At 36.4% G+C, this 60,178-nt stretch overlaps 2 non-coding genes across 2 annotated transcripts; both read right to left on the reverse strand.

Moving 5' to 3' along the window:
* Window positions 1-15,204: 15,204 nt before the first annotated feature.
* On the reverse strand, window positions 15,205-15,311 carry LOC121205814 (small nucleolar RNA R71). Its single transcript, XR_005900887.1, has one exon. It is a non-coding gene; the product is annotated as a small nucleolar RNA R71 (small nucleolar RNA).
* A 9,240-nt stretch (window positions 15,312-24,551) lies between these two features.
* Window positions 24,552-24,658, reverse strand: LOC121205183 (small nucleolar RNA R71). The gene has a single exon (XR_005900268.1). It is a non-coding gene; the product is annotated as a small nucleolar RNA R71 (small nucleolar RNA).
* Window positions 24,659-60,178: the final 35,520 nt, after the last annotated feature.

Raw genomic sequence — 60,178 nt, forward strand, 5'->3', positions numbered from 1 at the left:
TTCAAAGCTAGCTCGGACTCGGGGATCATAGGAGACATCGTCACACTATCCAACTATCAATTTGGTACTTTTGAGCTTATGCTTTGGGTCATATGGCATGTATAGGATATTGGTCATTTTGATATGTATTTTGGTAATGTGTTGTGCCATTTGGAATGGCTTGTAAATGTTTATATTTTGGTTTGTATTTATAGACATGAGTGATGGCTGATTTTGGGTTATTTTGGTATGTTTGAATCATGTATATATATATGTGCATGTGATGCTTGTGGATAGTTAGCATTAATAGATATCTGATAGCCAAGTTTTGATTGATTAACATACTTGAGAAAATAGATCAAATGATGCATAGCTGATAATGGTCATATTGATGAATTGAGGAAGTAAAGCTTGGTACAAATAGTATAGCATATTTAGTGATTTATGCATATGTAAAATGGAAGTATAGAATGTACATGATTTATGTTTGAATTGGCTAGTTTAAATGCTTATATATGCTATGTGTTGGTGCCAATTGATGTGGTATAGGTATATGCAAGTCTGGGTGGTAAGATTAGCTTGGTAAATAGCCTATTTTTGTCCACATGGGTAGAGACACGGGCGTGTGTCTCAACCATGTGTGACACATAGTTATGTTACACGGCTGTGTGTCTCCTGGTGTTGAAACTAAAATCAAGTTATTATGATCCACACGACCTCACACATGGGCGTGTGACTTGGCCGTGTGGCATAAGCCAATATACCCTACAGGTTTGGCATGGCCTAGTACACGGCTTGACACACGGGCGTGTATGGCTATCTTTAGGGCACACGAGCTAGCCAAACGGGCGTGTGTCCCCTTTTTCTTTTGAGAAAATTTTTCTAAGTGTTCAAAAAGTTTCCAGAGTTATCGATTTAGTCACGGATCACTCCCAATGCATATTTTGAGCCTCGTAGGCTTGTATTAGGGACAAAACAATTAATTGTGATTGAAATGTATATGATTTGATTAATTGTATGTGAAATGTAAATTTAAAATATGTTATAAGTTCGGTACTGCTCCGTAACCCTATTCCGGCGTTGAATACGATTAAGGGGTGTTACAAGCACCATATGAGGCTTTGTATGGTCGTAAATGTAAAACTCCATTATATTGAATAGACCTAAGTGACAAAAAGATACACAGAGTTGACTTGATCCGTGAGACGGAAGAAAAGGTAAGGGTGATTCGAGATAATCTGAAAGCAGCCTCTGATCGTCAAAAGTCTTATGCCGATCGTAAATGAAAAGAAATAAAATTTCAGGTCGATGACAAGGTATTTTTAACAGTATCACTTTGGAAGAAAGTTCCCCAGTTTGGCCGTAAAGGAAAATTGAGTCCACGGTTTATCGGACCATATGCGATTATTGAAAGAATTGGACTTGCTGCTTATCAGTTGGCTTTACCACCAGAACTTGACAGAATTCATAATGTTGTCCATGTGTCCATGTTACGATGGTATAGATCAGATCCTTCAAATGTAATTTCTTCTATAGAAGTTGAGATTCAACCTGATATCACTTACAGTGAGGAACCGATTAAAATCCTGGCACGTGAAACAAAAATGTTAAGAAATAAAAAAAGGTAGCATTAGTAAAGTTTCTTTGGCAACGACATGGGATTGAAGAAGCTACCTGGGAACTAAAGGATACCATGAGAAAGCAATACCCGAATCTTTTTACTGGCAGGATTGGTGACGACAAAAATTCTTAATGGGGAGAGTTGTAACAGCCCATTTTTAGTGGAATCGGAATAGTAGTTTCGGGGCGACAAATCTGAGCCTGAAAGAAAACTTATTTTAATATTATTGCATGGTCCACATTATGATAGGAATTTTATATGAAAATTTTGATAAGAAAATTTTACTGATTATGTGTTTAATTAGGGAACGGACCATGTAATGCCTCGATTATTTGGGCTTAATGGGCCACACGAGCATGTGGGCCCACATGGGCAGTATGATGGGCTCGGGCCCATTTGTGCTGTTTAACTGTTAAAGGTTGCACGGGTCGTACGAGATGATTGTATCCCTACTGTTGGGTCAATAAGTGTACCTAAACCCTAATCTATGAAATGTCTGTTTTACCTCTAGGAGGTAAATGACCAATATACCCCTATGTGTTGTATGACTGCTTAAGCATGCCATTCTTATCGTATGTACATTTATATTATGTTGCATTGCATGGGGTGGGACATATGTTTTATTGGAGGAAGTGTACTAAAAGGCTATAAGCCTATTACTGGCAGCTTTACTGCAAATACTATTAGTGCCAAAACCGGTACTTTATCCTGGAGTGTAGGGATGGGTGGGTTGATTTATTCCATACATGGAATGTAGGGTTGGACGAAGTGGAGTGTAGAGGATGGTTGGGTAGGACTTGTTTATGCATTATTGATACTGTACTAAATAGGGCTAAGGCCACATTGATACTATTGTGGATATGGGCTTAAGCCCAGACTGTTCAAATGTAGTGTGTTTGTTTATTCATTGATAGGGATTACACACTGAGTTTCATAACTCACCTTTTCGGCTTAAATGTGCAAGTAATCCTTAGGCGGGACGGTGCTGCGAGGGACTCGAAGACGGCCACACCACTGATGTTAATTTCGTTCTGTTTTAGTAAAAGTAGCTTAATTTGGGTTTTTTTATGTAATAAGGCCGTTTTAAGTTTTATTTTTATTTGGGTATTTTATTAAGTTAACTTAAATCTGTTAGCTATAGGTTCCGGGCTTTCTAAAAAGCAAATGATTTTCAACTATCATACTACGTAACTTGGTTTAAAAGCTTCTGCAATAACAAATGGTTTAAACCGTAATAACAATCTAAGTATGAGACATGTTTTGTAAATGAACCTGAAACTTTGGAATTGGATTAAATAAATCAACTTTTCAAAGTTTCCCAAACAAGGATTTAAACAGCATGAATTCTTTTCTGATAAATTTATGTTTTGTTCAAAACCCACTTCAATGGGACATCACAGATTCAGTCATGAAGTCTAGGCCAGGTTTGGGGTGTTACATTTAGTGGTATCAGAGTCAGGTTGTAAAACTCGACTGTAGATTTGGTTTTTTTTTCTAAAAGGTGGTATACAGTAGAATTGTTTGTAATGACAAAAATGTTTTGAAGTGTTGTATCCGAAAGTGGGGTCTACCGAGTCTCCAGCTCCAATCCTGTAAGTTCTCTAAAAGTACTGATTGTTTTAATTGAAATGGGATTATCATAGATGATAAACTATACTGAAACCTTTGTTAGGGAAACCTAAAACTGTAGTAAGACTACGATCTGCGGAAACAAACAATTTTGAATTGTTGATGCTATATTTCATAAAACATCTACTAATAAACACTAGAACTATAAAATGATACATAAAACTGTTAATATGGATAATACGCAAATCGACTATGAGCACTAGAAGTACTCGTGGAAGGGGTACTAGAGGCTGCGGCAATGGCCGTAGAGGTGCTCAGGTTGGGTCTTCGGCATTGGGCCATATGCCTAACATTGAGGCAAGAGAGGCACCGGCTTCAGCGGTGACTAAGACTGGGTCGCATAATCGTGCAGCTCGGGATGACGCACTGTCCCAAGCTATGCTTCAGATTTTGGAAAGGGTCGCTGGGCCCAATATTGGTACTGTGGGCCGTGGGTCGGTAACGAAATGACTTAGGATTAATGGGGCTGAGATCTTTAAGGGTATCGTTGGAGTGGCCCCTATTATGGCAACGTACTGGATATAGGCTACAGAGAGGATCATGGATGACCTTGACTGCACCCTAGAGCAGAAACTAAAAGGTACATTGTCGTTGTTGAGAGAGGAAGCCTATAAGTGGTGGCTTGTTGTGAAAGATGGTACTCAGCCTGATCGATTAACTTGGGAGTTTTTCAAGAGTGTATTTCAAGGGAAATATATGGGCGCTAGCTATGTGGATGCCGCAGAAGGGAATTTTTGAATCTGACTCAAGGGGATAAGTCCGTAGCTGAGTATGAGGTAGAATTTTTGCGATTGAGCTGCTATGTGCGAGGCATAGTAGGCACTGAGTATGACGCTGTGTTTGTTTTGGGGATGGCCTTAAAGATAGTCTGTAGGTTTTGATAGCTCATCAGAGGAAGCGAGATTTTGTAGTTTAGTAGAAAAGGCAAAGTTGGCTGAGGAGGTGAAGTACGCTGAGCTACCAGAATCGTGAGAAGGATAAGGGGAGAAACAAGAGGGTTTTGGAGTCCTCAGGTTCAGCTATGACACTTGGGAAAAAGGGTAGAGTTGATGGGCCAGCTAGAGTTGGGGTCCCTGTTGCTACTTTTGGGTCACAACCTTGTACAGTTTGTGGGAAACGCCATCAGGGCGAGTGCTAGGTACAGAAGAGGGCATATTTTAGATGCGGATCTATAGAGTATCGCATCAATAATTGTCCAAGGAGGCCCGATCAGATGCAAGCTACTGGTAGGGGTACTGTTCAGCCACAAAGGGGTTTTCAGTAGTCACCGAGAGGTCGTGGTCTGGCCAGAGGTTGAAATGGTATGGGTCGTGGTCATAGAGCACCGGGCAGAGGTGCTGGTCATACCGAGGCAAGGCTATTGGCATTGGTTTATGCTGCATGTCACCGAGAGGATGGAGACACCTCAGATGTTATTACGGGTAGTTTTTTATTCATTGTGTACCTTACAGTGCATTGATTGATGTGGGTTCTGTGCACTCTTATATAGCATGCACTGTGTCTGAGACTTTGGGGGTGGTATGTGAAAACATTAAGAGTAATGTTTTTGTGTTGAGTCCATTAGGGCAGTCAGTGAGAGTGAACAAATTGTTTAAAGATGTACCCTTAGAAGTTCAAGGAAAAATCTTGTTAGTTGATTTGATGGAACTTCCTTTCAGGGAATTTGACGTAATTTTGGGCATAGATTGGCTAGGTAAGTATAGGCGAATTTGGACTGTGCTTCTTAGCAGGTGGTCCTAAAAACTGTAGAGGGTGATGAGGTGGTTATGATTGGGGAGCATCGAAATTATCTTTCAAATGAGATTTCTGTACGGAGAGCTCAGAAGATGGTACGTAATGGTTATGAGGCATATTTAGCCTATGTCAGTGCTTCTGGAACTGAGGATGCATCTGTTAAGGATATCAGAACAGTTAGGGAGTTTCTGGATGTTTTCCCCGATGAACTATCGGGGTTACCTCCTAATCGCGAAGTTAAGTTTAGGATAGAGCTCTTGTCGGGTACAGCTCCGGTGTTTATCGCCCCTTATAGAATGGCACTGAAGGAGCTCGTAGAGTTTAAGGCTCAAATTCAGGAGTTACTGGATCGGGGGTTCATCCGCCCAAGTATGTCTCCATGGGGAACACCGGTGTTGTTCGTGAAGAAGAAGGATGGAATCATGCGCATGTGCATCGACTATTTACAGCTAAATAAATTGACTATTAAGAATAAGTATCCCTTACCGAGAATTGACATTCTTTTTGACCAATTTCGAAGAGCTTCGATTTTCTCTAAGATTGATCTCCGATCGAGGTGTCATCAGCTGAGGGTCAAGTAGGCTTATATATACAAGATAGCATTTAGGACTCATTATGGTCATTACAAGTTTTTAGTGATGCCGTTTGGACTAACGAATGCACCAGCAGCTTTCATGGATCTGATGAACCGAGTGTTCCAGCCTTATCTAGATCAGTTCATAGTGGTGTTTATAGATGACATTCTGGTGTACTCGAAGACTGAGGATGAACATGATGCTCATCCCTGAGTGGCACTGTAAATTTTAAGAGAGAAGTAGTGTATGCGAAATTCAGCAAGTGTGAATTCTGGCTACATGAGGTAACTTTTTTGGGTCACGTGGTGTCTGCTGAGGGGACTAGGGTTGATCCTCGAAAAATTGAAGCGAATCTAGACTAGAAGCAACCTAATTTGGTGTTAGAGATTCAAAGCTTTTTGGGTTTGACAGGGTATTATAGACAGCTTGTTGAGGGATTTTCGTTGATTGCGGCACCTCTGACTAAGTTGTTACGTAATGGGGTGCTATTTCATTAGACTGATAAGTAGGAGGAAAGTTTTGAGAAGCTTAAGAAAGTTCTAACTAAGGCTCTTGTCTTTATACAGCCAGAATCTGGGAAGGAATTCACTGTCTACGGTGATGCATCACATGTTGGCTTGGGATACGTGTTGATACAAAAGGGTAAGGTAGTAGCTTATGCGTCTCGTCAGCTTAAGACAAATGAGGTGAACTACCCGACGCATGACTTGGAGCTGGCAGCGGTGGTATTTGCATTGAAGATTTAGAGGCATTATCTGTCTGGTGAGAGGTGCATCAATTACATTGATCACAAGAGTCTCAAATATCTTTTCACTCAGAAGGAGTTAAACCTTAGGCAACGTAGATGAATAGAGTTGCTTAAGGATTATGACTGTTCGATTGAATACCATCCTGGAAAGGTTAATGTAGTAGCTGATGCACTGAGCCGTATGGCTGTTACTGATTTGAGGGTGATGTTTACTCGTCTCAGTTTATTCGACGATGGTAGTTGACTGGCCAAACTTCAAGTTAAACCGAGATGGATTGAGCAAATTAAAGTTAAGTAGTTGGAGGATAAGTCATTGGGTTCGCAGTTCCGACAGATAGAGATTGGGGAAACCTCAGATTTTGGGCTGAATAGTAAAGGGGTACTGTGTTTTCGTAGGAGAGTCTGTGTGCCGAAAAATGCTGATTTGAGGTAGTCAATACTACAAGAGGCGCATAGTAGTCCTTACGCTATACATCTTGGTGGGAATAAGATGTACTAGGACCTTCGGGAATTGTATTGGTGGCCAGGACTTAAGTGGGAAGTTACTGATTTTGTGAATAGGTGGTTGACTTGCCTGCAGGTTAAGGCGGAGCGTCAGTTGCCTTCAGGGTTGCTTCAGCCAGTTAAGATTCCACTTTAGAAGTGGGAGAGAGTAACTATGGAGTTAGTGGGCTACCCCTAACGCCTTCTAAGAAAGATTTGGTATGGGTCATCGTGGATTGGTTGACCAAGTCTACCCACTTTATACCTGTTCATACTGATTACTCCTTACAGAAGCTAGCTAAGTTGTATGTATCCAGAATTGTGAGACTGTATGGGGTACCGTTTTCCATCATATTCGATAGAGACCCTCGCTTTACGTCACAGTTTTGGAAGAAGTTGCATGAGGCCCTGGGTATAAGGTTGGACTTCAGTACCGTGCTCCATCCTTAGACAGATGGTTAGTCAGAGAGGGTGATTTAGATCCTAGAGGACACCTTAAGAAGTTGTGTGATTGACTTTTGGGGTAGTTGGGAGGATTGCTTACTATTGGCAGAGTTTGTATACAATAACAACTACCAGTCTAGCATTCAGATGGCACCTTACGAGGCATTGTATGGTTGTAAGTGTCGTACTTCTCCTTGTTGGACAGAATTGAGTGAGCGGCGTGTTTTGGGTCTGGAGCTAGTATCTGATACCGAGGATAAGGTCAGATTGATTCAAGATCGACTAGAGGCAGCATCAGACAGACAGAAGTCGTACGTGGATCTGAAGCAGAAAGAGATCGAGTTTTCTATGGGGGACTTAGTATTTTTTAAGGTCTTGCCATGGAAGAAGGTTTTGAGGTTTGGTCAAAAGGGTAAGCTAAGCCCTAGGTTCATTAGGCCTTACCGTGTATTGAAGCACGTGGGACCGGTTGCCTACCAACTTGAGTTACCTCCAGAGTTAGATCGGATTCATGATGTGTTTCACGTCTCTATGTTAAGGTGATATTGCTCTGATCCTTCACACATCATTTTGACTGATGAGATTGGGGTTAGACCAGATCTGACCTTTGAGGAAGAGCTAGTCCAGATTTTAGATCGTGATGTGAAAGTTCTGAGGAGGAAGACAGTTGCACTGGTTAAGGTACTATGGCGTAATCACAATTTTGAAAAGGCTACATGGGAACCCGAGGAGATGATGCGATAGCAATACCCTCATCTATTTTAATCAGGTAAATTTTGAGGCTGAAATTTTCTTTTAGGGGGTAGAGTTGTAACGCCTCGATTATTTTTGAGTAGTTTTAATTGCGTGTTGAGGCATGTTGACTTGCTTGTTGTGATGGTTAAGGGTCTTGAGTAGTGTAAGAAGGCTTTGGTTCAAACCTGGGCTGTAACAAAATTTTGTTTTATTATTGAATAAACCCTTGCCTGTTGATGGTGGACTTTTAAATTGAAATGAGTAAAACATGGCAATGAAATGCCTGTTGGCGTGTTGGTAATGGCGTGAAGGGGAATCCTAAGGGTCTTGAGTTTGAGCTACCCTTTGCACAAGGGAGTCTTATTTTGCTGCTCACACAAGGTAGGTGGTTGTGTGAGACCGAAACTCTGAGGGTTTGGAGTGGTTGAAGGAGAGTGGTGTGTGGCTGGTTGTTGGGGGAAAGTTTGAAGGGAGTTTGAATAGGTGTTTGAGGGATTTGGGGAGAGATAAGGGAAGAGACTTTAGGGGAGTTGAGGGCTGAGTAGTGTTCGGTCGAATGTAGAACTCCTTAGTGTTGAATTTCGGTCATAAGCAAGAAGTGTCGAATTTGTTCGGGGTTTTGCTATTCTTTTTTTATTTTTGCGAAAACGTTCGATTTTGGTTTCTCTGCACTCTCAGGTAGAAGCCGATTATTGCTTGTCATCTGGGTAACTCGGTTTTGTCTTTTTCAATTGTTGGTACTTTGTTGTTTTTGACCACTTGGTTCTCCTTGAAACCGACTGTTTCCTTTCTTTCCCTCTGAGCCTTTTTTCTAGATCGATTTCTTCTATCAACACTTTCTCCCTCAACCCTTGTTTTTCCCTAGCCGATTATCTGGTTTCTTCTCCCCCTCTATTTCTTTTTTCTCTTCACCCTTCCATTGCGTTTGGTGCACTGGCAGATTGGTGTTTGGTAAGTCTATTGTGTTTCTTCATCCTCAGTTCCTACCTTTTTGCCCTCGTTTATGGTGTTCTTGCATTACAATTCTGCGTGAGGAGTGAAGGGATTCTCAAGGGACTTCTATGACGTTCAAACTCTCGAGCCATCATTCGGCTAAAGGTAACTCAACCCTTTTGGTAGTAGAGGTTGTTAGCCGAAAGTTCTACTTTCTTGTATTTGATCTAATATATTCTATAAGGCTATTTTGATTCTAGTTGAGTGTGTTGAGACCATCTTTTAATAGACCACTTTGGGTAGTGTAGATCCTTAGCAAGGAGTGTCGATCGCTAGGTTAAGGAAGGAGCGAACTCTGCTTGCTTAATCAGGGAAGTTAGTGGTACGGTTGGAGTTTTTACATGTTGTTAAGAAGGTGTTAACCCTAATGATTTAAGGACTAACATTGGATTATACTTGGATCAGGGTTGGGACGCATGGAGCTCGTTGTTCTTTCCTCAAAAGGTGTGTAATCACACTACTTCCATCAGTAAATGACAAAAGCCAAAAAACGGTTACCACCGTTATCACGCGGCCATGCACTTACCCGTGTGGTCGTCTAGACGCATAAATGCGAGCACATGACTATAGAGACCACCACGAGCAGTCTCGTGAGTGTAGGCCGCTTTGGGCCACGTGGGGCCGAAATAGGCTATATGGGCCCCATAGGCCCATGGGCCCGCACGGATGTGTGGGAACTATCAGGCCGACAGCATTATGTACACGGTTAAGGCCATTATTTGGGCTTAATGGGCCATACGAGTATGTGGGCCCACATGGGCCGTATGGTGGGCTTGGGCCCATTTGTGCTGTTTAACTTTTAAAGGTTGCACGGGTCACATGATACTACTGTGGACCTATTTTTGGGTTGGTAAGTGTACCTAAAACCTAATCTGTGAAAAGACTATTTTACCTCTAGGAGGTAAATGACCAATATACCCCTATGTGTTGTATGACTGCTTGAGCATGCCATTCTTATCGTATGTACATTTATATTATGTTGCATTGCATGGGGTGGGACGTATGTTTTATTGGAGGTAGTGTACTGAAAGGCTATAAGCCTATTACTGGCAGCTCTGCTACAAATACTGTTAGCGCTAAAACCGGTACTTTATTCTGGAGTGTAGGGATGGGTGGGTTGATTTATTCCCTACAGGGAGTGTAGGGCTAGACGGAGTGGAGTGTAGAGGATGGTTGGGTAGGACCTCTTTATGCATTATTGATATTGTACTGAATAGGTCTGAGGCCCACACTGATACTACTATGGATATGGGCTTAAGCCCAGACTGTTCAAATATTGTGTGTTTGTTTGTTCATTGATAGGGATTACACACTGAGTTTCATAACTCACCTTTTCTGCTTAAATGTGCAGGTAATCCTTAGGCGGGACGGTGCTACAAGGGACTCAGAGATGGCCACACCACTGATTGGATTAAACAAATCAACTTTTCAAAGGTTCCGAAAACAAGGATTTAAACAACATGATTTCTTTTCTGATAAATTTACGTTTTGTTCAAAACCCACTTCAATGTGACATCACGGATTCGGTCATGATGTCTAGGCTGGGTTTGGGGTGTTACAGACCAAGTTGCATAAAATAAAAAAAGTTGAGTTTTAGTAGCTGTAAGTACGAAATAGCTATGGAATTCAAAATTTGAGGTCTTTATATAGTAATTACACCATTAAAGAAAAGTTAGTAGATATTTTTGATGAATCATCCATGGAAAATTAGAAAAAAGTAAGGACTAAATTTGAAAGTGGAAAAATTAATGGATGATAGATAATTAAAAAGAAATAATATCATTTTATATCATCTTCATCCCCAAAAATTCCATGGAAACCCTAGGAGAGAGAAAGAAAACTAATCAAGCTTAATTAGGTATGTTTTATTGTCCCGTTTTCAGTAATTTTTATATTTTTGAGATCGGGATAGTCTAATCTATCTATTTTGGGGATTTATTTGCAAAGATATCAAAGTATAGAAATTTTTCCATGGATGACTATGCTAAAATTTTAAAATTTATCGTAGAAAATGAAAGGTTGTTGATAGACAAACAACTTTTACAAAGTGATTTTTGATGAAAATATGGTTTAGGGATTAAATTGTAAAGATGTAACAGTTATGGAAGAATTCTAAATTTTGTGAAATACATGTGCTGTAAGTGTTATATGAAAATTTCGGTTAGGCTTGGAATAATGATTAAATTACATGAATTCCATTTTCTGAGCCTAGGTACAAAATTGGAATTTATGAAAAGTTTAGGGGCAAAATGGTTATTTTACCAGGGTGTAAATTGAATCCAATTGAGTATAAAATGAATTAAATTGATGATTAAAATTTATTTATACATATTCGGACAACTCAAATTCGTAGCTAGATCGAGGAAAAGAAAAAGTTTCTGTTTAGTAGATTTTCATATACAAACAAATGTCGATGTAAGTTTGTGTAACCGAATTGTGTTTATTTACATGCGTGAATCGAATATGGTATGTGATTGTACGAATGATATAAATGTAAAAAAAATGAAATATTCATATTTTCAATCATATTGAAAATATATTAAGTCCCGTTTGAATAAAGAAATTCGATGGATATATGTGATTTCCCATATTACATGTTGTCCTGCATATGTTACGGAGAAAATATAGCCCGAACGAGCAATCCTGTTAAAGCCCTCTTGAGTATCCTATTAAATAGTTCTTGTGAGTATCCTGATCAGTAGTGAATTTGCATGTGTTACACACTACCGCAGCTCTTTGTGAGTGTCCTATTACATTATTCGATCTGTTATGATTGTTACACCCCTTACCTGTATTCGACGCCGGAATGGGGTTACGAGGCGTTACCAAGCTTACATCGCAAACAATTATACAATTTTGAGTCATAAATTTCAATCAAATTAAAACCATTTGCATTCAGTCATACGGTCCCTAATACAAGCCTACGAGGCTTAAGTCATGCTTTGGAAGTGATACGAGATTAAACCGAGAATTTAGGGAATTTTTACAAAACTTAGAAGATTTTTGCCATGTATAGAGGTTAGACGCCCGTGTGGTTTGGGACACGCTCATGTGGGCAGGCCATGTGGTCACACACGCCCATGTCCCTAACTCGTGTAACTCTCTGTTTTGCAAGGCATGAACAAATTGAAGTCACACGGCTAAGCCACACACCTGTGTGCTAGGCCGTGTGATTAAGTAATTTTCATAAAATAGCTGCAGGCTTTACACGGCCAGGACACACACCCATGTTCGAGGCCGTGTCCCTCATACGGCTGAGACACATGCCCATGTCTCTGCCCGTATGCTCAATTCTGAGGATTTTGTTCCTCAAAATTAAGGTGCAAGGGACACACAGCTGAAACATGTGCCTATGGGGCTGGCTGTGTGTCACACACGGCCTACACACATGCCCGTGTGTCTACCTGTGTGGACAAAAATAAAGGCTATCTACCAAGCCAATTTGCCACCCTCATTTGTACACACATACACAACATCAAATAGCACAAATCATAGCATACATAGACAACAAAAACATCCACAATCAAGGCTAAAACATGTCATTTCAATAGCTAACATACTTACAACATCATATTTAACAAAACCAAATCATACCAAACTCACATTCTACAAGCTTCAATATGGCTACCATTATTATGCATTGTATCATATAGATCTTCCAGAATTACAATGAACCAAACTCAATCATTTAACAACAAAGCTATATAGCCATAAATAAACATATAGCGAACCATTACAAAACACAAACAAAAGGCATTGGCACATATACTTATATAAGTAGACTTACAACCTCTTTAGTCAAAATAAGCCAATTACATGGCTAAATACCAAATCATCTTAAACAAATATAAGCCAACACATTTGGCAAAATTCATAATCACACATATACCCAAAATGACCAAGTCCCTATACATGCCATACACTCAAAATGTTTAAAATATCGATACCCAAAATGACAGTTTGATAGTGTCATGCAATCTCTGAAGATTTCCAATCCGAGCTAGCTTGGTAACACTCGAATGCAAAAATGACAAAAGGGATCTATTCGTCAATTTTTTCCCTGATCTAGGTCCGGACTTCTTTTTTCTTGATAATCGAGCTTGAAAGTTGGCCAAACCCTAGCTATGTTTTCTCCTCAAAAAAATTCGGCTAGGGGGACTAAATTTAAGAAGATGGATGATAAACTGTAATTTATACATGTTTTTATCCCATGCTTAGCACATTTATGGGTGGTATCTCCTTAGATTTGGTGAATTCGATGCTCCTAATTCTTTAACTTCATGTTTTATATTTAGGTGAGCATAGGAGAGTAAAAAGAGCGAGAAACGAATCGAAAATAGAGAAAATGGACCCACATGGGAAATCAACACGGCCTGGGCTTCCTTACACGGACGTGTCCCACGGCCATGTCCCTTTGGCACGATCAAAGCATGACTTACACGAGTAGACTACACGCCCATGCCTATTCAACAACCTTGACCCCAGGCTAGAGTAATCGTACACGGGCGTGTCACACGGGCGTGTTCCTGCCGAGCCCAAGTAAAACCCTATTCGAAAAAGGCCAATTTTGAGGGATCTTAGGAATTCTAAAGCCTATTTAAACACTTGAGGAAGCACTTAACAAGGGCACGCAGAGTAGGAGGCAAGGAATTACTCAAGGGAAGCCGATTGGTCCATCTCAGAAGCTGGATTCATCATCAAGACTGAAGATCTCCCTTCAATTTCCATTCAGGGGTTTTGGGTTTTCTTTATGTTTTCTATTCATTATTCTTCTGAGATTTTTCTTCTATAATTATGAACTAAACCCCCTAAATATCTAAGGGGAATGAAACCTGAGACGGATCTTGTTATTATTATCTAAATTGTATGATAAATATTTGACTTGTTCTTAATTATGTGTTCTTAATTCTTGTTTTAATATTCCAAGATATTGATTCAAGTTAATGCTCTTATTCAGAGGAGAAATAGACCCTGTCTAAGAGTAAATTTGTCATAATTAAGTGGAGTTGATAGCACGCCTAGAGATAGGGTGATAAGATTTTGCCGAATTAGGGTGAAACCTAATGAGGGGATCCATAGATCGAGTTAATGCAACACTAGGTGTTAATTAGAAAGAGATTTCAATTAATCAACCTAGGGTTAGATGTTATTAGTCACGAGAGAGATAATAATGTAACTTAGGTATTTCTACGGATCGAGTCAAATGAATAAATCGTCAGATTCAGAGTCAAATAACAAGTGAAGTCTAGGTGGATTTTTCCTTGGGTATTGTCTTAATCAATCGAATTTTCCCAAAAGCTTTTCCCCAATTTCTCTCTGTGCACTCTTAGTTTAGTTAATTTAAATAAACAAATCCCTTAATTTTTAGGGAAGATAATAAAAATAAAGTAATTACTAGTACTCTTGGTTCCTTTGGGTTCGACAATCCGGTCTTGCTAAAACTATACTACTGTTCGATAGGTACACTTGCCTGCATCATGATAATAGTTAGTTTCAAGAACGATTAATTATAAATTTTTAAAACTTGTCACGAATATCACGTATCAAGTTTTTGGCGCTGTTTCCTGGGAACTAGGATATTAGGAACACTCAATTTTTATTACTTTAGCCATTCTACTTTATTTGCAATTTAAATTCTTATTTTCTTTTCTAATTTTTCTTTTCTTCGCTCTTGGTAGGTTTTTATAGTGTATGACTAGAAGAAACCCGTCAGGACCATTACTGTTTGATAGTGAGATCAATCACACAGTTCGCAGAAACCAAAGAGAAATAAGGCAAAGCTTACGATACACAGAGGAAAAGCAAGAGGACAATACTTCAACCACAACCGAGGAGATGGATGAAAACCAAGAAAATCTGCCACCTCCTGTGATTGCTGCTAATCAGAATTCTGCTCCATGCACTATGTATGATTATGCTAAACCTTCTTTAACAGGAACTGAATCGAGCATAGTTAGACCTGCTATATCTGCAAATACTTTTGAACTGAAACCTAACACAATTCAAATGATACAATAATTTGTTAGTTTGATGGTTTGCAGGACGAGGATCCCAACGCTCATTTGGAAAATTTCTTAGAATTTTGTAACACTTCTAAAATCAATGGCGTTTCTGATGACGCCATTCACCTTCGGTTGTTTCCCTTTTCATTGAGGAATAAGGCTAAACAATGGTTAAACTCGGTACCATAAGGGTCAATCACTACTTGGGAACAAATGACCGAAAATTTGTTACTAAAATATTTTCTGCCGGCTAAAACAACCAAATTACGTAATGATATCTCTTCTTTTGTGCAGATGGATTTAGAAACACTCTACGATGCATGGGAGAGATACAAGGACCTCTTGAGAAGATGCCTTCACCATGGGTTACCACTCTGGCTACAGGTTCAAACATTTCATAATGGCCTGAATCCTTCAACTAGACAGATGATCGACGCAGTCGCTGGCGGAACCATCAATAATAAGACACCCAGAGATGCTTATGAATTTATAGAAGAGATGTCACTGAGTAATTATCAGTGGCAAGTCATGAGGACAAAGCCAACAAAAGCAGCCTGCATTTTTAACGTCAATTCAGTCACCATGCTCTCTAATCAGGTAGAACTCTTGAATAAGAAAATTGACGGTTTTCTTAGTTCTTCACGGTAAGTAAAGAGTACAAACCTCATGTCCCATACCTGAACGCGACAAGGAAAGACCGTACAAAAGAACAATTCGGTAAATTCCTTAAATTATTAATGAAGTTACATATTAACTTACTGCTTATTGAAGCTCTTTCAGAGATGCCAAACGCAGTCAAATTCTTAAAGGAGCTTTTAACAAATAAGTGGAAGTTGGATGAGGCGTTGCATGTGGAACTAAATGCAGTTTGCTCAGCCATACTACAGAATAAGCTGGCCAACAGGTTAAAAGATCCAGGGAGTTTTACGATTCCCTGTTTAATGGGTAGCCTAGACGTAAATAATGCCTTGGCTGATTTAGGGGCTAGTGTCAATGTCATGCCTTACAAAATGTCTAAACAACTAGGTCTTGGGAAACCCAAACAAACTAGGATGAGTATTGAATTAGCCGATAAAACAATCAGATTTTCTAGGAGGATTATTAAAGATGTACTCGTTAAAATTGACAAATTCATATTCTCAGTTGATTTCGTTGTTCTAGACATAGAAGAGGATAGTAATGTTTCTTTAATTTTAGGGAGGCCCTTTTTAGCAATCGCTAGAACAATAATTGATGTTGGCACAAGTGAACTCACACTTCGTGCGGGAGACAAAACAATCACCCTTCAAGCTCGTAATTCGAGTAACACATCGAAATCTGAAGGTGGTTGTATAAATCATTCTACTAAAACTGACCATGTGGTGCAACCTACTTTGTAGGAAAGAAGTTCGAAGAACCTACACGAGCCGTGTTCAAGCAACAACAAAGGACCTATGTATGAAGAATGTAGGCTACAAATCGAGGAACTAGATGGATGGTGGACACAGAAATCGAGAACACCCGATAAACTGAAACCAAGCTTGGACGAGCTCAATACATCACCAAATCAACTTAAGGTTGGAGACAAAGTACTACTAGATGCAGCATATACTCGCATTACCACTTCTGAACCTAATGAAGAAATTCCTCTACGGTACTCAGTATTTTCCCATATGGTATAGTCAAGGTAATTCACCCTAAATTCGAAACTTTTAAGGTAAACAATACTTGTTTTAAACCTTATATTGATAAAGTTGATAGGAGGGATGAGGAGTGTAAACTCCTCGAGTCACCATGATCCCACACCAGAGAGGTAAGTCAAACTTAGACTATAAATAAGCGCTTCTCGGGAGACAACCTGAGCACTAACAAAAATGATTTATTTAAAATCTAGTTTTTCGTATTTATCCTACTAACTTTGTCTTGAAACACAGGGTTTTCCCATCCACAGAGCCAGGCACACGGGCGTGCCTTAGGCTGTGCACACACCACAGAAGGAGATACGACCGTGCGAAACAGCCGTGTGAAAACAGGACAAAAATTTTTCCCCAACACGAGATGCAATAAGTCGCCACGGTCGTGTGATAAGGCCGTGGGTGAAATTGCTAAACCAACACGGGCGTGCGACATGATCGTACTGTGAAACAGTAGGCAGACCTGTCAAATTAGCATGGGCATTCACTACGCCGGTGCCCAACCCCGTGGTTGTCACTATCAACCTAAAACGGGTGTGGACTACCATACACAGGCATGGGAGAAGTGAACGAAGCAAGACACGATAGTGCGACACGGCCGTGTGCGCCCACACGCCCAAGGAACACCGATGTGGGGCGAATGTCAGATGTGCCTAAATTTAAAATTGCGAAACACACAGGCAAAACTTTTCATCATCTCCCTCCCTAAAAATCCTTAACCCTAGCCGCTGCAACTTCACATGCCTTACCTGCCATGCCTGTGTGCCGCCTACAACACTATTTCCGACGACCCAAGCTTTTCCTATTTGCATTTGTTTACTCTTTCTCTCTATTTTCTTTAAATATTTTGCCTATTTCCTGTTTTCTCTGATCCATTTTACTATTTTAAGTGAATATTCATAGTAGAATAATAGAAATGCTCATGCTTATTATTATAGAATTTTTCCATTTTCCATATTACATTCATCCATCTTTCTCGTTTCCATGGATTTTATGCTTATCCACATGCACTCATGCATTAGATATTCTCGTAGCATTATTCTCATACTCCTATTTTAATAAGTTATATATTTTCTTTAGTTCTTTTAGTTTTGTTTACTTCATCTTGTACGTGAGTCTCATGAAATATTCCTATTCTGTTTTGTTTTTCCATGCTATTCTTGGGACATATTGGTTGAACTTCAACTTTTCAATACAGATATACAATGTCATCCTTACGTGATAAAAAGACCGCTGTCCTCGCCTCAAAGAAGAGGAAAGAAGCAGCGTCATCCTCAAGTCCTACTATTGAGATCCGTCACCCTTTCCTCAAGTTCCCCTTAGGACCCCAAGAGGAGCTATTTCAGACATTATGGGCCCGACCCCTAGGTGTGGGTCATTGCTTTGATGGGGCCACACTTGAACAGATTCAGTTGGCTGACGCAATTTGAGTCCTCCTAAAGATTGACCCGTGAGGGCTCTTCTTTGAGATCGTCGAGCCGACATATCTCAAATTCACATTGGAACTCTACTCGACGGTCTATCTTCAGACCGTCATGACAAACTTCGACGATCCTAGAATGGTCCAGTTCTGTCTTGGTGGTCTAGTGCGGCAGTTGAGTGTACCCGAGTTCGGGATTGAACTAGTGTTATACACGAAGGAGTTCCTGGATGACAATGAACTTTACATCCTCCACCGCCGCATCCACTACTCTCCCTCAAAGTACTGGAGGGACCTCGTCCTTGCCTCGGCCACCTACGATCCTAGCCGCTCCAAGGCATCGGTTCTCCCTCCATCCTTGAGGTACCTACACTCCCTCTTTGCTCACACTCTGAAGGGACAACGAGAGAGCACCGACGTCGTCACCACCCACGACGCCTACTTCTTATGGAGCATGGCGAATGGGCACGTCCTCAACCTCGCCTACTTCATCGCCCTCGCCATTCGCCATCAGGCGAAGCGACATCAGAGGGGGGTCATCTCTATCGGGCCCTATGTGACTCAATTGGCACTACACTTTGGGCTCCTCAACACAGCGACACAATTATCCTCCCTCACTCTCATCGACCAGATGTCCCCATAGGGCATATCGAGCATGCTAAACATGAGGATGATCAAGAAACGACGTGGCACCTACCCTCCTCAGTACCGCCTCATCCAGTTCACCAAGGAGGAGGACCCAGACGACATTACTGATGATGTCCCTCCATGTCATGAGCACCCGCCGTCTCAGCCACCACCCATCCATCGTCCAGTTCTTGCGGCGGCTTCATACTCTGACATTTCTGAGTGGCTTACACGATTTGAGCAGAAATGTTTTCAGCGCTTTGATCACATTGATGCGACTCTACATCAGATTTGCCAGCACTTCCACATCTCATTTCCACCATGACCTCGCGAACCATCCATTGATGACGATGTTTAAAAACTTTTTATTTATTATTTTTATTTTCAATTTTATCTTTATTTATCTTATTTAAGTACTTTTTTATTTATTTTCCTTTATTATTATTTTAATTTTAGTTTTTATAATTTTTATTGAATAATTTATAGTTTCAGGTATTTAATTACTAGTAATTATGCTTTCTTATATTTCCTAAAAAGTTCTTGATTCTATCACAGTTATAAAGAGCTCCAAAGCTCATCACCGCACAGGAACTAAAAACTCCACTGGCAGGTTCTCCACGACTGCCATGTCCTACTCGACCACGACTATAGCTACCACCAGATATAATATTCTTTTGGCACAGGACTTATGGACTACTGAACCTCTACCACCACCAGAGTATCCTCCTCTACTCTCATCATTGCCTTGGTCGATTATTCTCCATAACTCCAATTCAAGGTGTTCATTCATCATTCATGAAGTTTCAATTCTCTCCCTATCTTATGATTATTTATCTATATTTTTCAATATATCTATCTTTGTACATTGAGGACAATGAACATCTTAAGTGTGGAGGGGTCTTTCATATCATCATTAGAAATCCCTGAATTTTGTCTTATTCTCATGTGAATCACTCATATCACTATTAGAATGAATTTTAATTAATTTATGACATGTCCTGAATTAAAACATAGGCATTTATGAATTGATTGTTTAAACTTTAAGACACTAGGGAATCAAGAATGATAAGTTGATTTTTGAAGGATTATAAACTTTTAGGTTGTTTCCCTAAGTTTAGGTATTATCGTGAGTTGAAATTTACAAGTTTAAACATAAAAAAGCCATAATTTTTGTGAGATCTTGAGCCTTTAGAGCATATTTTATTTCTTTCATGCTCACTTTGATTTTGAGTGCGTCAGTAGTGATTTGTTATTCTAGAACTTGCTTGATTATGCATGACAAGGCCACACCATTTGCTTCGATATGTCAAGATGATAAAGACACTTAGGTTTAACCCACTCACTCCACAAAAGCCTACCTTCATAATTAACCCTTAGTGAACCCCTTTGAGCCTAACAAACCATTAATTGATTTACCCTCAATATTAACCCATAACCCATTATTGTTGAAATCCCTTAATTTGATCCCTATTTTTGTCTAGATTTGATTTGAACTAATTGCTTAGCTATGTTTAGTTCTTTTATGTATTGACTTGTTCTTAAAAAAAAAAAAACTTCAACAAATATTAATTGTAATTCGTCGTTTCTGAGCCTGAATGTTAATTCATATTCTGAGAAGAAGCTCACTTGTATTCAACTGATGATTGGTTATTTTTCTAGCTAGGTAATTTTTCAATTCAATCTCGATTCTAACCTTTTCTTTCAGCTTGTGACCACATCCCTAACGAAAGCCACGTTACAACCCTCTAAAAGACCTTTTTGATTGATGTATCGCTCAATTTCTAGTGGTGGAGATTTGATTTTCAAGCAAGCCTATGGAAATAGCTTTTCATATTGACTAATGAGTGTTTTAGTTGATGTCCTTAAACACGTTGAGTGATTTGAGTGAATCTTTAGTGAGGATGTTAAACTCTGTGATATTTTGATCAAAGGTAATCACTTAGATAAGGGGAGACCCCTATGTTTTCGTGATAAAATACTCAACTTGGAACGTTTGAAACTTTGATGTACTTTTAGTTTAATTTTCAATTTATGAATACTTGGGGATTATTTTGAGATATTATTGATAGGGATTATAAATCGAGAAGAATTTATTTTGATTGTGAGTTGAGGATTTTGCTTAAGGACAAGCAAACGCTTAAGTGTGGGGGTATTTGATAAACCGTAATTTATACATGTTTTTATCCCAGGCTTAGCACATTTATGGGTAGTTTCTCCTTAGATTTGGTTAATTCGATGCTCCTAATTCTTTAATTTTATGATTTATACAAAAGTGAGCATAGGAGAGTAAAAAGAGCGAGAAACGGGCCGAAAATAGAGAAAATAAACCCACATGGGAAATCAACACGGCCTTGGCTTCCTCACACGGGTGTGTCCTACGGCCATGTCCCGTTGAGAGGATTGAAGCAAGACTTTCATGGGTAGACTACACGCCCGTGCCTATTCAGCAGCCTTGACCATGGGCTGGAGTAATCACACACGGGCGTGTCCCTACCAAGCCCAAGGATAACCCTATTCGGAAAAGGCCAATTTTGAGGGATCTTAGTCATTCTAAAGCCTATTTAAACACCTGAGGATGCACTTAATAAGGGGACACAGAGTAGGAGGCGAGGAATTACTCAAGGGAAGCCGATTGGTCCATCTCAGAAGTAAGATTCATCATCAAGACTGAAGATCTCCCTTCAATTTCCATTCAAGGGTTTTGGGTTTTCTTTATGTTTTCTATTCATTATTCTTTTGAGATGTTTTTTTCTACAATTATGAACTAAACCCCCTTAGAATGAAACCTAAGACGGATCTTGTTATTATTATCTGAATTGTATGATAAATATTTGACTTGTTCTTAATTATGTGTTCTTAATTCTTGTTTTAATATTCCAGGATATTGATTCAAGTTAATGCTCTTATTTAGAGGAGGAATAAACCCTGTCTAAGAGTAAATTTTTCATAATTAAGCGGAGTTGATTGCACGCCTAGAGATAAGGTGATAAGATTTTGCTAGATTAGGGTGAAACCTAATAAGGGGATCCATAGATCGAGTTAATGCAACACTAAGCGTTAATTAGAAAGAGATTTCAATTAATCAACCTAGGGTTAGGCGTTATTAGTCTCGAGAGAGATAATAATATAACTTAGGGATTTCTACGGATCAAGTCAAATGAATAAATCATCTGAGTCAGAGTCAAATAACAAGTGAAGTTTAGGTGGATTTTTCCTTAGGTATTGTTTTAATCAATCGAATTTTCCCAAAAGCTTTTCCCCAATTTCTCTCTGTGCACTCTTAGTTTAGTTAATTTAAATAAACAAATCCCTTAATTTTTAGGCAAGATAATAAAAATAAAGTAATTACTAGTACTCTTGGTTCCTTTGGATTCAACAATCCGGTCTTGCTAGAGCTATACTACTGTTCGATAGGTACACTTGCCTTCATCGTGATAATAGTTAGTTTCAAGAATGATTAATTATAAATTTTTAAAACTTGTCGCGAATATCACGTGTCAATGGACATATTTTATTTAGTTAATTTGTCTTTATTTACCAAATTACTAATTTACCCTTCACTTAAACTTTGTAAATTCACTTACTCTATGCCCATTTTTGTCCAGCTTAAAGTATAATGGTCTAATTGACATTTAAGGACCTCTAATTAAAAATTCATAACTATTTACTACCTTTAACTTATAGAACTCAAATTTTGCACCTATTGCAATTTAGTCCTTCTTGTCAAATTGAGCACTTAATCGATAAAATTTCTTAACAAAATTTTCACAGACGTATGCTATCATGCTGTAGACCTTAAAGAAATAATAAAATTAATATTTCTACTTTGAATTTTTTATTTTAAAACCACTTTTCTGATTTGACCCAAAAACGGGCTGTTACAATGATCCAGCATATAATGCAGACACAAACACAGCTCTACATGAGCGTCCTAATATAAGCTCTTATAGGCTTCCTGACATGGCTCGCTTAAACTCCCTGTTACCTTATCTGATGCTCCTTAATAATAACTCTTCGAAGTTACCTGTAAAGCTCTATGAGCTCTCTGATTAAAACTCTTATGAGTTTTCCTGTTTAGGCCGGATAAGCGTCCTGTTACATGACTCACATGAGTATTCTAATATGTTGCTCGAGAGTGTGCTTCCTGATTATGTGCCCTAATGGGTACCCCTGATTATGAATTGACGGTTTATAGTTTTGTACACCTTGTGTGTACTACCTGAGTATCCATCGATATTCAAATAATTCAACGGACAAAACTTCTGGCATGAGAAATTATGAGATTAAAAGAGTTATATCTTGAATACTTCGAAAATACCTGAAAAGAGTGTAGCATGATGAGCTCATCCATGTTTATTTGATGTATAAATGAAATATGTAACTAACTTGCTTATTTGAGTGTATGTGATTAGGAAAATAGCCAATTTGTTGGGAAGCATGCTATTATATACTTATTTTATTGAATGCAATTGGTAAGTTTAATTCCTGTTATAAAAACTTACTAAGTATTAAATGCTTACTAGGTTTTATTTTCTCTGTTTATAGTGTTCGGAAGCTCGTTAAGGTTGGAGAACGGTTGGAGAATCATCACACTATCCTCCAGCTTGTTTGGTATAAAAGGTAATCTTATTTTCATATAATGGCATGTATAGGTTAACTTGGCCAATGTTGGCAAGTACATGGTTGTTTGTAATTTAGCCATTGGAATGGCTAATAATGGTTTGTTTTGGTATATTCTTATAAGGTTATATATATCATGTTTAACATATATGTATGAGGTTTGCTAGATTGAATTAGGGTAAAATATAAGTCTTTACTAAAAGGTAAGTTTGATCATATGACTGTATGTGATGTTATTTCATATAAGTTATTGATATTTGCTTAATTTATATGACTTGAATTAGTTAGAAAATATATGCAAATGTTGTTGTAGGTTGAAGGTTAAATATGGGTGAGAAATAAGGCTAGAAAATGGCCTTATTTATTCCTCACAAGTAGACACACGGGCGTGTGTCTTGACTGTGTGTGACACACGGCCTGGCACATAGGCATGTGGATTAGCCGTGTGTCTCCTGCATCTTAAAATTGAAAAAATAGAATGCTCAGAATTGGGTACACGGGCAGAGACACACAACCATGTGTGTTGCATGGCTCAGAACACGGGCGTGTGTCTTAGTCGTGTGAAACCTGCACTTAATTTGTGAAAATTAAATTGATCACACGGCCTAGCACACTGGTGTGTGGAAGGCCGTGTGTTATAAGTCAGAAAGTTACATGGGTAAAGGCACGGGCTGAGACACGACTATGTGCCTCACATCGAATGCCCACCCAGCCTGAGACATGGGCACGTCACTTGGCTGTGTGATCCGCATAGCCTATTCACACGGGCGTGTGACCCCTATATATGGGAAAAATTTTTAAATTTTGGAAAAAATTCTCTCAGTTCCTGATTTAGTTTCGATTTGATTCTAATATTTAAATTGGGCCTTGAGGGCCCATTCAAGGGACGATATGAATAGTTTCAGATAAGAATAGTAAATGACACGAATTATCTATAATTGTTCTGTAAATTTCTGTAATGCTCTATAACCGTGTTCCGACGATGGATATGGGTTAGGGGTGTTATATCAAATGTTACAAAAAGTGTGGTAGTTTAGTGGATTGCCTACTGAGGACCCAAGGTTGCACTTAAGACTCTTTTTGGACGTCTACAATTCATTCAAGTAGCAAGGTGTTCCCGAAGATGCCTTGAAACTGAAGTTATTTCCTATTTATTGCAAGATCGTGCCAGAGCATGGTTGTACGCTTATCCGTATGGTATTGTGAGATCTTGGAATGAACTTTGACAGAGGTTCCTACTGAGATATAATCCTCTAAACATGAATGCCAAACTGAGGAACGATATTTTGTCCTTTCGATAAGCTGAGGACGAAATATAATATGAAGCATGTGAGTGATTCAAGGAGTTAATCAGAAAATGCTCGATGCGTGGTTTCCAAAATTGGACACAAATGGAAATTTTTTACAATGGATTGAATGTGCGTGCAAAAATGGTGGTTGATGCATCTGCTAATGGGACTTTACTTGATAAATCATATAATAAAGGATATGGAATTCCAGACAGAATAGCAACCAATGATTATCAATACCCCACTACTAGAGTGGGGAATGGTAGAAGAGTTGCTGGAGCAATGGAACTTGATATGATCACTTCCCTAACAACTTAGGTATCATCTTTAACGAATATGATTAAAATACTGAAAAGACCAGCTGCAGTGTAGGAAATAAAAGTGGCCGGGGCCGAGTTAGCATGTGTTTACTATGGAGAAGATCATGTTTTTGATGAATGCCCATCAAATCCAGCCTCAGGTTATTATATGGGAAATTTTAATTACAATAACAACAACCCATATTCCAACACATAAAATCTAGGGTGGAAGCAACATCCTAACTTCAGTTGGAGTAATCCAGGGGGAATTCTAGCAATGTTATTTGACAGAATGCTGCGGTTGCACCACTTGGATACAATAAACTTATGCCAAGGAAAAATGTTTAGCAAAATTCAGCCTCGAGTTCCTCATCGATTGAAGGAATCAAGCAGGGTAAATTGCGAAAGCATTAAGCTCAAGACTGCAAAGAGAACTGCCAAGGGATATTGAAAATTCATGATCTCAAAGAAAGGAACAGTGTAAAGCTATTACACTTAAAAGTGGTATGCAATTATCAAGAGTTGTTAATGACACCACTATTGAAGAAAGTAGATCAGAATTCACAATTAAAAAGCATTCAGAACTAGTAGTAGAGTAGGCTACAGAGGAAAACAACAACTAGAAAGATGTTGAAGAAAATTCACTGTCCATTGCCAATAAAAATGTCACGAAAAAACAACCTTAACAAATGGAAGGAAGGCCACCACCACCTTATCCTCAGAGCTTCTAAAAACTAAGCAAGATTTTCAATTCAAGAAATTCTTGGATGTCCTAAAGCAACTGCATATCAACATATCATTGGTGGAAACATTGGAACAAATGCCCAGCTATGTAAAATTCATAAAAAATGTCTTATCAAAGAAGAAAAGGTTGAGAGAGTTTGAAACTGTTGCTCTCATTGAAGGATACACAACGATGCTGAGAAATAAATTGCCACCAAAATTGAAGGGCCCAGGGAGTTTCACTATACATTGCTCTATTGGAAACCATTATGTAAGCAAAACGCTATGTGACTTAGGTGCGAGTTTATATCTAATTCCTATGTCTATTTTCAAGAAGCTGGGAATAAGGAAGACAAGGCCTACAACTGTCACTTTGCAACTAGCTGATCGTTCATATGCACATCTAGAAGGTAAAATAGAAGACGTGCTGGTAAGAGTTGACAAATTTATTTTCTAGTAGATTTTATTTTTTTGAAATGTGAGCTTGATAAAGAGGTACCAATCATACTTGGGAGACCTTTTCTAGCAACTGGTAGAACATTAATTGCTACTCAAAAAGGTGAATTAACTATGAGAGTTAATGATTAGGAAATAACTTTTAATGCTTTTGATGCTATGAAGTGTGACAGATGAAGAATGCCACGATGTGGAGATAGTTGACACTATAGTTCACAAAGAATTTGTAGATTTTTATCACAATAACTGTCATGATGATGTTTATTTAATTGAGTTGATTGAAGTAGAAATGATTGAAGAGCTTGGTGAACTGATGGATGTTAAGCAAATCAAGAATGAAGCAATGAGAAGTTTTGAATCATTGAATATATCGGACTATTTTTTTAAACCTCCTCAGCCATCCATTGAAGATCCTCATCTGTTGGAATTCAAGCCTTTGCCAGCACATCTAAAGTATGCTTATTCGGGAGACAACAACATATTGACAGTAATTATTTCTGTGGCATTGATAGTAGATCAAGAAGCTCAATTATTGAAAGTTTTGAAGAAATCTAAGAAAGTATTGGGATGGATGATTGCAGAGATCAAAGGAATTAGTGCAGCAATCTACATGCACAAAATATTACTAGAGGATTGCCATGGAAAATCTATCGAGCAACAAAAAAGACTAAATCTCATTATGAAGGAAGTTGTCAAAAAGAAAATTATCAAATGGCTGGATGCTGGAATCATATACCCTATAATAGCCCATTTTTAGTCAAATCAGAACAGTGGTTTCGGGACCACAAATCCGAAGTCAAAATTATTTTTATTTTATTTTAATTTTTATAGCATGATTGAATGATTGTGTGAAAGTTTTGTTTAGAAATTTTATCGTTTAATTGGTTATTTTAATGAAAAGGACTAAATCGTGTAAAGTGTAAAACTAATGTTTTAATAGCTAAAGGTGTCTATTAGCTATAGAACATTAAAGTGGAGGTCTTTTATGTTGTAATTACACCATTATAATGGTAAGTGGACAATTATGGGTATATATTAAGTGATATTTAATGTTTTAAGCCAAGGTTAATATGGTAATTTGTAAAATAACTTAAGTTAAAATAAAAGAAATCATAATTCCTCATCATCTTTTCTTCATTCCACCAAAAATTCAAGAAAATAAAGAACCAAAGGAGGTTGCTAGCGTTTTCAATGCTCAATTGTAAGTTCATTTTTGTCTCGTTTTTAATGATTTCTACGTTTTTGAGATCATTGTAGCTAGGTCTAGCTAGCGCGGGGACTATTTTGAAAAAATACGAAAGATTTTGAATGTTTCCATTGATGAATAAACATATATTTCAAAGTTTTTTGATAGATTATGAATGTTGGTTGTGAGTTTTACAAGTTTTATAAAGTGAAATTTAGTGAAAATGCAAATTAGGGATTAAATTGCGAAATGTTGAAATTTTGTGGTTAAAATGTAGAATAAATGGAAATTATGAGCTTCTAGGGACTAATGTGTAAATCGAGTAGCATGGGTTAGCATTGAATTTCATTAATTTGTGATTTTATGGAATAAGGACTAAATTGTAAAAGTGGTGAAACATTAGGGGCAAATGTGTAAATGTGCTTAAATATGTGTTTCGGTTTACAATGAATAGAGATATTGTTAAATAAGTTAATTTTGAATATATTTAGCTCAAGAAAAGTGGAATTCGGATCTAGATCGGGGGAAAACTAAAGTTATCGACTAATCGACTTATTTCATTGTTTTCACATCCAAGGTAAGTTCATATGTGATAAATTTTATTATAAGTGTAATTTAAAATGCTTTGATATTGTATAAGTTGTGAATACGAGACCTCGTATAAGTTCAACAATGACTCGATGGAAATTCAGCATTCAAAATCCTAGTTGAACCTTGGGAATAGTTTAGGGTACTAGTGACATGTCATTAGGAAAGACATTGAGTTGGCTTCGGGCCATGATATTAGCACTTCAGGTGCGAGTTATACTAATTTGGCTTTGGGCCATGAATATCGCCTGATTTGGCTTCGGGCCATTATATCAGTACTTCAGATATAAGTTGCCTTGATTTGGCTTTGGGCTATTATATAGGTACTTAGTGTAGAGACTCCTGAGTATTTGACTTCTATTCCGAATGGTTCAACGGCTAAATGAATGATGTGGTTGAGAATGAGATTGGTACGAGATGGTACAGGTATGTGTATAATTATATTAGCTTTGAACCACAGAAATGGTGTAGAAAGTAATAAGTTTTGTGAATGAGTATTGAAAGGTTTGTTAGTTGTTGTGAATTCATATCTTTATAATCAATTGTTGAATTATGTGGTTATGATTATATTAAGTTTATTTCATACGAGCTTACTAAGCTATATAGCTTACATCGTTTATTTTTCTATGTTTTATAGTGAATTCAAAGTTAGCTCAGATTTGGGGACCGTCGGAGATCACTTCACACTATCCACTTATCTTTTGGTGCCTATAAACTTTGGTATTTTAGGTATATGGCATGTATAGGGTCTTTATGTCATGTTGGTTATGTTTTGGTAAGGATTTTGGCCAATTGAATTGGTTTGTCTATATAGCCTTGAGTAATGGCTTATTTGGGGTTATTTTGGTATGGTTGAAACATGTATATATATTTTTATGTCTTGTGTAATGAGTTGATTGATGGTTGTAGATGAATTTTTGGACATTGTTTTGTTTGTGAAACTAAGCTAAAAGATGCACATTTGGGAATGTATAGTTAATTGAATTGTATATGTGAATTAGGTATAAAATTAGATGGAATATTATGGTAGATTGTGATTTGTATTGATGGGTAATGAAATGGTATGAAATATGTTTGATATGAGATTGATTTAATGCCTATTGTGCCTTGTGTTGGTGCCTTTGAATTGTGGTGTAGGTACATGTATTTAGGGTCGCAAATTGGCTTGGTAAATGGCCTATTTTTGTCCACACGGGTAGAGACACGAGCGCGTGTCTCAGCCGTGTGTGACACATAGTTATATTACATGGTCATGTGTCCTCTGGTGTTGAAATTACAAACAAGTCAGTATGCTCCACACCGCCTCACACACGGTCATGTGACTTGGCTGTGTCATATAAGTCAGTATACCCTATAGGTTTGGCACAGCCTAGCAGACGGCCTGACACACGGGCGTGTATGGCCATTTTTATGGCACAGAAGCTAGCCACATGGGCATGTTTGTTGGCCGTTTGACCGAAGTCAGAGAGTTACACGGGATCGGACACGGGCTAGTACACGACCATGTGCTCCCATTTCGATTGTCCACACGGCCTGTGACACGGGTGTGTCTGTTGGCCATGTGAGAGACACAGCCGGGCCACACGGGCATGTGTCCCCTGTTTTGGGAAAAAATTTCAAGGTTTTTTGAAAGTTTCAAAGTTATCGATTTATTCCCGAACCACTCCCAATTTATGTTTAGGGCTCGTAGGCTCATATTAAGGACAAAATGATTGAGATTTAATGATGAATTCTTGAATTGTGAAAATGTATGACAAGTGAATGTTTAATTGTTTTATAAGTCCCTTAATGCTCTGTAACCCAATTTCAGCGTTGAATACGGGTTAGGGGTGTTACGTACCCAATTTCGGATAGTTCTTAAGAGAGCCCAATACAATATGTGCCTAAAAAATGGGAGTCAGTCCTATTTTCAAAATTGAAGGTATTTAAAACTATAACAGCCTGATTTTGGGCCTAGTCGGAATAGTAGTTTCGGAACCACTATTTCGGGGCCAGAGAAATTATTTTTAATGATATTTTATGTTATAGCATGATCATATGAGTGCATGAAAATTTTGGTGAAATAATTTTAGCGATTTCATGCTTAATTGCGAAAAAGGACTAAGTTTCGTAAGGGGAAAAGGTTTTTTTTTCTAGCTAAAGATGTCAAATAGCTATAGAACATTAAATTAGGGTTTTTATTGAGTAAATAGACCATAAATATATTAGTGGCTGATCAAGGAGACAAAAAAAAAAGGTTGAAAAGTCAAAGTTGGTGTGCATTAAGTGACTTATTTGGTAATAAAATAAAACAAAAAGAAAAAAAAATTGCTGTCATCTTTTCATCTTCCTTCTTCCCCACCAAAAATACCAACATAGAGGGGGTTTTGAAAACTCAAAAATTTCAGCAACTTATATCCCTTACAAGTAAGTGATTTAGATGCCTATTTTTGATAATTTTTTGTACTTTTGGAACCCTTGTAGCATGAACTAGCTAATGGGGGGACTATTTTGTGAAATGGTTGATAGTATAGGGATTTTCCATGAAAGGATTTATGTTGTTTGCTGAATTTTTATGGCAGACAATGAGTCTTGGTTGTGTAACAGACAAAGGATTTTCATGGAAAACACCTAAAAGGGCCATTTTGTAAAAGTTATAAAATAGGTTGTAATTGTGTGAAATAGTGGAAATTCGGTGTTGTCATAAGAGCAATAAATGGTCGGTTAGGCTTGGCTAATAAGGAAATTTGATAAAAATAGATTTCGGGCCTAAGGGTAAAATGGTCATTTTGTGAAAGTCTAGGGGCAAAATGTTCATTTTGCCAAAAATGTGAATTTTGGTTGTCCAAATTTATTTAGTGATTAAATGAGTGAATTTCATCATGTTAGATTAAGAAAATCGAGATTTGTGTTCAAATCGAGAAACTACGTGGTTAAAGACAAAAAGAGAATAATTAGCCAAAATTGCATTTGAGGTAAGTCCGTGTGATTAAATGAGCAGGATATTTATGCCATTGTTATTATACTTGAAAATCTATCTTCCCATGATTGTCTTGATGATATTGTATATGAGAAAGTGATGTCAAATGTAAATAACATTTATGTGTTGATTGAATGCTTGGAGATTTGATGGAATATGATATTCCATTGAAACGGGTAAGTTGTATGTAAATAATACAACTACATTGTTATTATATGTGTTTAAATTGATATAGCATGAATTGCTTGGTTGTGGAAATGATTATGTATGATGAATATTGAGATAGTAGAATTCTCGTTTGAACCTTAATAAACAATTCGGATATTCATGCCATGACATTCGGGTTATTTGTGTGCCAGTGTAAGACATGTCTGGGACATGCATCAGCCACATCATGAGAGCTAGTGTAAGACCATGTCTAGGACGTGGCATCGACATTGAGACAAGAGCTAGTGTAAGACATGTCTGGGACATGCATCGGCCTCGAGATGTAAGCCAGTGTAAGACATGTCTGAGACATGCATCGGCTACGAGATGTGTCAGTGTAAGACCATGTTTGGGACATGGCATTGGCACAGATATGTGAGAGCGAGTGTAAGACCATGTCTGGGACATGACATTGACTTGATGGATGAGCTAGTGTAAGACCATATCTGGGACATGGCATCGGCATTACACCCTATGTTTGAGGTTTAGTGAATATCCGATGGCTTTCCAAATGGTTCAACGGTGAGAGTTACAGTTTAAGCTAAATGAGAAAGGTTATGACATATTGTGAGTGGTACAGGTACTTACATGAAATTGATGAGATGTGAATTCAGTTCATGTCATATGATTAGTAAGGAATGAATATGAGCATGTTGAGTAACACAGGTATGTATGCCAAGCTTATGAGAAATGATTTCAGTTTATGATGCACATTTAGTGAAGATGTAAATAGGTAATTCATGCTTATGAGAATGATTTTGCGATGACCTTGTGATTATAGGTCTATACTTATGAGGTATGTGTAACATCCCGTACCCGAGACCGTTGCCGGAGTCGGACACGAGGGGTTCACAGACTAAATTCGCTTACTATCGCAGTCCATTTTAAAATTTTCCAGGCAGTTGGCTAACTGCGACACTGTCACCTTAAAAATCATATCTTGAGTTTGACAACTCGAAAATCAGTTTTGTAATTTTTTTCCTGAAACTAGACTCATATGCCCATCTACATATTTTTTTCTAGAATTTTTGGTCGGGCCAATTAGTACAGTTTATTAGTCAAAGTCTCCCATGTTACAGGGATCGACTACACTGACCTTTTCGCATTACGACTTGGATATCTCCCTGCACAGAGCTTCAATACTGATGTCGTTTGTTTCTATAGAAACTAGACTCAGAGAGGAATCTATAAATATATGGCATGACACCTAATTATCTCTGGTTAATTTATAATGAATTTCCAAAGTCGGAACAAGGAATCCAGAAACCGTTCTGGCCCCGTCTCACGAGAACCTAAATATCTCTTAACATACTGTCCATATGATCGTTTTGTTACTTTCCTATGAAAATAGATTCATCAAGGTTCGTTTACATAATTTATTAATTATTTAATTCCAATCCTACTATTTTTAGTGATTTTCCAAATCTACATCACTGCTGCTGCCAGCATCTGCCTTTAAGGTAGACTTTACCTATTTCATAGTTTCCATGATTCAACTAGCCCTTTTAGCATGAATAGCACAAATTATGATAGTGATTAACCATTCCATACCAAATGATTATAACATTATGCTCAAACATCTGTAAGCCATTTTCGCATGGCTATATACATTAACCAAAATATTCTTCCGCCACTAGTCTATTTTATACATGCCATAAGATAATCCAAAACATAGCAGTACCAAACAGTGGATAGTGATAGTGTGACTAGTTGCTGACGATCCCCGAGCTTGTAGCTTCGCAATGAGATCTATAAAACAGAGGAAACAGAGTAAGCATTACAATGCTTAGTAAGTTTTAAGCAGTGTCAACAGATAACAATCAAATTATAACATAGTTGTTCGTATTTTTATTTCACTCTTCCTTCGGGCATACCATTCCTTTACCGAATATGCACATCTCATCATATACAATAGGCAGATAAACTTTCACATAAAAGTGAGCTCATGTGACATAGATATATCGTATGATTTCACATAACCTCTCACTCTGATCCGATGTCACATAATCATAGGAATAGTCTCATAGATTGCTCTCGTATGCGTCACATAACTACCTTATGATTTAGTGCAAATCAAGCTCACATATAAACTTGGAGTACATACCTGTTTAACCTTTCGCATTGAATATATTTATAAGCAATTCTTATTACGAAGTCTTACCCGGACATAATCTCCACATGAAGTTATCGGGTCTTACCCAGACAAAATCCCCACACGTAGTCATCGGGTCTTTAGAGCTCGGATATAGTACGAGCACGAAGCTTACGGACATTAATCAGTGATAATATTCTCGCATAAAGCCTGCGGGGTTTTAACCCGGATATAGTACTGACACAAATGCCCTTCGGGACTTATCACATTCATCACATCGGCCATTAGGCCCAATCACATATATATACACTTTCACATTCATCACATCGGCCATTAGGCCCTATCACATATATACACTTTCACATTCTCAAAGTAAGCTATTTTAGCTTAGTTATAAGCAATTTAAACAATTTAAAAGACATTAAAAACTCAATTTGAGTAACCAAGTCCTTCTACTAAAATCACATATTCAACCAAACTTGACTACCAATATATATCAATCAGTCAAGTTTAATACCTAACATGTTCGAATATACATAAACTCTAAAAATAATAATAATAAATACTTAACACTTCCCATCTTACCATTTAATACCTAGTCGAATGTTCACTCATATATAAAATAAATAATCAAACATTATTATATATATCATATCATTTTATTATTATTATCATTATTTATTTTATTTTATACTTTTCAACTCATCCATCTCTCATTTTTCCAAATCTATCATACATATTATATTTATAACTACCCACCATATAATTTCAAGTTCAATAATATCAACCACAAAGGTTTGATTACGTACCTTCATTATTACGAACATAAATATTACACTACTACTCTTGCATTTGATAATTAGATCGTCTGATCATTTTCCTTCACCCGTTGTATTCGCACACTTAGTGCTATTGTTTAACTAGAAAGGCCATGAAATCGCACACTTAGTGCTTAATATTTTCCTTCGCACACTTGTGCTCGATAATCAAACTCGCATGCTTAGTGAAATTTTCATATTTATTATTTCTATTTGCATTCAACAACACCAAGATTTTATATATTTCAACGCGGCTCACACAAATATATAAATTATATTTATTTAAACCAACAATAAATATTTGCTTAACGACTTACCTCGGATTTCGACGGACAGTCGAATTCGACTACTCAACGATTTTTTTTTTATTTTCCCCGATCCACGTCCGATCTTTTTGGTTCTTGATCTAAAAATTTCGAAATTAATCTCATTCAAATAGAATTTCCTTCATTTAGGTACAAATACACATAATTGAGCAATTTACCAATTTACCCCTAATATTATGTACTTTTACAATTTAATCCAATTTTCTCAAAACACAAAATATGAAGAATTTGTATATACAATGCTAGGGCCGAATGTTCACTAAGCTTATATAAATCCTCCCATTTCACTAATTTCACAATCTAGTCCTTCAATTTAGTACTTTTTTTTCAATTTAACCCTAAATGCTCAAAATTACCAAAAATCCCAATACCAAAATGTTAATCTAACACATTTATTTTATTTTCTCACGTCAAACGTAAATTTTATCAAACTATTAACAATGACACTTCATGACTATATCATCAAATTTCAAAATTTCAAGCATGGGCTTTATAGTATTCAAAGCAACTATCTCAAAAGTGTAAAAATTAACAAAAACCAAACTCAAATCACTTACCTAATTGAACATGCAAGGACCGAAAATATCAAAGCTGAAACTTTCTTTTCTTTCTCTTAGTTTCGGCCGAGTAAAAATAAAAGAAAGATGAACACTTTCATCTTTTATTAAATATAATATATTAACATATATTAAAGTATACCATAATGCCATAAAATATAACAAACAATTCAAGTCATTAATCCATGCATATTGGTCGGCCACCAATTCCTATTTATGGCCAAATTGCAACCTTAATATTCCATAATATAAAAACAATCATAATTTGGCCCTTATACATTAACCCTTAAATTTTCCATTTTACGCGATTAAACCATTTTTTTATCAATCGACCTCCAAACACTAAAATTTTTAAACGAAACTTTCACAAAGGCAACTTCACACATTTTAAACATAGAAAATGATATTTAAATATTATTCTAACTCGGATTTGTGGTCCCGAAACCACCGTTCCAATTAAGGTCCAAATTGGGCTGTTACTTTATTTATTTTTATTTAATACATTTTAATATTCCATTTACCTTTTTGTCCTTTATAATAATACATAATTTCATATATGCCAAACCACCAATCTCCACTATCATAAAGTAATGGTTTAATTGATAAATAGGGACTTCTACTTTAGTAAAACATGGAAAATAAACACTTAAACAATTAGAATGTAACTTTTTGCATTTTACGCGATTTAGTCCTTTTTGCTTAATTAACTATCGAAACGATAAAATTTTTCAACGAAACTTTAATACCATCTTTTTGCCACTTTGTAAATATTTATAAAAATATTTACGACTCGATTTATAGAAATGAGGTCCTGATACCTCATTTCCTAAACCCACTTGACCTTAGGGTCATACCACTTGAACTTAATAAATCACTTATAAAACAAATATCACAATATCAAAAATATTTTTAAAAATCACAATTAACTCGTAAATATTAAATATAATATTTACAAACCTACTCGTCGAATTTGGTGACCCCGAAACCACTGTTCCAGTTAATCCTAAAAACGGGCTGTTACAACTCTTCCCCCCTTAGGGATTTTCGTCCCCGAAAATCTTAGTAGCGACTAAGTTAGGATAACGTCCTCTTATTGAATTATGTCCATATAAACATTAGCTCATCAATAACAATTGTAATTCATTACTGCTTTCACATCGATCTATAAAATCACTTTCTTATCTTAAAACAAATACATAAACATTTCTATAAGTATCCACATACATCTCATTTTCTTGATTTCATAAGCAATAATCACTTAATTGAATTTATACTTGCATTTCAAACACATATAAATCACATATTAACATGTATAATACATAACATCAACTCACATATTCATAACCCACATTTTCATTCATGTATAAGCTGTAACCTGGCTGAAAGTATACATATTCTCAAACATCCCAATGAATATCCTTTATAACTTTATCACATCTCAATATTAAACTTAACTTATTTCCAAAAGAAAAGTCAACTTCCACGTACCTGAACATTTAGTTCATTTAGTACATTCAATCATAGTTGACATTACCCGTATACAGTCGAATAGGCATAAAGCCTAATATAATACACTGGCATGAGATTTATTTTAGCGCATAACTCGTATATCCAAAATTATCAACATTCATCAAAAATTCTTTCAAACTTTCGAATGTCGAAACTTAATCAAAATAATTTCTTGAACAAGATTAACAAAATAGTGTCCATTCAGCAATAGCACATATAGCTCTTACAATGCCATATCCTAGATATGTCTTACATATTCTCACATATCGAGCCGATGCCATGTCCCAGACATGGTCTTACACACTATCTCAAATCAATGCCTTCATCCCAAACGAGGTCTTACATGAACTCCACTTCACACACTTAGTGCCCACTGACCGATCTCGCACTCATAGTGCTCGGTTAAAGGAATTCGCACACACACAGTGCCTCTAATCATTCACATACATAGTGCTCTTATTCATTCGTTAATACACATTGATATGACTTAACCAAGTCTATAAACATCATGTATGGACACTTTTAAACATATCATCTCATTTAAATTTGAATTCGTATAGTAATGAGCACTTAAACTTTGCTCAAATTACCGGCACGAAGCCTACTAGGCACGAAGGCCCGAATACACGTCACCAGCATGATTACTCTTCGGGACCTAGCCCGGATATAACACCAGCACGAATGCTCTTTGGGGTTTAGCACGGATATATCACTAGCACGAATGCTCTTCGGAACTTAGCCCGGATACATCACTAGCACGAATGCTCTTCGGAACTTAGCCTGGATACATCACTAGCATGAATGCTCTTCGGGACTTAGCCCGGATACATGGCTAGCATGAATGCTCTTCGGGACTTAGCCCGGATTTAGTAACTCGCACCAATGCCTTCGGATCTTAGTCCGGATATGGTCACTTAGCACAAAGCCTTCGGGACTTAGCCCGGACATCGTTCGAATAACCATGCACATTTAACAATAAATCATGACACATTCGTATTTCATTTTCATTAGCAAAACTCAAACACAAGACACTTATCATTCTTGCAATTTCGGCTCAATAGCCACACACAAAGAGCATGATTTTGATTTGCTTAAAGCATGATCTAATCAAATCATAATTTAAGCTCTATTACTCAAGAACTTACCCCTTTCCGCCGTCCGAAATCGACTTGGTAAGGTCGCACCCTTAATATAAATAATTGATAAAAAATATATATATATAGTGGGTTCGCACACATAGTGCTTAATAATCAACCACGCACACTTAGTGCCATGTACTTTAAACTCGCACACTTAGTGCCATGCATTTCAAGCCCGCACACTTAGTGCCAATCTCACAACCGTGAACACGTATTGCCCGCACACTTAGTGCCAATCTCACAACCGTGAACACTTATTGCCCGCACACTTAGTGCTGAAAACCAACCACTCTATACGCTTCACTGCCTTTTTACATTCGACAATTTCGTCTCTACATACATATACACATATAGCAATACACATTAGTATATCATTTACATTACTTGAATACAAACACAACATGCTTATCGACCATTCAACTTCCAGGTCCATAGCCACATACAAAAATCACATTTATAGTCATAACACTCCTTCAAAATTGCATCACTTATACCCTTATAATTCAATCCAAATCGAAATTCAAATACGAGTACATGATACGTACCTGATCAACTTAATAATTTAGGCATATCTAAATGAAGTTATATCGCAAATTCTCATAGTCAGAAGCTTGCTACAGCTCGATCGGGATCAAGATTCATTACAATACAGCAAACACATTTTAATAGCCAAAAATCATCACACTATCATTTTATCACTTTATGGCATGTATAAATAGACTCACGCGTGCTACGTTAGTCCTAGAATCGACTAAACCGTAGCTCTGATACCAATAAAATTGTAACACCCCGTACCCGAGACCGTTGCCGGAGTCGGACACGAGGGTTCACAGACTAAATTCGCTTACTATCGCAGTCCATTTTAAAATTTTCCAGCCGGTTGGCTAACTGCGACACTGTCACCTTAAAAATCATATCTTGAGTTTGACAACTCGAAAATCAGTTTTGTAATTTTTTTCCTGAAACAAGACTCATATGCCCATCTACATATTTTTTTCTAGAATTTTTGGTCGGCCAATTAGTACAGTTTATTAGTCAAAGTCTCCCATGTTACATGAATCGACTACACTGACCTTTTCGCATTACGACTTGGATATCTCCCTGCACAGAGCTTCAATACTGATGCCGTTTGTTTCTATAGAAACTAGACTCAGAGAGGAATCTATAAATATATGGCATGACTCCTAATTATCTCTGTTTCATTTATAATGAATTTCCAAAGTCGGAACAGGGAATCCAGAAACCGTTCTGGCCCTGTCTCACGAGAACCTGAATATCTCTTAACATACTGTCCATATGATCGTTTCGTTACTTTCCTATGAAAATAGATTCATCAAGGTTCGTTTACATAATTTATTCATTATTTAATTCCAATCCTACTATTTTTAGTGATTTTCCAAATCTACATCACTGCTGCTGCCAGCATCTGCCTTTAAGGTAGACTTTACCTATTTCATAGTTTCCATGATTCAACTAGCCCTTTTAGCATGAATAGCACAAATTATAATAGTGATTAACCATTCCATACCAAATGATTATAACATTATGCTCAAACATCTGTAAGCCATTTTCGCATGGCTATATACATTAACCAAAATATTCTTCCGCCACTAGTCTATTTTATACATGCCATAAGATAATCCAAAACATAGCAGTACCAAACAGTGGATAGTGATAGTGTGACTAGTTGCTGACGATCCCCGAGCCTGTAGCTTCGCAATGAGATCTATAAAACAGAGGAAACGGAGTAAGCATTACAATGCTTAGTAAGTTTTAAGCAGTGTCAACAGATAACAATCAAATTATAACATAGTTGTTCGTATTTTTATTTCACTCTTCCTTCGGGCATACCATTCCTTTACCGAATATGCACATCTCATCATATACAATAGGCAGATAAACTTTCACATAAAAGTGAGCTCATGTGACATAGATATATCGTATGATTTCACATAACCTCTCACTCTGATCCGATGTCACATAATCATAGGAATAGTCTCATAGATTGCTCTCGTATGCGTCACATAACTACCTTATGATTTAGTGCAAATCAAGCTCACATATAAACTTGGAGTACATACCTGTTTAACCTTTCGCATTGAATATATTTATAAGCAATTCTTATTACGAAGTCTTATCCGGACATAATCTCCACACGAAGTTATCGGGTCTTACCCGGACAAAATCCCCACACGTAGTCATCGGGTCTTTAGAGCTCGGATATAGTACGAGCACGAAGCTTACGGACATTAATCAGTGATAATATTCTCGCATAAAGCCTGCGGGGTTTTAACCCGGATATAGTACTGACACAAATGCCCTTCGAGACTTATCACATTCATCACATCGGCCATTAGGCCCTATCACATATATATACACTTTCACATTCATCACATCGGCCATTAGGCCCTATCACATATATACACTTTCACATTCTCAAAGTAAGCTATTTTAGCTTAGTTATAAGCAATTTAAACAATTTAAAAGACATTAAAAACTCAATTTGAGTAACCAAGTCCTGCTACTAAAATCACATATTCAACCAAACTTGACTACCAATATATATCAATCAGTCAAGTTTAATACCTAACATGTTCGAATATACATAAACTCTAAAAATAATAATAATAATTACTTAACACTTCCCATCTTACCATTTAATACCTAGTCGAATATTCACTCATATATAAAATAAATAATCAAACATTATTATATATATCATATCATTTTATTATTATTATCATTATTTATTTTATTTTATACTTTTCAACTCATCCATCTCTCATTTTTCCAAATCTATCATACATATTATATTTATAACTACCCACCATATAATTTCAAGTTCAATAATATCAACCACAAAGGTTTGATTACGTACCTTCATTATTACGAACATAAATATTACACTACTACTCTTGCATTTGATAATTAGATCGTCTGATCATTTTCCTTCACCCGTTGTATTCGCACACTTAGTGCTATTGTTTAACTAGAAAGGCCATGAAATCGCACACTTAGTGCTTAATATTTTCCTTCGCACACTTGTGCTCGATAATCAAACTCGCATGCTTAGTAAAATTTTCATATTTATTATTTCTATTTGCATTCGACAACACCAAGATTTTATATATTTCAACACGGCTCACACAAATATATAAATTAGATTTATTTAAACCAACAATAAATATTTGCTTAACGACTTACCTCGGATTTCGACGGACAGTCGAATTCGACTACTCAACGATTTTTTTTTTATTTTCCCCGATCCACGTCCGATCTTTTTGGTTCTTGATCTAAAAATTTCGAAATTAATCTCATTCAAATAGAATTTCCTTCATTTAGGTACAAATACACATAATTGAGCAATTTACCAATTTACCCCTAATATTATGCACTTTTACAATTTAATCCAATTTTCTCAAAACACAAAATATGAAGAATTTGTATATACAATGCTAGGGCCGAATGTTCACTAAGCTTATATAAATCCTCCCATTTCACTAATTTCACAATCTAGTCCTTCAATTTAGTACTTTTTTTTCAATTTAACCCTAAATGCTCAAAATTACCAAAAATCCCAATACCAAAATGTTAATCTAACACATTTATTTTATTTTCTCACGTCAAACGTAAATTTTATCAAACTATTAACAATGACACTTCATGACTATATCATCAAATTTCAAAATTTCAAGCATGGGCTTTATAGTATTCAAAGCAACTATCTCAAAAGTGTAAAAATTAACAAAAACCAAACTCAAATCACTTACCTAATTGAACATGCAAGGACCGAAAATATCAAAGCTGAAACTTTCTTTTCTTTCTCTTAGTTTCGGCCGAGTAAAAATAAAAGAAAGATGAACACTTTCATCTTTTATTAAATATAATATATTAACAAATATTAAAGTATACCATAATGCCATAAAATATAACAAACAATTCAAGTCATTAATCCATGCATATTGGTCGGCCACCAATTCCTATTTATGGCCAAATTGCAACCTTAATGTTCCATAATATAAAAACAATCATAATTTGGCCCTTATACATTAACCCTTAAATTTTCCATTTTACGCGATTAAACCATTTTTTTATCAATCGACCTCCAAACACTAAAATTTTTAAACGAAACTTTCACAAAGGCAACTTCACACATTTTAAACATAGAAAATGATATTTAAATATTATTCTAACTCGGATTCGTGGTCCCGAAACCACCGTTCCAATTAAGGTCCAAATTGGGCTGTTACTTTATTTATTTTTATTTAATACATTTTAATATTCCATTTACCTTTTTGTCCTTTATAATAATACATAATTTCATATATGCCAAACCACCAATCTCCACTATCATAAAGTAATGGTTTAATTGATAAATAGGGACTTCTACTTTAGTAAAACATGGAAAATAAACACTTAAACAATTAGAATGTAACTTTTTGCATTTTACGCGATTTAGTCCTTTTTGCTTAATTAACTATCGAAACGATAAAATTTTTCAACGAAACTTTAATACCATCTTTTTGCCACTTTGTAAATATTTATAAAAATATTTACGAATCGATTTATAGAAATGAGGTCCTGATACCTCATTTCCTAAACCCACTTGACCTTAGGGTCATACACTGAACTTAATAAATACAAAAACAAATAAAAATAAAAACTTTAAATAAATTCACTATCAGTAGTACCCAACCTTGTCCAAATTCAAATCCAAAACAATTATACATAAATAATGTTAATTGATAAATAGGACTTCTACTTTAGTAAAACATAAAATAAAACTTAAACAATTAGAATGTAACTTTTTGCATTTACGCGATTTAGTCCTTTTGTTAATAACTATCGAACGAAAAATTTTCAACGAAACTTTAATACATCTTTTTGCCACTTTAAATATTATAAAAATATTACGAATCGATTATAGAAATGAGTCTGATACTCATTCCTAAACCCACTTGACCTTAGGTCATACACTTGAACTTAATAAATCACTTATAAAACAAATATCACAATATCAAAAATATTTTTAAAATCACAATTAACTCGTAAATATTAAATATAATATTTACAAACCTACTCGTCGGATTTGGTGACCCCGAAACCGCTGTTCCAGTTAATCCTAAAAACGGGCTGTTACAGTATGAATATGTTACCATACCAATGTGGTGAAAATGAATTAATATGGTGCGATAAACGTAGTATCATTAATTTACACTAAAATAATTTTTGACAGCAGCCATAGTCCTAATTTAAAAATCCACCAAAAATTGTGGAAATTGAGTTAGAGGCTGAATAAAATATGAAATTAAATCCTAATGAGTCTAGTTTCACATAGAAGAAATGGTGTAAGCAAAAGATTTCATATTATGAAATATTTTAATTGTTGTAAGACAAAGTCAAAATGACTTTGAAATCCCCTGTTCTGATTTGAGAAAATCGTTGAAAATTGTAAAAAAATATTTATGAGTTATAATTTATATGCTTAGAATTCTTAATGAGTCTATTTTCAATAGAAATAGATGGAAACATCATTCGAGTCCCGTATTATGAGATAATTAATTATTAGTGAAGAGGGGTCAGAAATGTCAGACAACGAAAAAGGGTAACTTTCAGGAATAAACTGTACTAATTGGATGAACCAAAAATTCTAAAATTTTTATGGTAAGAAGATATATGAGTCTAGGTTTTGGGAAAATTAGAAGAATATATTTTGAAGTTATGTAGCTCAAGATATAAATAATTTAGTGACTGTGATTCTAGAAAATAGCTTGACTAGAACATGAGTAAAAATGCAAATAGGGTTGTATATGATAAGCAAGTTGATAAATTGCTTATTATTTTCATACGATCCTACTAAGCTATAAAGCTTACTCACTTTCTTTCCTTTCCTTTAGTTTTTTCAGGTTAGCTCGGGGTTGCAGATTGTCGGAGGCAGCATCACACTATCAAGTCGCTACTTTTGGAATAATGAAGTATATATTAGAAATTTCAAGTGAGTGGCATGTATAGCGATCTAGTTGATTGACATGTACTATTTTGCTTTGGCCAAATGTGTTGGCTTATATTGAGTTATATGTATATGGCCATGAGATGTGGCTCATATTGATTTTGGCTTGTAAGCTTAGCTATTCATGTCATGTCTAATGTCTATAAGTTGATTATGTTTGTTTGCCATGCATGGTTAGTAATATGACATGTGTGTTGGATATATGCTCTATGACCAATTGAGGTGGTCATAGCCATGTAGTAATCGCATGTTATAAACACAACGTGATAATGATTGAACTTGAGTGCCTGATGGATAAGTTGGTAACCATTGTGTAATGGTAAAAGTGGTCACAAGTCTTATGAATATGAAATAAGGAATCTAGACTTGGTATTACACTAGTAGATGCATTACTTGTAAGAAGACATGTTAATGTTAAGGATATGTCTTAATAAAGAGTGTTTAATCACTAAAATGATGCCATGATTTACGATTTTGATGTGCATAAGGTTGTAAGAGATTATGGGTAACATGAAGGCTTGGATAATAACCTAAGTGTTGGCCACACGGGCTGAGACACGGCCGTGTGTCTCAACCATGTGAGGGACACAGCCCGGACTCAACCGTGTGGTTCGATGTGCATGCTTACGTCATAAACACAGAGTTACACAGCCTAAGGACACGGGCGTGAAAAAGGCACACGGGCGTGTCCCTATGTCCACACAGGCATGTAACCCTGTTTCATGGGAAAACTTTCTAAGTTTTCCTGAAACTTCTCAAAGTTCTCGGTTTAGTCCCAATTGATTCCGATAAATGTTTTGGGCTTTGTAGACTCAAATAAGGGACGGCATGCATGTGTTTGAAAGGTTTTGAATTAAAGGAGATTTTATGGCCTAGTTTTTGGATGAATGTGTATGTTTAAGTCCGGTAATGCCTCGTACTTTGTTTTGGCATTGGACAAGGGTAAAGGGTGTTACAAAAACTCATTTTTAGAAATTGATTTAATTTTCTAATACAATAATTGAAAATATTATTGACATAGCATGTCACAAAATTCTGAACACCTAAAGGATAAAATTCCTAAAATACCCTTAAAACTTGTAACAGCCTGGTTTAGACCCTAGTCAGAATAGTAGTTTTGGGACCAAAAATTTGAATCAAAATAATATTTTAATATTATTTTCCATTCTTACTATATGTGAATTAGTATGTGAGAAAATTCCAGATGAAAATTTGATCGTTTGTGTGCTTAATTTGATAAAATGACCTAATTGCGTAAAATGAAAAAGTTGTCTTCTATTTGTTAAAATGCTAGATTGCTATGTTTTATTAAATGTGGGTCCCTATATTGTGCAGGAAAGGCTAGGTTTTTTTCGCACGCATGGGGAAGGAGTTGGGGTCTGACCAGGACTTTTGGCAGCATGCTGAAGCGGTGCAAGCAGGTGGATAAGGCTGCTGATCGGTTGGGAGTTTGAATGAAATTCAAACTTCGAATTTGGCCAAAAATCAATTAGCAAATTAGGGAATTGGAATTTAAAAAGAATTACTATGCCGAAATACATTCATTCAGCCATATCTAGTAAGTGCTGTATATCATTGGCCCTTAGGATTTTATTTTCTTTTTGGGTTAGTTGGGGTATTTTAATTTGGCTAATTCTTCTTCCCTTTCAATCTGTTCTTGTTTTGTTAAGTTGCAAATTTATATTTTTCTTTTTTTTTTCATTTTCTCTTCTTCTTGTTTTTCTTTTCTCCCCTATAGCTGAATCTTTTTACTATTCTACTCATCTCCACTTTCTTATCATTTATTCCTAAACTTTATACACAAAAGCCGAAATCTCGAAAGACTATATTTTTTCTGTGCCAATTTCTCCTAGCCAAAACCCTCTAATTCTCCTCCATCTTTGTGACCAATTCTCTAATCCTCTGAACCCCAAGTTTCTGTCAACAAGACCACAGCAAAACTCCCATATTCCATCTTTCTTTACACAGTTACAAAAAGCCGAAAACACATAGCCATAGAGGCATAGCCGAATTCTTAAGATCACTAAAGGCTCAATTTTTGTTAACATTTGCAGGGTTAGATCTGCATCAGAATCGAGTAGGAATTAACTGGAATCATTAACCGAAGGAACCGGTGGTAAGTTTTTGAACCTATTCTTTATTTCAGGTTTTAGAAAAGCCAAAACCCCTAAAGGTTTAGGGAGGTTATCGATTTGGGCTCTGTGGCTCTAAGGGTTGTGACAACTGTTTTATTGTGATAATAGTGTGATTTAGAGACTGCTGATTGAAGGCTTGGACAAGTGGAACGTCTGGATCTAAACCTAGTCGCTAATTTCGGCAAAGGTGGGATTGCTAGTGCCTAAGGTGTTAATTGCCGAATTTTTTGGTAAAGGATTCTGTATATAAGTTGCGATTGGATTCATAGTTGACATATTAGTGATTGACTGTAGGCAACTCGTGTGTGGAGCTCGTCATCATATCGTCGAAAACAGGTGTGTAAATGACACCCACTCATAGACTAGATCGGCAAAAGCTGAAAAACCGAAATGCCGGAAAGCTAGCATGTTGTGAACTTACGAGTGTGCGAGCGCTCGTGAGATGGTTGTTTGTTAGTTTTGGTAATCCAAAGCCGTATGATTGCAGAGTGCACAATTTCGTGAACTTCAGTATATTTGGGCTTAATGGGTCAAAAACGGGTTAATGGACCAACGGGCCCAATTCAGTAAAGACGCTTGGTAAGTTTTTCTGTTGATGCGTTAACAGTTGTAGGATGTATGTAAACCCTAAAATAGTGAATTTTACTAAAACACCCCTAAGTATGAAAAAGAACGTTATACCCTTAGGGTTAATTTTGATTGAAATGCATGATATTCTGATTCTGTTTGTTGTATGCCATGACATATATATATCTGTTGCATGGGATCTGGGTTATGTTATGGAGGAAGAACCCGTTCTGGTGGCTGTGCCACATATTCTGATATAAGCAGCTTTGCTGCGGATTATAGTTAGTGACGCAACCGGTGCTAACACTGTAAGTGTAGGGATGGCGTGGGTGATTTATTCCCCACAGGAAGTGTAGGGATGGACAGAGGCAAGTGCAGGGTTGGATGGGGTTATCATGCATTAATCATATGAGACTGTTTTGTTATGGGCCAACTGTATTGAAGCGGGCCCAACTATGTTAATATGGGCAAGGCCCAATATATCTCGACTTGTAATAGGGCTGCGGCCCAGATTGATACTGATATGGGCTAGGCCCAATATACTCTGATACTGTAAGGGGCTATGGCCTAGATTAATATTGATACGGGCTAAGGCCCAGTTAACACTGATTTTTGAATAGGGCTTAGGCCCAGTAAAGCTTGAACCGATTTAGGCTCTGGTTAGGATACTTTACACATTGAGTTTTCCAAACTCACCCCCTTTCTCTTCCATCCTTGCAGGTGAGCCCTAGTTGGTAGACTTGGAGCTGGGCGGGGTTCAGAGTGGCAAGATTAAGCTTCTGTTTTCTTTAAAATAAGTTTCGCATTTATTATTTTGATTATTTTTATTCTGGTTTAAGTTGTAATAAGGCCGCTCTTTTTATTATTTTTAATATTTTGGGTTATTAAATTGGTTAGCTCTAGGGCGCATTTTATAAAAGTTATTTATTTTCAAAATATCACGATTATCGAGCAAAGTTTCAAGAACGTAAATGTTTTCAAAGGAAATAAATATTTTAAATTGACTTAAACTTAATTTGTTATTCATGGAAAAGTAATATGCTTTAAGTGTGGCAATGGATGTGTGCATGTCTAGGATTGGATCCATGAAGAGCTTGGTACTTAAGTAGTCCAATAGACTCACCTCCTCTTTTCTGGCTTCCTACCTGGTGCACAGCTTCCATTCACTTTAATCTATAACGAAAATATTCTTTTCAATGATTTTTAATTAACACATGAGTTTTACAATAACGCTCCAATGAGTTTTACATCAAGAAGGGTTTTCAATGAAAACATGGTTTCTGAAAAACACTTCAATGTGACACGCCGAATTCAGGTGTAACGTCTGGGCCGGGTTTGGGGTGTTACAATTTGAGTTGTATTAGATCAAGAACAAAGAAAATCAGACTTAGATTGAGGGAAGTCCAAAGCAGTTGAATAGTCGACTCGTGTCCGTCTGAAATCAGTACGAGGTATGTCAAATTACAATTACGTGTTAAACTGATTAAATTCTGTATATACAAACTTTAATTTGTATTGGATGGCCTTAAGTGCCTGATAAATACCTTTTGAGTAAATTCTGTTAATTTGTTGGTATCCGAAAAGCTCTATATGCTTCTAAAGGAACGTTGACCTCTATCTGAGATATCGTGTAAGACCGTGTCTGGGACACAGGCCTCGATTGATATTTATGTATAAGACCATGTCTGGGACATCAGCATCGTATCTGATTTTGTGTAAGACCCTGTCTGGGACTAAAACATCGATATTGAATTACATGTAAGACCACGTCAGGGACGTCAGCATTGTACTTGTTTGTGAGTATCGGTATTGTATCTGAACTGTCTGATGATAGAGTAGGGAATATGAGAATGATTATATGAAATGTATAACCTATACAGGTACATTTGTATTGTATTAAATTTCTGAGTATAAAAGACTCTGTCTCTGTGAAATATGTATGAAATTTGGCAATGAGGCATGACATATAAGCAAACAAAGGAGCATGGTTAAGTTTATGAGCTATTTTATGAAATAGTTATGAATCTTTATGGTTGAATTGTACTTGTAAGTTTTAGTAGTTAGACCAATTGTATTTGGCTTACTAAGCTCCTTGTAGCTTACTCTATGTGATTTCTGTCTGTTTTACAATTATCGTAGCTACTAAAGGCTCGGGGATAATCGAGGGTCATCACCACACTATCGATCTAATTTTGGTAATTTTGAAAGTACAAATTTTAAAGTATGGCATGTATAAGCTAGAATTTTAAGTATGTAAGTTTTGAATTATATAGATGTTAGGCACTGGGAGTTGGCTAACAAATGATAAGTTTGTGAATAATTTTGGTGTATATTTGTAATGTGTTATGTTCTAATGCGATTTGGGCATTTTGAACATAAAATTGGTTGAAATTTTTTGTATGATTGTTGTATATTATTGCTTGTAGGATTGAACCCAAAAAGGGGTGGCAAAATTGGCTTAAACCAAGCTGTTTTATACCACACGGTCAAAGGCCAAGGGCGTGCTTTGTGGCCGTGTTTGTTTGGTAGTAACCCCTTAAAAATCACACGGGTTTGACACACGGGCGTGTCATATAGCCATGGGCAAAAGTCAGTAGCTAGCCAAGTATCACACGGCCATAGCACACGGGCGTGTCTATTGGCCGTGGGTGAAAGTCAGTATGCTTGCTCTGTTTTGGCACGGTTGGATCATATGGGCATGTCTGGTACCCGTGTGTGTCAAACCGTTTAGTCACACGGGCGTGTGACTTTAACAGTTTTGAAAGATTTGGTTAAGTTCTGAAAATTCTGAATGTATTCGTTTTACTCCAGCCCTTTCATAAAAGTACATTTTAGGTCTCGTAGACCATCTTAAGAGATGATTGCTTATGAAATGATGTTGTATGATATATGTGATTCTAAAATGGTTTGAAATGTTCTATTTTTTTGTTAATGCCCCTTACCTATTCCGGCGACAGATACGGGATAGGGGTGTTACATATATGGTCACAAATGTCGTACACCTTTGTATTGGACTGAACTCTGCAAAAATAAGATTCACGGGGTTGATTTGATAAAAGAAATGGAACAAAAAGTGAATGTGATCCGAGATAGTCTGAAACCAGCTTCTGATCGTCAGAAAACTTATGCGGATTTGAAAAGAAAAGATATTGAGTTTGAGATCGGTGATAAAGTGTTTTTAAAGGTATCTCCATGGAAGAAAGTGCTTCGGTTCATTAGAAAAGGCAAATTAAGTTTGAGGTTCATTGGGCCGTATGAGATTATCGAGCGCATTGGGCCTGTAGCATATAAATTGTTGTTTCCCCCAGAGCTAGAAAAGATTCATAATATGTTTCATGTATCGATACTTCGATGATATAGATCAGATCCGTTGCATGTAATTCCTTCGTCTGAGATAGGCATTCAGTCAGATATGACTTACGAGGAAAAGTCGATCCGTATTTTATCTCGAGAGGTTAAAGGATTGCGAAATAAGAAAATTTTGTTAGTAAAAGTGATGTGGCATCAACATGAAATTGAAGAGGCTATGTGGGAGCCTGAAGATATTATGAGGCAGCAATATCTGAATTTGTTCAATGGTAAGAAATGGGGGAGAATTTTAATAGTCTGGTTTAGACCTCAGTCGGAATAGTGGTTTTCAGACCACATATCTGAGTTGGAAAAATATTTAAATATTATTTTCGTGTTTATGATATGTGAATGAGCATGTGTGAAAGTCTCGTATGAAAATTTGAATGTTTGTATGATTAATTTAGAAAAAGGACCTAATCGCGTAAAATGTAAAAGTTGCCTGCTATATGTTAAAAGTGCCTAATTGATTTGGCTTTATTTATGAGAAGTCCTTATGTGGTAATTATGCCATTTACATGGTTATTGGACATATATGGCCTTATTACAAATGATTTTATATGTATTAATAAAGGGCAAATTTGATATTTGATTAATAATATAAGTTAAATGAAACAAAGCTTAAAATAAACTCATTTTCTCATGTTCATCAACCAAAAATCACAAATAAGAGAAAAGAAAAGGATAGCTAGGGTTCAACCTTTGAATTTCTTGATTTAGATCTAGAAAAGAGGAATTCAGACTTAGACAGAGGGAAGTCGAAGATTATAGAGTAGATGATCCAAGTCGACACACTATTGAACCTCATTTTGGTACTGTGAGCTCGGGGATCGTCAAGGATCATCACCACACTATCGAACCTCATTTTGGTACTTTGAAAATGTATATATTAAAGTATGACATGTATAAGGTAGAAGTTGTCGAATTATGTTTTGTGATGTATATATTTAGCCATGTGATATTGCTTGGTATGGTTGTGCATATGTCATGGTTTTAGCATAAGATATGTGATGCAAAATGATATATTTGAAATGTTTTAGTTGGACAAAAGAAATGGTAAATTTTGGTAAGTTCTGGCAAGTTTTAGCATGAAATTAAATGATGTATAGAAAGAAATGTTTTGACAAGCTTTTGACTTATGTTTTGATATAGATTGGTAAGGCTTATGAGTATATTTTTTATTGGAATTTATATGTCATGAGTGGCTTATGTTTTGGTTTGAAATTTGGCTGAATTGGTTACGCATATATGCTTATTTCTTTGCTTGTAGGTTAACCCAAATTGGGGTGGCAAATTGCCTATTCAAATGGCCTATTTTTGTCCACACAAGCAGATACACGAGCGTATGTCTCAGCTGTGTGCAACACACGGTCATGTTACACGGTCGTGTGTCCCCTGGGCTACCCTACGTATTAAAGGCAGTATACCCTCCAGTTTTGACACAACCTAGACACATGGGCGTGTCTCTTGGTAGTGTGTGGCACACGGGCATGTGGTCAGCCGTATGGCCAAGTCAGTAGCCTCTCTAATTTTCACACGACCTGGTGGCCGTGTGGATAAGTCAGTATGTATGCCCTGTTTTGCCACGGCTTAGATACACAGGCATGTCTAATGCCATGTGAGGCACACGGCAGGTTCACACGAGTGTGTAACCTTTTAAAAGTTAAAATTTTTATAAGTTCTGAAAAGTTCACATGTTATCAATTTAGTCCTAGATGCATGAATTAGAACTTGTATGTTCGCTTTAAGTTCGTAATGAACATGAATGAAAGGTATTTTATTGAATGGAGATGGTATTTGATATTTGGTTGTTTTGATCCAAGTTACGAGTCTAGTAATGCCTCTTAACCTATTCCGGCGATGGATACGGGTTAGGGGTGTTACACATCTTGGCAATTGTAGATTGTATGATCGAGCTTGTTTCAAATGTGGATCTTTAGTTCACTTTATCCGTGATTTTTCGGAGTCTATTGAGCAAGTGATTGTGAAAAATTTGAGATAAAGTAACACCTTAGCTCAAGGTAAACCTCCTAGAAATGCAGGAAATGTGAGTGGTAGTCAAAGAGGGACTAAAGATACTACTGTATGATCTGAGGCTAGAGCACCAGCCAGAGCCTATGTCATTCGTGCACGTGAGGAAGCTTCGTCTCCCAATGTTATAATTGGTACTTTTACACTTTATGATACTTCTGTGATTGCATTGATAGATCCAGGATCAACGCATTCGTATATATGCATGAATTTAGTATTTAGTAAGACTTTGCCTGTAGAGTCTACTAAATTTGTGATTAGAGTATCGAACCCTCTAGGTGAAAGTGTTTTATTTGACAAGATGTGCAAGAATTGTCTGTTAATGTTTCAAGATATTTATTTTCAGGCCGATCTGATGTTATTACCATTCGACGACTTTTATATAATTCTGGGTATGGACTGGCTAACTTTGCACAATGCTATTGTGAATTGCAAATGGAAAACTATTTATTTGAGATGCAAGAATGATGGAATAGTCCAAATTGAATCTAGTTATTTGAATGGGTTACCGGCTGTGATTTCGTCGATGAAAGCTCAGAATTATGTGAAAAAGGGTTGTGAAGCTTATTTTGCCTATGTAATTGATTCGAAAGTAACATAAAAGAAAATTGAATTAGTGCCTGTTGTTTGTGAATTCTATGATGTGTTTCCTGAAGAACTTCCGAGATTACCTCTGATCTAAGAAGTTAAATTTGGCATAGAGTTTGTACCAGGAACTACTCTGATTTCGATAGCTCTGTATATAATGGCTTTGACCAACTTAAAAGAATTAAAGTCTTAGTTGCAAGAGTTGACAGATAGAGGATTCGCAAGACTAAGTTTCTCACTTTGGGGTGCTCCTATTATGCTTGTGAAAAAGAAGGATGGCATGATGAGAATGTGCATTGATTATCGTCAGTTGAACAAAGTGACTATCTAGAACAAATATCCTCTACCCTAAATTGATGATTTGTTTGATCAATTGAAATAACTACTGTGTTTTCAAAGATAGATTTGAGATCAGGTTACTATCAGTTGGGAGTAAAATATTCAGACATTTTGAAAACTACTTTCCGAATAAGGTACGGCTACTATGAGTTTTTAGTTATGCATTTGGGATTAACGAATGCATCTGCTATTTTTATGGATTTGATGAACAGAATTTTCAGACCGTATTTAGATCGATTTTTTGTCATATTCATTGATGACATTTTGATTTATTCGCGTGATGAAAATGAACATGCCGAACATCTGAAAGTAGTGCTACAGACTTTGCGAGATAAGCAATTGTATGTGAAGTTTAGCAAATGTGAGTTCTGGTTTTACGAAGTTAGATTTCTGGGGCATATTGTGTCAGCATCAGGTATCTGAGTTGATTCAAACAAGATTTTAGCTATTCTGGATTGGAAGCCTCCAAGAAATGTTTTCGAAGTCCGCAGTTTTCTGGGACTTGCCAATTATTATCGATGATTTGTGAAAGGCTTTTCTATGATCGTGACTCTGTTGACGAAACAACTTTAGAAAGATGTGAAATTTGAATGGTCTGAAAAGTGTCAAAAAAGCTTTGATCAGTTGAAAGCCTATTGACACAAGCTCCAGTGTTAGTACAACCAGAATCGGGTAAAGAATTTGTGATCTACAGTGATGCTTCAGACGGTCTGGGTTGCATTTTGATGCAAGAAGGAAAAGTTATAGCCTATGCTTTGAGACAGTTGAAGTTGCACAAAAAGAACTATCCTACACACGATCTGGAATTTGTAGCTATTGTGTTTGCTTTGAAGATTTGGTGCCATTATCTATTTGGTGAGAAATGTCATATTTATTCTGATCATAAGAGTTTGAAATATTTGAAGATTCAGAAAGATTTAAACCTGCGACAGAGAAGATGGCTAGAACTGCTAAAAGATTATGAGCTTGTGATCGATTATCATCCGGGAAAAACAAATGTTGTTGCTGATGCTTTAAGTCAGAAATCATTGTTTGCATTACGTGCTATAAATGCTCAGTTGTATATATCTGATGATGGTTTAGTTTTAGTTGAATTGAAAGTGAGACATTTGTTTTTACAGTAGATTATTGATGCTCAGAAGGTTGATAATGAGATTATAGCAAAACGAGCCCAATGTGATCCAGATTCTGATTTAGAATTTTGAGTTGATAATGATGATTGTTTGAAATTTCGAGATCAGATTTGTGTTCTGAAAAATTCAAAGTTAATTCAGATGATTTTGAATGAAGTTCACAATAGTCGTTTATTTGTACATCCGGGTAGTACATTACTAGTGATCTGGAATGAAAAGGGGTATCTCTGATTTTGTTAATCTGTCAGCAAGTTAAAGCTGAACATCAGGTGCCATCTAGTTTGTTACAGCTGACTATGATTTTGGAATAGAAATAGGATAGAGTGACGATGGATTTTGTTTCAGTTTTGCCTTTATCTCCGAGAAAGAAAGATGTGATTTTGGTTGTGGTTGACCGATTGACGAAATCAGCTCATTTTATTCTAGTACAATTCGATTACTTGCTTGATAAGTTAGCTAAGTTATACATATCCAATTTTGTGAGATTGCACGGGGTGCCATTGTGTATTGTGTTAGATAGAGATTCGAGATTCACTTTGAGGTTTTGGACGAAATTACAAGAGGCTTTAGGTACAAAATTGCACTTCAGTTCTGCTTTTCACCCGCAGAAAGATGGTCAATCTGAACGAATTATTCAGATTCTCGAGGATATGTTAAGATGTTGCATTCTTGAGTTTGAAGGTACGTGGGAACAGTATTTGCCATTGACTGAATTCGCCTATAATAATAGTTTTCAATCGAGCATTAAAATGGCATCGTACGAAGCCTTATATGGTTGCAAATTCTGTATACCTTTGTATTGGACTGAGCTCAGCGAGAAGAAGATTCACGGGGTTGATTTGATAAAAGAAACTAAACAGAAGGTAAAAGTGATTCCTGAAAGCTTGAAAGTGGAGCCTGATCGATAGAAATCATACGCAGATTTGAAAAAAAAAGACATTGAATTCGATATCGGTGATAAAGTATTTTTGAAAGTATCTCCGTGGATGAAAGTACTCCGATTTGGCAGAAAAGGCAAATTGAGTCCGAGGTTTATTGAGTCGTATGAGATTATTGAGCGTATCGGGCCAGTTGCATATAGATTGTTGTTACCACCTGAGTTAGAAAAGATTCATAATGTGTTTCACGTATCGATGCTTCGATGATACCGATTTGATCCCTTGCATGTAACTTCTTCGTCTGAGATTGAAATTCAGTCCGATATGACCTACGAAGAAGAACCGATCCATATTTTAGCTATTGAGGTTAAAGAACTACGGAATAAGAAAATTTCATTAGTAAAAATGATGTGGCATCGACACAGTATTGAAGAGGCTACGTGGGAGCCCGAAGATGCTATGAGACAGCAATATCCGAATCTGTTTAACGGTAAGATTTTTAGGGATAAAATCCTTAAAGGGGAGAGTTGTAACAGCTCGGTTTAGACCCTAGTCAGAATAGTGGTTTTGGGACCACAAATCTGAATTAGAAAAATATTTTAATATAATTTTTCGTGCTTATTATATGTGAATTAGTATGTGTAAGAATTCCATGTGAAAATTTGATCGTTTGTATGCTTAATTTGATAAAAGGACCTAATCGCGTAAAATGTAAATGTGGTCTTCTATTTGTTAAAGTGCTAAATTGCTATGTTTTATTAAATGTGGGGTCCCTATATTGTTATTAAACCATTAGCTAAATGGATGGGCAAATATGTCCTTAGTTGGTGGATTTTTTAATGAATGTTCATTAAAGGTAAAATAGTAATTGATGAATTAATATGTGATTAATAAAACAAAATGCATGAAATTAGCCATTTGTTCATCATTTTTCCGAAAAACACAAAGAAAAAGAAAGAAAAATACAAGCTTGGGTTCAACTATTGTTCACTTTAATTTAGGTATGTATTTTGTTCAGTTTTTTGATAATTTCTACGTTTTTGTGATTGTTGCTTAGTGTTCTATCAAGCCCGTTTCTCAATTTTGAGTTGAGCCATTGATGAAACTATGAGTTTTATGAAGTTTTATGATAGTATATGGAAGCTTGATGTTGGGTTAACATGTTTTGTCTTTGAATTTTTGATGAATTTAAGTAATTTGGACTAAATTATGAAAATGAGAAATTGAGGGACTAAAATGTAAAATAAATGAAATATATGGGCTTATATGAACACTATGAATATTTGGCGAAGTATGTGAAAAAGGAAATTTTGTGTATTTTGTGATTTGTGAATTAAGGACTAAAGTGTTAAAATGTGAAAATGTGAGGGCTAATTTGTAAAATGCCTTAAATGTGTGTATATGGATTGATTTGAATGAATGTGTGATCGAATAAGTCAAATTTGAATGTGTGTAGATTAAGAACCAAAGAAAACAGAATTAGACCGGGGAAAGTCGAAAGTCATCGAGTAGTCGATTTCGTTCGTTTGAATCCGTATGAGGTAATTCTATATATAAGTAAATGTGTTTGAATTGAATTATCAATTGCTTATATGATATTTGACTTGTGATGAATGGATATGAAAGCTGAGTATATGAAATCCGAGAAAAGTTTCGATAATGTAACGACGTCCGAAATGCCCCGTACGAACCATAGGAATAGTCGGGATACATATGTCATGACATAGGATCCGATATGTGTTTTTGTGTAAGACCATGTTTGGGACGTTGGCATCGACTTGTGATTTACGTGTAAGACCATGTCTGGGACATTGACATCATATTTGATTTCATGTAAGACCCTGTCTGGGACAGTGGCGTCGATATTCGATTACATGTAAGACCACGTCTGGGACGTTGGCATTGTATGAGCTTTCCGAGCTATCTGAGTATCCTTATTGATTCTGAACGGTTCAACAGGCATTCCGAGAAATGAATAACTATGTGGATGTGTATCCGATTCAGGTACGTTTGAAATGTTTATTATAATTTGAGAATGAAAGGTAAGTATATGTGCAAGTGATGATAAGTGATATAAGTATAAGAAAATATGTTATATGTGTAAATGAACTGGGAATATGTGAAATGTATATGAACTATGCGGTTTGTGATAGTATTTAACTATGGAATATATGTATTTTATGATGCTTATATGTGTTGTAGTATGAGTTTATTTGTCTATGGCTTACTAAGCTTTTGGAAAGCTTACTTTGTGTGTGTTTTGTAGTATGAGTTTATTTGTATATGGCTTACTAAGCTTTTGGAAAGCTTACTTTGTGTGTGTTTTCAACTGTTTTATAGATATTGAAGCTATCGAGAGCCCGGGGATTGTCGAGGATCATCACGACACTATTGAACTCTATGTTTGTACCTTTTGAAAATGTGAATATTGAAGTATGGCATGTATAGGCTAGAAGTATTTGAATCTATCTTGTAATGTGTATATCTAGCCATGTTATATGGCTTGGTTATGGATGAGATTATGAATGAATTTTGGTATATGTTTTGTGTTCAAAAACGGTATGTTTTAATGCATTCTTGAATGACCAAATAAAATGGTCAATTTTGGTAAGTTGTGGTATGTGCATATTTTGGAATTTGGTAATAACTTTGACATGAGAATGAATGAAGTAAATTGAGATTATGAATTATGTATATTTGGTATGACTTTGGCTTAGGAATTGATATGTTTTGGTTTGTATATTGAAAATGAAATTGTTGATAATGATATGGCATGAATGGTTTATGTTTTGGTTGAGAATTATATGAAAATTTGGTATGAAATGAATTGGTTTTGTTACTTGTAGGGAGGACCCTTAATGGGTGGCATACTGGCCTTGTAAATGGTCTATTTTTGCCAACATGAGCAGGGACACAGGCGTGTGTCTCAGCCGTGTTGCTCGAGGACAATTTCGAAATAAGCCTAGGCAGACAACACGGATGCACACACTGGCGTGTGCTAGGCCTCGTGGTCAAGTCAGTTTCAAACACGGGCGTGTGACTGGCCGTGTGACCCAAGGCAGTAGCCTTCCTAATTTTCACACGGCCTGGCACACGGCCGTGTCTTAAGGCCATGTGGGCAAGTTAGTATGTATACTCTATTTTGCCACGGCCTAGACAGACGGGCGTGTCTAATGCCGTGTGAGGTACACGGCCTACTCACAGGGGCGTGTGACCTTGATAACTTTGAAAAATATTTAAGTTTTGAAAAATTTTGTATGTGCTTAGTTTAGTCCCGACCCCTTTATAAAGCATGTTTACGGTCTCGTTGACCTACTTAAGGGACTCTACAATGATGTGTGACTTTGATGCTATGTTGATTATGAAATGAATGTGAATTGTTCTGATATGTCCGGTAATGCCTCTTAAGCCTAGTCCGACGACGGATACGATTTAGGGGTGTTAGAAAACTCCTAAGACCTATTTTGAGGTGTTATAAATGTCCCCCTATAAAAAGAATTTCGTCCTCGAAATTCCCTACTAACACATTACTTGCTTAATCACAGAATTTGCTACTTCTACTTGTAAACTGACCATCACACATTTACTGCACATTCTGATTCCTATTCTCTCTAACTTCCTACTGCCTTTCTTATAGAAACTATTCACTACCATGAACTTATTCTACAATAACTTTACTAACAGTTTTCTCCATTCACTATGATACTTTTGTCTAAAAAACTCGTAATCATTGTTCCTAATCTAACAGTCTCTTTCAAAGCTTTCCACTTATTAGATAAGTTATTAAAAAGGTATAGAACCTAAATCTACCTGTAACACCCCTAACCCGTATTCATTGCCAATTTAAGGTCATAGAGAATTACCATACAATCAGAAACATCTAAACTTATCTTCATTCAATAGCATAAACAAATCATAAACAAAACATATACATACATATTGTCCCTAAATCAAGTCCTCAAGGCCCTAAACATACTGTAGAAACGAATCGGGAACAATCTGAAATCATTTAGAAAGTCTAGGAAAAAGTAACAAAAATTTGGAAACAGGGGTCACACGGTTGTGTAGCAAGGCCGTGTGCCACACATGGCTGAGACACACACCTGTGCCTTAGGCCATGTAACCTTCGAACTAAGGACACATGGTTGTGTCCCAGCCCGTGTCCTACCAGTGTAACACTCTGAATAGGGTCACACAGCTATGTGCCAGGCAATGAAACTCTCTGAGTTACCCTACACGCCTGTGTGCTTGGCCATGTGGTAGGCCAAGCAGCTCACTAACTTGTTTCCTTTGAAAACCCTAGATGACACACAGCCATGTCAGTAGGCCGTGTGTCTCACACTGCTGAGTCACACGCCCATGTCTTAGACCGTGTGAACCCAAAAAGTACCTAAATCAAACCATTACTATACCATTTCATACATATACACTCACCTTATTTGGGCACACCTTCATGGTACTTAAGCATTATTCAAACTTTCATCAAAATGCCTTTTCAACAACCTAATTCACCTAACCAATGTTCCATTCAAAGACACCACAATTATCTCAAAACATAAACTAATAAAACATACCAATATTGCTTCATTTCATGCATAGTAAACTAGTTCAAACATATACCAAATCACACTACAAATAACCATTTTCATACCATTCTAGTTACACCAAAAAGAACCTATTTGCAAGTATATTAAAGTACCTTATGATATAGTTTAGTAAGACATAAAAGTATACCAAATCAACAATTACACATATGCATAAACTACTATGGACAAAAACAATTAATGATAGTGTACAACTAGTTGATCCAAAATCAAACATACAAAAAATCTACAAAATCGTAATTAAAAACTTATAAGACATAAATAGTATAAAAATCTTATATTTTTTATTTAGTTTACTAGATACATAAGCAGCACTCTGGGTACCAAAGTACAAACAGGGGCACGTATGTGCAATCATTGAACTATTAAAAACAGAAATTTAATTAATGAACTTTAATGTAAAAATACAAATACAAATTCATTACAAATTAAAACACTATGAACTTACCTACTATTTGATTCAACCAATACGCAGGATTAATCCACTATTTTCCCTTTTCCACTGTTATTGTCTTTTCGATCCAAGTTTTGATCTATCTGATAATTAAATAAAATATATTAATCTCATACATATTTCACACTTCATATAATATACACAACTCTTAACTTATTATTTAAACATTTCCCTAAACTTTTACAATTTTTTACAATTTAGTCTTTTGACCTGAAATCATCAAATTGACTTATTTCTTTAGAATCAGTTATAGTTAAATATTGTAGGCCTTTTAACTGTCCCTATTGTACATCAAAATTCACTATTAAACCTTGAGATTTTGAATTTTAACAATTTAATCCTTAAATCAAAATCTAACAAAAATCACTTCACAATTCAACCAATACCACAATCAAAGCTTCAAAACGTGGTTATCATAAAAAACATTCGAGATTCATCAATGGAACTTCAATATTTTAACAGATACAAAATGAAGTATGGGCTAGCTGACCTAGTAAAATGATTCAAAAACATAAATCATAAAACGGGTTTGAATACACTTACATGCAATGAAATGCACTTGACTATTATTAATTTTTAATGGAAATACCCTAGTTTTCTAGGTGATTTCGGTGGAGATGAGATGAACTGAAGAAGAAGAAACATGATTTTTATGTTATT

Source organism: Gossypium hirsutum, chromosome A08, assembly GCF_007990345.1.
Source record: "Gossypium hirsutum isolate 1008001.06 chromosome A08, Gossypium_hirsutum_v2.1, whole genome shotgun sequence".
In the NCBI taxonomy this organism is placed as follows: domain Eukaryota; kingdom Viridiplantae; phylum Streptophyta; class Magnoliopsida; order Malvales; family Malvaceae; genus Gossypium; species Gossypium hirsutum.